The sequence below is a fragment of the Drosophila santomea genome, unplaced genomic scaffold (assembly GCF_016746245.2).
Source record: "Drosophila santomea strain STO CAGO 1482 unplaced genomic scaffold, Prin_Dsan_1.1 Segkk46_quiver_pilon_scaf, whole genome shotgun sequence".
Lineage (NCBI taxonomy): Eukaryota > Metazoa > Arthropoda > Insecta > Diptera > Drosophilidae > Drosophila > Drosophila santomea.
This window is the reverse complement of record NW_025318978.1, coordinates 1-72,089: the sequence shown is the minus strand read 5'-3', so window position 1 is coordinate 72,089 and position 72,089 is coordinate 1. Positions and strand designations below refer to the sequence as shown.

Sequence of the window (72,089 nt, the reverse complement as noted above, 5' to 3'; positions counted from 1 at the left end):
TATGCGTAGAAGTGTTTGGCGTAAGCCTGCATGGAGCTGCCATTGGTACAGATCTTGGTGGTAGTAGCAAATAATCGAATGAGACCTTGGAGGACTGAAGTGGAGAAGGGTTTCGTGTGAACAGTGGTTGATCACGAGTTAGTCGGTCCTAAGTTCAAGGCGAAAGCCGAAAATTTTCAAGTAAAACAAAAATGCCAAACTACATAAAAAAGCGAATAATTATAATACACTTGAATAATTTTGAACGAAAGGGAATACGGTTCCAATTCCGTAACCTGTTGAGTATCCGTTTGTTATTAAATATGGGCCTCGTGCTCATCCTGGCAACAGGAACGACCATAAAGAAGCCGTCGAGAGATATCGGAAGAGTTTTCTTTTCTGTTTTATAGCCGTACTACCATGGAAGTCTTTCGCAGAGAGATATGGTAGATGGGCTAGAAGAGCATGACATATACTGTTGTGTCGATATTTTCTCCTCGGACCTTGAAAATTTATGGTGGGGACACGCAAACTTCTCAACAGGCCGTACCAATATCCGCAGCTGGTCTCCAAGGTGAAGAGTCTCTAGTCGATAGAATAATGTAGGTAAGGGAAGTCGGCAAATTAGATCCGTAACTTCGGGATAAGGATTGGCTCTGAAGATTGAGATAGTCGGGCTTGATTGGGAAACAATAACATGGTTTATGTGCTCGTTCTGGGTAAATAGAGTTTCTAGCATTTATGTTAGTTTCTTGTTCCCCGGATAGTTTAGTTACGTAGCCAATTGTGGAACTTTCTTGCTAAAATTTTTAAGAATACTATTTGGGTTAAACCAATTAGTTCTTATTAATTATAACGATTATCAATTAACAATCAATTCAGAACTGGCACGGACTTGGGGAATCCGACTGTCTAATTAAAACAAAGCATTGTGATGGCCCTAGCGGGTGTTGACACAATGTGATTTCTGCCCAGTGCTCTGAATGTCAAAGTGAAGAAATTCAAGTAAGCGCGGGTCAACGGCGGGAGTAACTATGACTCTCTTAAGGTAGCCAAATGCCTCGTCATCTAATTAGTGACGCGCATGAATGGATTAACGAGATTCCTACTGTCCCTATCTACTATCTAGCGAAACCACAGCCAAGGGAACGGGCTTGGAATAATTAGCGGGGAAAGAAGACCCTTTTGAGCTTGACTCTAATCTGGCAGTGTAAGGAGACATAAGAGGTGTAGAATAAGTGGGAGATATTAGACCTCGGTTTGGTATCGTCAATGAAATACCACTACTCTTATTGTTTCCTTACTTACTTGATTAAATGGAACGTGTATCATTTCCTAGCCATTATACGGATATATTTATTATATCTTATGGTATTGGGTTTTGATGCAAGCTTCTTGATCAAAGTATCACGAGTTTGTTATATAATCGCAAACAAATTCTTTAATAAAACGATGCATTTATGTATTTTTGATTTGAAAATTTGGTATAACTCCAATTACTCAGGTATGATCCAATTCAAGGACATTGCCAGGTAGGGAGTTTGACTGGGGCGGTACATCTCTCAAATAATAACGGAGGTGTCCCAAGGCCAGCTCAGTGCGGACAGAAACCACACATAGAGCAAAAGGGCAAATGCTGACTTGATCTCGGTGTTCAGTACACACAGGGACAGCAAAAGCTCGGCCTATCGATCCTTTTGGTTTAAAGAGTTTTTAACAAGAGGTGTCAGAAAAGTTACCATAGGGATAACTGGCTTGTGGCGGCCAAGCGTTCATAGCGACGTCGCTTTTTGATCCTTCGATGTCGGCTCTTCCTATCATTGTGAAGCAAAATTCACCAAGCGTTGGATTGTTCACCCATGCAAGGGAACGTGAGCTGGGTTTAGACCGTCGTGAGACAGGTTAGTTTTACCCTACTAATGACAAAACGTTGTTGCGACAGCATTCCTGCGTAGTACGAGAGGAACCGCAGGTACGGACCAATGGCACAATACTTGTTCGAGCGAACAGTGGTATGACGCTACGTCCGTTGGATTATGCCTGAACGCCTCTAAGGTCGTATCCGTGCTGGACTGCAATGATAAATAAGGGGCAATTTGCATTGTATGGCTTCTAAACCATTTAAAGTTTATAATTTACTTTATAAACGACAATGGATGTGATGCCAATGTAATTTGTAACATAGTAAATTGGGAGGATCTTCGATCACCTGATGCCGCGCTAGTTACATATAAAAGCATTATTTAATACAATGACAAAGCCTAGAATCAATTGTAAACGACTTTTGTAACAGGCAAGGTGTTGTAAGTGGTTGAGCAGCTGCCATACTGCGATCCACTGAAGCTTATCCTTTGCTTGATGATTCGAAATAAATAAGACCATTGAGTACTCGTGTGTACTTGTTGTGGGTTTTTCAAGGGTTAGCGCGCAAGCGCAGTGCCCTCGAGAGCCGGCCACCCCGACTGGACGCGACTGACCGACCGACTGGACGCGATATATGATATTATATATCATATGATAGAAATAAAGACTACAAAATTCTATCTGGTTGCCAAATAGCTTGTCATCGATTTAGTGACGCTAATGAAATTGTCCCCATCTATCTACTATCTACTAATGATAGAAATAAAGACTTTACAAAACTCTATCAGGTTGCCAAATGGCTCGTCATCAATTTAGTGACGCATATGAAATTTTCCCCATCTACAAATGATAGAAATAAAGACTTTACAAAATTCTATCAGGTTGCCAAATGGCTCGTCATCGATTTAGTGACGCATATGAAATTGTCCCCATCTACTAATGATAGAAATAAAGACTACAAAATTCTATCAGGTTGCCAAATGGCTCGTCATCGATTTAGTGACGCATATGAAATTGTCCCCATCTACTAATGATAGAAATAAAGACTACGAAATTCTATCAGGTTGCCAAATAGCTTGTCATCAATTTAGTGACGCTAATGAAAGTGGTGTCCTTCTCTTATAATAGAAATTATAACTTTATTATGACTAAAGAAAAAATATATGAAATATTCGTATATTCTTATAGTATTTGAAAGAAACCCCAATACTATAGGTATATTAAATATAAAACATTCATATGAAAATAAAAAATATTTATCATATGAATACAGACAATATATAAGTATATTAAATTAAATAATATACATATTAAAAAAAATATATATATTATATGAATACAGGAAAAAATATATAAGTATATTAATTTAAATAATATACATATTAAAAAAATATATATATTATATGAATACAGGAAAAAATATATAAGTATATATAAATATTTATCATATTATAATAAAGGAAAAATTAATAAAATAAATATAATTTTATATATATAAAGGAAAAAATGATGGAATATTTCTATTTTCTATTAGTATGATATAAAAAAAACCCATACATATGAAAGGTTATAGTACTACTATACTATACTATACTACTATAGGTAGGCAGTGGTTGCCGACCATAGGGTAGGCAGTGGTTGCCTCTCGTATTGTTCGAAACTTATGTATTTATATGATTTCGACAATAATATAAGGAAATTAAATATTAATCATATGGAAATGAATATTTATCGTATGTATACATGATAAAATGATAAAATATTCCTATATTCTCTTAGAATTATACGAATAGCCAATATACGTGAAAGGTTATAGTAGTGTAAGCAAGGCTGGTACCGACAGAGGGTTCAAAAACTACTATAGGTAGGCAGTGGTTGCCGACCTCTCGTATTGTTCGAAACTTATGTATTTATATGATTTCGACAATATTATATGGAAATTAAATATTAATCATATGGAAATGAATATTTATCGTATGTATAAATGAAAAAATGATAAAATATTCCTATATTCTCTTAGAATTATAGGAATAGCCCATATACGTGAAAGGTTATAGTAGTGTAAGCAAGGCTGGTACCGACAGAGGGTTCAAAAACTACTATAGGTAGGCAGTGGTTGCCGACCTCTCGTATTGTTCGAAACTTATGTATTTATATGATTTCGACAATATTATATGGAAATTAAATATTAATCATATGGAAATGAATATTTATCGTATGTATAAATGAAAAAATGATAAAATATTCCTATATTCTCTTAGAATTATAGGAATAGCCCATATACGTGAAAGGTTATAGTAGTGTAAGCAAGGCTGGTACCGACAGAGGGTTCAAAAACTACTATAGGTAGGCAGTGGTTGCCGACCTCTCGTATTGTTCGAAACTTATGTATTTATATGATTTCGACAATATTATATGGAAATTAAATATTAATCATATGGAAATGAATATTTATCGTATGTATAAATGAAAAAATGATAAAATATTCCTATATTCTCTTAGAATTATAGGAATAGCCCATATACGTGAAAGGTTATAGTAGTGTAAGCAAGGCTGGTACCGACAGAGGGTTCAAAAACTACTATAGGTAGGCAGTGGTTGCCGACCTCTCGTATTGTTCGAAACTTATGTATTTATATGATTTCGACAATATTATATGGAAATTAAATATTAATCATATGGAAATGAATATTTATCGTATGTATAAATGAAAAAATGATAAATATTCCTATATTCTCTTAGAATTATAGGAATAGCCCATATACGTGAAAGGTTATAGTAGTGTAAGCAAGGCTGGTACCGACAGAGGGTTCAAAAACTACTATAGGTAGGCAGTGGTTGCCGACCTCTCGTATTGTTCGAAACTTATGTATTTATATGATTTCGACAATATTATATGGAAATTAAATATTAATCATATGGAAATGAATATTTATCGTATGTATAAATGAAAAAATGATAAAATATTCCTATATTCTCTTAGAATTATAGGAATAGCCCATATACGTGAAAGGTTATAGTAGTGTAAGCAAGGCTGGTACCGACAGAGGGTTCAAAAACTACTATAGGTAGGCAGTGGTTGCCGACCTCTCGTATTGTTCGAAACTTATGTATTTATATGATTTCGACAATATTATATGGAAATTAAATATTAATCATATGGAAATGAATATTTATCGTATGTATAAATGAAAAAATGATAAAATATTCCTATATTCTCTTAGAATTATAGGAATAGCCCATATACGTGAAAGGTTATAGTAGTGTAAGCAAGGCTGGTACCGACAGAGGGTTCAAAAACTACTATAGGTAGGCAGTGGTTGCCGACCTCTCGTATTGTTCGAAACTTATGTATTTATATGATTTCGACAATATTATATGGAAATTAAATATTAATCATATGGAAATGAATATTTATCGTATGTATAAATGAAAAAATGATAAAATATTCCTATATTCTCTTAGAATTATAGGAATAGCCCATATACGTGAAAGGTTATAGTAGTGTAAGCAAGGCTGGTACCGACAGAGGGTTCAAAAACTACTATAGGTAGGCAGTGGTTGCCGACCTCTCGTATTGTTCGAAACTTATGTATTTATATGATTTCGACAATATTATATGGAAATTAAATATTAATCATATGGAAATGAATATTTATCGTATGTATAAATGAAAAAATGATAAAATATTCCTATATTCTCTTAGAATTATAGGAATAGCCCATATACGTGAAAGGTTATAGTAGTGTAAGCAAGGCTGGTACCGACAGAGGGTTCAAAAACTACTATAGGTAGGCAGTGGTTGCCGACCTCTCGTATTGTTCGAAACTTATGTATTTATATGATTTCGACAATATTATATGGAAATTAAATATTAATCATATGGAAATGAATATTATCGTATGTATAAATGAAAAAATGATAAAATATTCCTATATTCTTAGAATATAGAATAGCCATATACGTGAAAGTATATAGTGTAAGCAAGCTGTACGACAGAGGTTCAAAAACTACTATAGGTAGGCAGTGGTTGCCGACCTCTCGTATTGTTCGAAACTTATGTATTTATATGATTTCGACAATATTATATGGAAATTAAATATTAATCATATGGAAATGAATATTTATCGTATGTATAAATGAAAAAATGATAAAATATTCCTATATTCTCTTAGAATTATAGGAATAGCCCATATACGTGAAAGGTTATAGTAGTGTAAGCAAGGCTGGTACCGACAGAGGGTTCAAAAACTACTATAGGTAGGCAGTGGTTGCCGACCTCTCGTATTGTTCGAAACTTATGTATTTATATGATTTCGACAATATTATATGGAAATTAAATATTAATCATATGGAAATGAATATTTATCGTATGTATAAATGAAAAAATGATAAAATATTCCTATATTCTCTTAGAATTATAGGAATAGCCCATATACGTGAAAGGTTATAGTAGTGTAAGCAAGGCTGGTACCGACAGAGGGTTCAAAAACTACTATAGGTAGGCAGTGGTTGCCGACCTCTCGTATTGTTCGAAACTTATGTATTTATATGATTTCGACAATATTATATGGAAATTAAATATTAATCATATGGAAATGAATATTTATCGTATGTATAAATGAAAAAATGATAAAATATTCCTATATTCTCTTAGAATTATAGGAATAGCCCATATACGTGAAAGTTATAGTAGTGTAAGCAAGGCTGGTACCGACAGAGGTTCAAAAACTACTATAGGTAGCAGTGGTTGCCGACCTCTCGTATTGTTCGAAACTTATGTATTTATATGATTTCGACAATATTATATGGAAATTAAATATTAATCATATGGAAATGAATATTTATCGTATGAATAATGGAAAAATATATTTAATTATATATGAATAAAGGAAATATTAATATAATATTACTGTATTCTCTTGATATATAAGAGAATATCCTATATGTTGGATGCCAAACAGAATTGAAAATACCCGTTTTGAGGACAGCGGGTTCAAAAACTACTATAGGTAGGCAGTGGTTGCTGACCTCCCGCTTTATATATTATATTGGTTACTTACAAATAAAGTATATTATTTTCCGTAAAAATTTGTTTCTCAGGTTCTTATGAACATTTGGGAACTTGGCTACGCGGTTAATAAAAATATACGCCCTTAGATGATATCGTTGAAACAACAGTCAAGTATTCTATTATAAATAGAATAACAAATCGTTTCCATATAACATCGTTAATTTTTAATGACAGCGGGTTTCAAAACTACTATTTAGGTAGGAAGGCACTGGTTGCCGACCTATCTCATTATATTGGTTACTTACAAATATAGTATATTATTTTCCGTACAAATTTGTTTCTCAGGTTCTTATGAACATTTGGGACTTGGCTCCGCGGTTAATAAGAATATACGCCCTTAGATAATATCGTTGAAACAAAAGTCAAGTTTCTATTATACATAGAATAACAAATCGTTTCCATATATTATCGTTAATTTTTTGACGGCAGGCATTATTATTTATTAATAATAATGAAGATAATAAACTAATAATTTATTACCACGCCATAAAAGGAAATATTATATCGTTACCCCGGTATAATAAATATATTGATATTATTACATTATGGAAAAATTACCAAATTTTATATATGAATATCATATGCGCTCGGTTTTATGTTATATATTACCAGAGAGTTATATGGAAAAAGATAAATTTTAAATTTATCATCAAAATGCAAATGATTTAACTCAATATTTATATTGGTTAAACAAAAATTATACATGTGTGGATACAATAATTATGTATGTTGGAAACAAAATAATATTTTAGAATGAAATATGTATAATATAAATATACAATATTATGGAAATATATATATATAATGGTATAAAACATGAATGGAATTTACGAATACGAATGCTATATAAAAATGGCCGTAATCGATTTAAAATAGATTTAATAAAAAACGGAAATTTATATAAAATGGAAATCTATAATATTTATATTACTTATTTCAATTCAAAAAATATGAATGAAATATGAAGAAAGAAACATTATTCTGGTTGATCCTGCCAGTAGTTATATGCTTGTCTCAAAGATTAAGCCATGCATGTCTAAGTACACACGAATTAAAAGTGAAACCGCAAAAGGCTCATTATATCAGTTATGGTTCCTTAGATCGTTAACAGTTACTTGGATAACTGTGGTAATTCTAGAGCTAATACATGCAATTAAAACATGAACCTTATGGGACATGTGCTTTTATTAGGCTAAAACCAAGCGATCGCAAGATCGTTTTATTGGTTGAACTCTAGATAACATGCAGATCGTATGGTCTTGTACCGACGACAGATCTTTCAAATGTCTGCCCTATCAACTTTTGATGGTAGTATCTAGGACTACCATGGTTGCAACGGGTAACGGGGAATCAGGGTTCGATTCCGGAGAGGGAGCCTGAGAAACGGCTACCACATCTAAGGAAGGCAGCAGGCGCGTAAATTACCCACTCCCAGCTCGGGGAGGTAGTGACGAAAAATAACAATACAGGACTCATATCCGAGGCCCTGTAATTGGAATGAGTACACTTTAAATCCTTTAACAAGGACCAATTGGAGGGCAAGTCTGGTGCCAGCAGCCGCGGTAATTCCAGCTCCAATAGCGTATATTAAAGTTGTTGCGGTTAAAACGTTCGTAGTTGAACTTGTGCTTCATACGGGTAGTACAACTTACAATTGTGGTTAGTACTATACCTTTATGTATGTAAGCGTATTACCGGTGGAGTTCTTATATGTGATTAAATACTTGTATTTTTTCATATGTTCCTCCTATTTAAAAACCTGCATTAGTGCTCTTAAACGAGTGTTATTGTGGGCCGGTACTATTACTTTGAACAAATTAGAGTGCTTAAAGCAGGCTTCAAATGCCTGAATATTCTGTGCATGGGATAATGAAATAAGACCTCTGTTCTGCTTTCATTGGTTTTCAGATCAAGAGGTAATGATTAATAGAAGCAGTTTGGGGGCATTAGTATTACGACGCGAGAGGTGAAATTCTTGGACCGTCGTAAGACTAACTTAAGCGAAAGCATTTGCCAAAGATGTTTTCATTAATCAAGAACGAAAGTTAGAGGTTCGAAGGCGATCAGATACCGCCCTAGTTCTAACCATAAACGATGCCAGCTAGCAATTGGGTGTAGCTACTTTTATGGCTCTCTCAGTCGCTTCCCGGGAAACCAAAGCTTTTGGGCTCCGGGGGAAGTATGGTTGCAAAGCTGAAACTTAAAGGAATTGACGGAAGGGCACCACCAGGAGTGGAGCCTGCGGCTTAATTTGACTCAACACGGGAAAACTTACCAGGTCCGAACATAAGTGTGTAAGACAGATTGATAGCTCTTTCTCGAATCTATGGGTGGTGGTGCATGGCCGTTCTTAGTTCGTGGAGTGATTTGTCTGGTTAATTCCGATAACGAACGAGACTCAAATATATTAAATAGATATCTTCAGGATTATGGTGCTGAAGCTTATATAGCCTTCATTCATGGTGGCAGTAAAATGTTTATTGTGTTTGAATGTGTTTATGTAAGTGGAGCCGTACCTGTTGGTTTGTCCCATTATAAGGACACTAGCTTCTTAAATGGACAAATTGCGTCTAGCAATAATGAGATTGAGCAATAACAGGTCTGTGATGCCCTTAGATGTCCTGGGCTGCACGCGCGCTACAATGAAAGTATCAACGTGTATTTCCTAGACCGAGAGGTCCGGGTAAACCGCTGAACCACTTTCATGCTTGGGATTGTGAACTGAAACTGTTCACATGAACTTGGAATTCCCAGTAAGTGTGAGTCATTAACTCGCATTGATTACGTCCCTGCCCTTTGTACACACCGCCCGTCGCTACTACCGATTGAATTATTTAGTGAGGTCTCCGGACGTGATCACTGTGACGCCTTGCGTGTTACGGTTGTTTCGCAAAAGTTGACCGAACTTGATTATTTAGAGGAAGTAAAAGTCGTAACAAGGTTTCCGTAGGTGAACCTGCGGAAGGATCATTATTGTATAATATCCTTACCGTTAATAAACACATTTGTTATAATACAAATAAATTGAATTTACCAAAATACCAAATTACAAAAGCATATGATATATGAATGATGAGATTACTTTAGAAATGCACATGATTTATGATTATTTGCAAATGCGTTTATATATGAATATTATCTAACACAATAATATTCAATTGATTGATTTCTCAATGGAATCAAACAAAATATTGATATATTTATATAATAAATAAATGTGGCTGGCAACCACAAAGGTAATGTGATTGGGGACCACATTACCACATATGTATGTTAAAAGTGACTGGTGACCACATTTTAACATTTCTATTAAAACTTAATGTTGTGTGATGGGTATCGTTGGCTCACAACATTAAATTAAATAAACGGCATTCAAATAAAAATAAACAATGTATTTCCTAATAATTCGAACATTCGAAATCAAATAAAAATGGTAACAAAAAATTTGTGTGTATATGGACCATAATATACACGCGTTGCGAATATGTATTGTTCATCTAAGTTATGAGCATACGTTGGCTAATGCAACAACCTAAAATATACAATGTTGTACCTGGCATCCATCAGGTTAATGTTTTATATAAATTGCAGTATGTATCGCCCATATTGGTTAAATACAAATAAAATATAATTACATGATACATAATGCTTATATGAAACTAAGACATTTCGCAGCATTTATTTTAGGTATAAAAATACATTTATTGAAGGAATTGATATATGCCAGTAAAATGGTGTATTTTTAATTTCTTTCAATAAAAAAACTATTGACAATATATAGAAATAAATTATAAAACTCTAAGCGGTGGATCACTCGGCTCATGGGTCGATGAAGAACGCAGCAAACTGTGCGTCATCGTGTGAACTGCAGGACACATGAACATCGACATTTTGAACGCATATCGCAGTCCATGCTGTTATGTACTTTAATTAATTTTATAGTGCTGCTTGGACTACATATGGTTGAGGGTTGTAAGACTATGCTAATTAAGTTGTTTATAAATTTTTATAAGCATATGGTATATTATTGGATAAAATAATAATTTTATTCATAATATTAAAAACTATATATGAAAAACATTATCCTCACATTTGGATGTGAAAAACGAAGAGAAATATTTTCTTTTTCAATCAAATAATACTGAGAAATGTCTAGCATAAAAAATTGAATTATTTTTCATCTAGGATTGTCTCTTATTAATGATTCGAAAATAGAAAAAAACTTGGTTATATTATTATTCTTCGTTGGTTCGTTAATGGATAATACTATGCTACAAGAAATAATGGATATATTACAACGAATTTATTAAAATGTTTTATCATTATATATTAAGAATTAATGGCAATAAAAAGTTATATACAACCTCAACTCATATGGGACTACCCCCTGAATTTAAGCATATTAATTAGGGGAGGAAAAGAAACTAACAAGGATTTTCTTAGTAGCGGCGAGCGAAAAGAAAACAGTTCAGCACTAAGTCACTTTGTCTATATGGCAAATGTGAGATGCAGTGTATGGAGCGTCAATATTCTAGTATGAGAAATTAACGATTTAAGTCCTTCTTAAATGAGGCCATTTACCCATAGAGGGTGCCAGGCCCGTATAACGTTAATGATTACTAGATGATGTTTCCAAAGAGTCGTGTTGCTTGATAGTGCAGCACTAAGTGGGTGGTAAACTCCATCTAAAACTAAATATAACCATGAGACCGATAGTAAACAAGTACCGTGAGGGAAAGTTGAAAAGAACTCTGAATAGAGAGTTAAACAGTACGTGAAACTGCTTAGAGGTTAAGCCCGATGAACCTGAATATCCGTTATGGAAAATTCATCATTAAAATTGTAATATTTAAATAATATTATAAGGATAGTGTGCATTTTTTCCATATAAGGACATTGTAATCTATTAGCATATCCCAAATTTATCATAAAATATAACTTATAGTTTATTCAAATTAAAGTGCTTGCATTTTAAAACAGAATAAATGTTATTAATTTGATAAAGTGCTGATAGATTTATATGATTACAGTGCGTTAATTTTTCGGAATTATATAATGGCATAATTATCATTGATTTTTATGTTTATTATATGCACTTGTATGATTAACAATGCGAAAGATTCAGGATACCTTCGGGACCCGTCTTGAAACACGGACCAAGGAGTCTAACATATGTGCAAGTTATTGGGATATAAACCTAATAGCGTAATTAACTTGACCACTAATGGGATTAGTTTTTTAACTATTTATAGCTAATTAACACAATCCCGGGGCGTTCTATATAGTTATGTATAATGTATATTTATATTATTTATGCCTCTAACTGGAACGTACCTTGAGCATATATGCTGTGACCCGAAAGATGGTGAACTATACTTGATCAGGTTGAAGTCAGGGGAAACCCTGATGGAAGACCGAAACAGTTCTGACGTGCAAATCGATTGTCAGAATTGAGTATAGGGGCGAAAGACCAATCGAACCATCTAGTAGCTGGTTCCTTCCGAAGTTTCCCTCAGGATAGCTGGTGCATTTTAATATTATATAAAATAATCTTATCTGGTAAAGCGAATGATTAGAGGCCTTAGGGTCGAAACGATCTTAACCTATTCTCAAACTTTAAATGGGTAAGAACCTTAACTTTCTTGATATGAAGTTCAAGGTTATGATATAATGTGCCCAGTGGGCCACTTTTGGTAAGCAGAACTGGCGCTGTGGGATGAACCAAACGTAATGTTACGGTGCCCAAATTAACAACTCATGCAGATACCATGAAAGGCGTTGGTTGCTTAAAACAGCAGGACGGTGATCATGGAAGTCGAAATCCGCTAAGGAGTGTGTAACAACTCACCTGCCGAAGCAACTAGCCCTTAAAATGGATGGCGCTTAAGTTGTATACCTATACATTACCGCTAAAGTAGATGATTTATATTACTTGTGATATAAATTTTGAAACTTTAGTGAGTAGGAAGGTACAATGGTATGCGTAGAAGTGTTTGGCGTAAGCCTGCATGGAGCTGCCATTGGTACAGATCTTGGTGGTAGTAGCAAATAATCGAATGAGACCTTGGAGGACTGAAGTGGAGAAGGGTTTCGTGTGAACAGTGGTTGATCACGAGTTAGTCGGTCCTAAGTTCAAGGCGAAAGCCGAAAATTTTCAAGTAAAACAAAAATGCCAAACTACATAAAAAAGCGAATAATTATAATACACTTGAATAATTTTGAACGAAAGGGAATACGGTTCCAATTCCGTAACCTGTTGAGTATCCGTTTGTTATTAAATATGGGCCTCGTGCTCATCCTGGCAACAGGAACGACCATAAAGAAGCCGTCGAGAGATATCGGAAGAGTTTTCTTTTCTGTTTTATAGCCGTACTACCATGGAAGTCTTTCGCAGAGAGATATGGTAGATGGGCTAGAAGAGCATGACATATACTGTTGTGTCGATATTTTCTCCTCGGACCTTGAAAATTTATGGTGGGGACACGCAAACTTCTCAACAGGCCGTACCAATATCCGCAGCTGGTCTCCAAGGTGAAGAGTCTCTAGTCGATAGAATAATGTAGGTAAGGGAAGTCGGCAAATTAGATCCGTAACTTCGGGATAAGGATTGGCTCTGAAGATTGAGATAGTCGGGCTTGATTGGGAAACAATAACATGGTTTATGTGCTCGTTCTGGGTAAATAGAGTTTCTAGCATTTATGTTAGTTTCTTGTTCCCCGGATAGTTTAGTTACGTAGCCAATTGTGGAACTTTCTTGCTAAAATTTTTAAGAATACTATTTGGGTTAAACCAATTAGTTCTTATTAATTATAACGATTATCAATTAACAATCAATTCAGAACTGGCACGGACTTGGGGAATCCGACTGTCTAATTAAAACAAAGCATTGTGATGGCCCTAGCGGGTGTTGACACAATGTGATTTCTGCCCAGTGCTCTGAATGTCAAAGTGAAGAAATTCAAGTAAGCGCGGGTCAACGGCGGGAGTAACTATGACTCTCTTAAGGTAGCCAAATGCCTCGTCATCTAATTAGTGACGCGCATGAATGGATTAACGAGATTCCTACTGTCCCTATCTACTATCTAGCGAAACCACAGCCAAGGGAACGGGCTTGGAATAATTAGCGGGGAAAGAAGACCCTTTTGAGCTTGACTCTAATCTGGCAGTGTAAGGAGACATAAGAGGTGTAGAATAAGTGGGAGATATTAGACCTCGGTTTGGTATCGTCAATGAAATACCACTACTCTTATTGTTTCCTTACTTACTTGATTAAATGGAACGTGTATCATTTCCTAGCCATTATACGGATATATTTATTATATCTTATGGTATTGGGTTTTGATGCAAGCTTCTTGATCAAAGTATCACGAGTTTGTTATATAATCGCAAACAAATTCTTTAATAAAACGATGCATTTATGTATTTTTGATTTGAAAATTTGGTATAACTCCAATTACTCAGGTATGATCCAATTCAAGGACATTGCCAGGTAGGGAGTTTGACTGGGGCGGTACATCTCTCAAATAATAACGGAGGTGTCCCAAGGCCAGCTCAGTGCGGACAGAAACCACACATAGAGCAAAAGGGCAAATGCTGACTTGATCTCGGTGTTCAGTACACACAGGGACAGCAAAAGCTCGGCCTATCGATCCTTTTGGTTTAAAGAGTTTTTAACAAGAGGTGTCAGAAAAGTTACCATAGGGATAACTGGCTTGTGGCGGCCAAGCGTTCATAGCGACGTCGCTTTTTGATCCTTCGATGTCGGCTCTTCCTATCATTGTGAAGCAAAATTCACCAAGCGTTGGATTGTTCACCCATGCAAGGGAACGTGAGCTGGGTTTAGACCGTCGTGAGACAGGTTAGTTTTACCCTACTAATGACAAAACGTTGTTGCGACAGCATTCCTGCGTAGTACGAGAGGAACCGCAGGTACGGACCAATGGCACAATACTTGTTCGAGCGAACAGTGGTATGACGCTACGTCCGTTGGATTATGCCTGAACGCCTCTAAGGTCGTATCCGTGCTGGACTGCAATGATAAATAAGGGGCAATTTGCATTGTATGGCTTCTAAACCATTTAAAGTTTATAATTTACTTTATAAACGACAATGGATGTGATGCCAATGTAATTTGTAACATAGTAAATTGGGAGGATCTTCGATCACCTGATGCCGCGCTAGTTACATATAAAAGCATTATTTAATACAATGACAAAGCCTAGAATCAATTGTAAACGACTTTTGTAACAGGCAAGGTGTTGTAAGTGGTTGAGCAGCTGCCATACTGCGATCCACTGAAGCTTATCCTTTGCTTGATGATTCGAAATAAATAAGACCATTGAGTACTCGTGTGTACTTGTTGTGGGTTTTTCAAGGGTTAGCGCGCAAGCGCAGTGCCCTCGAGAGCCGGCCACCCCGACTGGACGCGACTGACCGACCGACTGGACGCGATATATGATATTATATATCATATGATAGAAATAAAGACTACAAAATTCTATCTGGTTGCCAAATAGCTTGTCATCGATTTAGTGACGCTAATGAAATTGTCCCCATCTATCTACTATCTACTAATGATAGAAATAAAGACTTTACAAAACTCTATCAGGTTGCCAAATGGCTCGTCATCAATTTAGTGACGCATATGAAATTTTCCCCATCTACAAATGATAGAAATAAAGACTTTACAAAATTCTATCAGGTTGCCAAATGGCTCGTCATCGATTTAGTGACGCATATGAAATTGTCCCCATCTACTAATGATAGAAATAAAGACTACAAAATTCTATCAGGTTGCCAAATGGCTCGTCATCGATTTAGTGACGCATATGAAATTGTCCCCATCTACTAATGATAGAAATAAAGACTACGAAATTCTATCAGGTTGCCAAATAGCTTGTCATCAATTTAGTGACGCTAATGAAAGTGGTGTCCTTCTCTTATAATAGAAATTATAACTTTATTATGACTAAAGAAAAAATATATGAAATATTCGTATATTCTTATAGTATTTGAAAGAAACCCCAATACTATAGGTATATTAAATATAAAACATTCATATGAAAATAAAAAATATTTATCATATGAATACAGACAATATATAAGTATATTAAATTAAATAATATACATATTAAAAAAATATATATATTATATGAATACAGGAAAAAATATATAAGTATATTAATTTAAATAATATACATATTAAAAAAATATATATATTATATGAATACAGGAAAAAATATATAAGTATATATAAATATTTATCATATTATAATAAAGGAAAAATTAATAAAATAAATATAATTTTATATATATAAAGGAAAAAATGATGGAATATTTCTATTTTCTATTAGTATGATATAAAAAAAACCCATACATATGAAAGGTTATAGTACTACTATACTATACTATACTACTATAGGTAGGCAGTGGTTGCCGACCATAGGGTAGGCAGTGGTTGCCTCTCGTATTGTTCGAAACTTATGTATTTATATGATTTCGACAATAATATAAGGAAATTAAATATTAATCATATGGAAATGAATATTTATCGTATGTATACATGATAAAATGATAAAATATTCCTATATTCTCTTAGAATTATACGAATAGCCAATATACGTGAAAGGTTATAGTAGTGTAAGCAAGGCTGGTACCGACAGAGGGTTCAAAAACTACTATAGGTAGGCAGTGGTTGCCGACCTCTCGTATTGTTCGAAACTTATGTATTTATATGATTTCGACAATATTATATGGAAATTAAATATTAATCATATGGAAATGAATATTTATCGTATGTATAAATGAAAAAATGATAAAATATTCCTATATTCTCTTAGAATTATAGGAATAGCCCATATACGTGAAAGGTTATAGTAGTGTAAGCAAGGCTGGTACCGACAGAGGGTTCAAAAACTACTATAGGTAGGCAGTGGTTGCCGACCTCTCGTATTGTTCGAAACTTATGTATTTATATGATTTCGACAATATTATATGGAAATTAAATATTAATCATATGGAAATGAATATTTATCGTATGTATAAATGAAAAAATGATAAAATATTCCTATATTCTCTTAGAATTATAGGAATAGCCCATATACGTGAAAGGTTATAGTAGTGTAAGCAAGGCTGGTACCGACAGAGGGTTCAAAAACTACTATAGGTAGGCAGTGGTTGCCGACCTCTCGTATTGTTCGAAACTTATGTATTTATATGATTTCGACAATATTATATGGAAATTAATATTAATCATATGGAAATGAATATTTATCGTATGTATAAATGAAAAAATGATAAAATATTCCTATATTCTCTTAGAATTATAGGAATAGCCCATATACGTGAAAGGTTATAGTAGTGTAAGCAAGGCTGGTACCGACAGAGGGTTCAAAAACTACTATAGGTAGGCAGTGGTTGCCGACCTCTCGTATTGTTCGAAACTTATGTATTTATATGATTTCGACAATATTATATGGAAATTAAATATTAATCATATGGAAATGAATATTTATCGTATGTATAAATGAAAAAATGATAAAATATTCCTATATTCTCTTAGAATTATAGGAATAGCCCATATACGTGAAAGGTTATAGTAGTGTAAGCAAGGCTGGTACCGACAGAGGGTTCAAAAACTACTATAGGTAGGCAGTGGTTGCCGACCTCTCGTATTGTTCGAAACTTATGTATTTATATGATTTCGACAATATTATATGGAAATTAAATATTAATCATATGGAAATGAATATTTATCGTATGAATAATGGAAAAATATATTTAATTATATATGAATAAAGGAAATATTAATATAATATTACTGTATTCTCTTGATATATAAGAGAATATCCTATATGTTGGATGCCAAACAGAATTGAAAATACCCGTTTTGAGGACAGCGGGTTCAAAAACTACTATAGGTAGGCAGTGGTTGCTGACCTCCCGCTTTATATATTATATTGGTTACTTACAAATAAAGTATATTATTTTCCGTAAAAATTTGTTTCTCAGGTTCTTATGAACATTTGGGAACTTGGCTACGCGGTTAATAAAAATATACGCCCTTAGATGATATCGTTGAAACAACAGTCAAGTATTCTATTATAAATAGAATAACAAATCGTTTCCATATAACATCGTTAATTTTTAATGACAGCGGGTTTCAAAACTACTATTTAGGTAGGAAGGCACTGGTTGCCGACCTATCTCATTATATTGGTTACTTACAAATATAGTATATTATTTTCCGTACAAATTTGTTTCTCAGGTTCTTATGAACATTTGGGACTTGGCTCCGCGGTTAATAAGAATATACGCCCTTAGATAATATCGTTGAAACAAAAGTCAAGTTTCTATTATACATAGAATAACAAATCGTTTCCATATATTATCGTTAATTTTTGACGGCAGGCATTATTATTTATTAATAATAATGAAGATAATAAACTAATAATTTATTACCACGCCATAAAAGGAAATATTATATCGTTACCCCGGTATAATAAATATATTGATATTATTACATTATGGAAAAATTACCAAATTTTATATATGAATATCATATGCGCTCGGTTTTATGTTATATATTACCAGAGAGTTATATGGAAAAAGATAAATTTTAAATTTATCATCAAAATGCAAATGATTTAACTCAATATTTATATTGGTTAAACAAAAATTATACATGTGTGGATACAATAATTATGTATGTTGGAAACAAAATAATATTTTAGAATGAAATATGTATAATATAAATATACAATATTATGGAAATATATATATATAATGGTATAAAACATGAATGGAATTTACGAATACGAATGCTATATAAAAATGGCCGTAATCGATTTAAAATAGATTTAATAAAAAACGGAAATTTATATAAAATGGAAATCTATAATATTTATATTACTTATTTCAATTCAAAAAATATGAATGAAATATGAAGAAAGAAACATTATTCTGGTTGATCCTGCCAGTAGTTATATGCTTGTCTCAAAGATTAAGCCATGCATGTCTAAGTACACACGAATTAAAAGTGAAACCGCAAAAGGCTCATTATATCAGTTATGGTTCCTTAGATCGTTAACAGTTACTTGGATAACTGTGGTAATTCTAGAGCTAATACATGCAATTAAAACATGAACCTTATGGGACATGTGCTTTTATTAGGCTAAAACCAAGCGATCGCAAGATCGTTTTATTGGTTGAACTCTAGATAACATGCAGATCGTATGGTCTTGTACCGACGACAGATCTTTCAAATGTCTGCCCTATCAACTTTTGATGGTAGTATCTAGGACTACCATGGTTGCAACGGGTAACGGGGAATCAGGGTTCGATTCCGGAGAGGGAGCCTGAGAAACGGCTACCACATCTAAGGAAGGCAGCAGGCGCGTAAATTACCCACTCCCAGCTCGGGGAGGTAGTGACGAAAAATAACAATACAGGACTCATATCCGAGGCCCTGTAATTGGAATGAGTACACTTTAAATCCTTTAACAAGGACCAATTGGAGGGCAAGTCTGGTGCCAGCAGCCGCGGTAATTCCAGCTCCAATAGCGTATATTAAAGTTGTTGCGGTTAAAACGTTCGTAGTTGAACTTGTGCTTCATACGGGTAGTACAACTTACAATTGTGGTTAGTACTATACCTTTATGTATGTAAGCGTATTACCGGTGGAGTTCTTATATGTGATTAAATACTTGTATTTTTTCATATGTTCCTCCTATTTAAAAACCTGCATTAGTGCTCTTAAACGAGTGTTATTGTGGGCCGGTACTATTACTTTGAACAAATTAGAGTGCTTAAAGCAGGCTTCAAATGCCTGAATATTCTGTGCATGGGATAATGAAATAAGACCTCTGTTCTGCTTTCATTGGTTTTCAGATCAAGAGGTAATGATTAATAGAAGCAGTTTGGGGGCATTAGTATTACGACGCGAGAGGTGAAATTCTTGGACCGTCGTAAGACTAACTTAAGCGAAAGCATTTGCCAAAGATGTTTTCATTAATCAAGAACGAAAGTTAGAGGTTCGAAGGCGATCAGATACCGCCCTAGTTCTAACCATAAACGATGCCAGCTAGCAATTGGGTGTAGCTACTTTTATGGCTCTCTCAGTCGCTTCCCGGGAAACCAAAGCTTTTGGGCTCCGGGGGAAGTATGGTTGCAAAGCTGAAACTTAAAGGAATTGACGGAAGGGCACCACCAGGAGTGGAGCCTGCGGCTTAATTTGACTCAACACGGGAAAACTTACCAGGTCCGAACATAAGTGTGTAAGACAGATTGATAGCTCTTTCTCGAATCTATGGGTGGTGGTGCATGGCCGTTCTTAGTTCGTGGAGTGATTTGTCTGGTTAATTCCGATAACGAACGAGACTCAAATATATTAAATAGATATCTTCAGGATTATGGTGCTGAAGCTTATATAGCCTTCATTCATGGTGGCAGTAAAATGTTTATTGTGTTTGAATGTGTTTATGTAAGTGGAGCCGTACCTGTTGGTTTGTCCCATTATAAGGACACTAGCTTCTTAAATGGACAAATTGCGTCTAGCAATAATGAGATTGAGCAATAACAGGTCTGTGATGCCCTTAGATGTCCTGGGCTGCACGCGCGCTACAATGAAAGTATCAACGTGTATTTCCTAGACCGAGAGGTCCGGGTAAACCGCTGAACCACTTTCATGCTTGGGATTGTGAACTGAAACTGTTCACATGAACTTGGAATTCCCAGTAAGTGTGAGTCATTAACTCGCATTGATTACGTCCCTGCCCTTTGTACACACCGCCCGTCGCTACTACCGATTGAATTATTTAGTGAGGTCTCCGGACGTGATCACTGTGACGCCTTGCGTGTTACGGTTGTTTCGCAAAAGTTGACCGAACTTGATTATTTAGAGGAAGTAAAAGTCGTAACAAGGTTTCCGTAGGTGAACCTGCGGAAGGATCATTATTGTATAATATCCTTACCGTTAATAAACACATTTGTTATAATACAAATAAATTGAATTTACCAAAATACCAAATTACAAAAGCATATGATATATGAATGATGAGATTACTTTAGAAATGCACATGATTTATGATTATTTGCAAATGCGTTTATATATGAATATTATCTAACACAATAATATTCAATTGATTGATTTCTCAATGGAATCAAACAAAATATTGATATATTTATATAATAAATAAATGTGGCTGGCAACCACAAAGGTAATGTGATTGGGGACCACATTACCACATATGTATGTTAAAAGTGACTGGTGACCACATTTTAACATTTCTATTAAAACTTAATGTTGTGTGATGGGTATCGTTGGCTCACAACATTAAATTAAATAAACGGCATTCAAATAAAAATAAACAATGTATTTCCTAATAATTCGAACATTCGAAATCAAATAAAAATGGTAACAAAAAATTTGTGTGTATATGGACCATAATATACACGCGTTGCGAATATGTATTGTTCATCTAAGTTATGAGCATACGTTGGCTAATGCAACAACCTAAAATATACAATGTTGTACCTGGCATCCATCAGGTTAATGTTTTATATAAATTGCAGTATGTATCGCCCATATTGGTTAAATACAAATAAAATATAATTACATGATACATAATGCTTATATGAAACTAAGACATTTCGCAGCATTTATTTTAGGTATAAAAATACATTTATTGAAGGAATTGATATATGCCAGTAAAATGGTGTATTTTTAATTTCTTTCAATAAAAAAACTATTGACAATATATAGAAATAAATTATAAAACTCTAAGCGGTGGATCACTCGGCTCATGGGTCGATGAAGAACGCAGCAAACTGTGCGTCATCGTGTGAACTGCAGGACACATGAACATCGACATTTTGAACGCATATCGCAGTCCATGCTGTTATGTACTTTAATTAATTTTATAGTGCTGCTTGGACTACATATGGTTGAGGGTTGTAAGACTATGCTAATTAAGTTGTTTATAAATTTTTATAAGCATATGGTATATTATTGGATAAAATAATAATTTTATTCATAATATTAAAAACTATATATGAAAAACATTATCCTCACATTTGGATGTGAAAAACGAAGAGAAATATTTTCTTTTTCAATCAAATAATACTGAGAAATGTCTAGCATAAAAAATTGAATTATTTTTCATCTAGGATTGTCTCTTATTAATGATTCGAAAATAGAAAAAAACTTGGTTATATTATTATTCTTCGTTGGTTCGTTAATGGATAATACTATGCTACAAGAAATAATGGATATATTACAACGAATTTATTAAAATGTTTTATCATTATATATTAAGAATTAATGGCAATAAAAAGTTATATACAACCTCAACTCATATGGGACTACCCCCTGAATTTAAGCATATTAATTAGGGGAGGAAAAGAAACTAACAAGGATTTTCTTAGTAGCGGCGAGCGAAAAGAAAACAGTTCAGCACTAAGTCACTTTGTCTATATGGCAAATGTGAGATGCAGTGTATGGAGCGTCAATATTCTAGTATGAGAAATTAACGATTTAAGTCCTTCTTAAATGAGGCCATTTACCCATAGAGGGTGCCAGGCCCGTATAACGTTAATGATTACTAGATGATGTTTCCAAAGAGTCGTGTTGCTTGATAGTGCAGCACTAAGTGGGTGGTAAACTCCATCTAAAACTAAATATAACCATGAGACCGATAGTAAACAAGTACCGTGAGGGAAAGTTGAAAAGAACTCTGAATAGAGAGTTAAACAGTACGTGAAACTGCTTAGAGGTTAAGCCCGATGAACCTGAATATCCGTTATGGAAAATTCATCATTAAAATTGTAATATTTAAATAATATTATAAGGATAGTGTGCATTTTTTCCATATAAGGACATTGTAATCTATTAGCATATCCCAAATTTATCATAAAATATAACTTATAGTTTATTCAAATTAAAGTGCTTGCATTTTAAAACAGAATAAATGTTATTAATTTGATAAAGTGCTGATAGATTTATATGATTACAGTGCGTTAATTTTTCGGAATTATATAATGGCATAATTATCATTGATTTTTATGTTTATTATATGCACTTGTATGATTAACAATGCGAAAGATTCAGGATACCTTCGGGACCCGTCTTGAAACACGGACCAAGGAGTCTAACATATGTGCAAGTTATTGGGATATAAACCTAATAGCGTAATTAACTTGACCACTAATGGGATTAGTTTTTAACTATTTATAGCTAATTAACACAATCCCGGGGCGTTCTATATAGTTATGTATAATGTATATTTATATTATTTATGCCTCTAACTGGAACGTACCTTGAGCATATATGCTGTGACCCGAAAGATGGTGAACTATACTTGATCAGGTTGAAGTCAGGGGAAACCCTGATGGAAGACCGAAACAGTTCTGACGTGCAAATCGATTGTCAGAATTGAGTATAGGGGCGAAAGACCAATCGAACCATCTAGTAGCTGGTTCCTTCCGAAGTTTCCCTCAGGATAGCTGGTGCATTTTAATATTATATAAAATAATCTTATCTGGTAAAGCGAATGATTAGAGGCCTTAGGGTCGAAACGATCTTAACCTATTCTCAAACTTTAAATGGGTAAGAACCTTAACTTTCTTGATATGAAGTTCAAGGTTATGATATAATGTGCCCAGTGGGCCACTTTTGGTAAGCAGAACTGGCGCTGTGGGATGAACCAAACGTAATGTTACGGTGCCCAAATTAACAACTCATGCAGATACCATGAAAGGCGTTGGTTGCTTAAAACAGCAGGACGGTGATCATGGAAGTCGAAATCCGCTAAGGAGTGTGTAACAACTCACCTGCCGAAGCAACTAGCCCTTAAAATGGATGGCGCTTAAGTTGTATACCTATACATTACCGCTAAAGTAGATGATTTATATTACTTGTGATATAAATTTTGAAACTTTAGTGAGTAGGAAGGTACAATGGTATGCGTAGAAGTGTTTGGCGTAAGCCTGCATGGAGCTGCCATTGGTACAGATCTTGGTGGTAGTAGCAAATAATCGAATGAGACCTTGGAGGACTGAAGTGGAGAAGGGTTTCGTGTGAACAGTGGTTGATCACGAGTTAGTCGGTCCTAAGTTCAAGGCGAAAGCCGAAAATTTTCAAGTAAAACAAAAATGCCAAACTACATAAAAAAGCGAATAATTATAATACACTTGAATAATTTTGAACGAAAGGGAATACGGTTCCAATTCCGTAACCTGTTGAGTATCCGTTTGTTATTAAATATGGGCCTCGTGCTCATCCTGGCAACAGGAACGACCATAAAGAAGCCGTCGAGAGATATCGGAAGAGTTTTCTTTCTGTTTTATAGCCGTACTACCATGGAAGTCTTTCGCAGAGAGATATGGTAGATGGGCTAGAAGAGCATGACATATACTGTTGTGTCGATATTTTCTCCTCGGACCTTGAAAATTTATGGTGGGACACGCAAACTTCTCAACAGGCCGTACCAATATCCGCAGCTGGTCTCCAAGGTGAAGAGTCTCTAGTCGATAGAATAATGTAGGTAAGGGAAGTCGGCAAATTAGATCCGTAACTTCGGGATAAGGATTGGCTCTGAAGATTGAGATAGTCGGGCTTGATTGGGAAACAATAACATGGTTTATGTGCTCGTTCTGGGTAAATAGAGTTTCTAGCATTTATGTTAGTTTCTTGTTCCCCGGATAGTTTAGTTACGTAGCCAATTGTGGAACTTTCTTGCTAAAATTTTTAAGAATACTATTTGGGTTAAACCAATTAGTTCTTATTAATTATAACGATTATCAATTAACAATCAATTCAGAACTGGCACGGACTTGGGGAATCCGACTGTCTAATTAAAACAAAGCATTGTGATGGCCCTAGCGGGTGTTGACACAATGTGATTTCTGCCCAGTGCTCTGAATGTCAAAGTGAAGAAATTCAAGTAAGCGCGGGTCAACGGCGGGAGTAACTATGACTCTCTTAAGGTAGCCAAATGCCTCGTCATCTAATTAGTGACGCGCATGAATGGATTAACGAGATTCCTACTGTCCCTATCTACTATCTAGCGAAACCACAGCCAAGGGAACGGGCTTGGAATAATTAGCGGGGAAAGAAGACCCTTTTGAGCTTGACTCTAATCTGGCAGTGTAAGGAGACATAAGAGGTGTAGAATAAGTGGGAGATATTAGACCTCGGTTTGGTATCGTCAATGAAATACCACTACTCTTATTGTTTCCTTACTTACTTGATTAAATGGAACGTGTATCATTTCCTAGCCATTATACGGATATATTTATTATATCTTATGGTATTGGGTTTTGATGCAAGCTTCTTGATCAAAGTATCACGAGTTTGTTATATAATCGCAAACAAATTCTTTAATAAAACGATGCATTTATGTATTTTTGATTTGAAAATTTGGTATAACTCCAATTACTCAGGTATGATCCAATTCAAGGACATTGCCAGGTAGGGAGTTTGACTGGGGCGGTACATCTCTCAAATAATAACGGAGGTGTCCCAAGGCCAGCTCAGTGCGGACAGAAACCACACATAGAGCAAAAGGGCAAATGCTGACTTGATCTCGGTGTTCAGTACACACAGGGACAGCAAAAGCTCGGCCTATCGATCCTTTTGGTTTAAAGAGTTTTTAACAAGAGGTGTCAGAAAAGTTACCATAGGGATAACTGGCTTGTGGCGGCCAAGCGTTCATAGCGACGTCGCTTTTTGATCCTTCGATGTCGGCTCTTCCTATCATTGTGAAGCAAAATTCACCAAGCGTTGGATTGTTCACCCATGCAAGGGAACGTGAGCTGGGTTTAGACCGTCGTGAGACAGGTTAGTTTTACCCTACTAATGACAAAACGTTGTTGCGACAGCATTCCTGCGTAGTACGAGAGGAACCGCAGGTACGGACCAATGGCACAATACTTGTTCGAGCGAACAGTGGTATGACGCTACGTCCGTTGGATTATGCCTGAACGCCTCTAAGGTCGTATCCGTGCTGGACTGCAATGATAAATAAGGGGCAATTTGCATTGTATGGCTTCTAAACCATTTAAAGTTTATAATTTACTTTATAAACGACAATGGATGTGATGCCAATGTAATTTGTAACATAGTAAATTGGGAGGATCTTCGATCACCTGATGCCGCGCTAGTTACATATAAAAGCATTATTTAATACAATGACAAAGCCTAGAATCAATTGTAAACGACTTTTGTAACAGGCAAGGTGTTGTAAGTGGTTGAGCAGCTGCCATACTGCGATCCACTGAAGCTTATCCTTTGCTTGATGATTCGAAATAAATAAGACCATTGAGTACTCGTGTGTACTTGTTGTGGGTTTTTCAAGGGTTAGCGCGCAAGCGCAGTGCCCTCGAGAGCCGGCCACCCCGACTGGACGCGACTGACCGACCGACTGGACGCGATATATGATATTATATATCATATGATAGAAATAAAGACTACAAAATTCTATCTGGTTGCCAAATAGCTTGTCATCGATTTAGTGACGCTAATGAAATTGTCCCCATCTATCTACTATCTACTAATGATAGAAATAAAGACTTTACAAAACTCTATCAGGTTGCCAAATGGCTCGTCATCAATTTAGTGACGCATATGAAATTTTCCCCATCTACAAATGATAGAAATAAAGACTTTACAAAATTCTATCAGGTTGCCAAATGGCTCGTCATCGATTTAGTGACGCATATGAAATTGTCCCCATCTACTAATGATAGAAATAAAGACTACAAAATTCTATCAGGTTGCCAAATGGCTCGTCATCGATTTAGTGACGCATATGAAATTGTCCCCATCTACTAATGATAGAAATAAAGACTACGAAATTCTATCAGGTTGCCAAATAGCTTGTCATCAATTTAGTGACGCTAATGAAAGTGGTGTCCTTCTCTTATAATAGAAATTATAACTTTATTATGACTAAAGAAAAAATATATGAAATATTCGTATATTCTTATAGTATTTGAAAGAAACCCCAATACTATAGGTATATTAAATATAAAACATTCATATGAAAATAAAAAATATTTATCATATGAATACAGACAATATATAAGTATATTAAATTAAATAATATACATATTAAAAAAATATATATATTATATGAATACAGGAAAAATATATAAGTATATTAATTTAAATAATATACATATTAAAAAAAATATATATATTATATGAATACAGGAAAAAATATATAAGTATATATAAATATTTATCATATTATAATAAAGGAAAAATTAATAAAATAAATATAATTTATATATATAAAGGAAAAAATGATGGAATATTTCTATTTTCTATTAGTATGATATAAAAAAAACCCATACATATGAAAGGTTATAGTACTACTATACTATACTATACTACTATAGGTAGGCAGTGGTTGCCGACCATAGGGTAGGCAGTGGTTGCCTCTCGTATTGTTCGAAACTTATGTATTTATATGATTTCGACAATAATATAAGGAAATTAAATATTAATCATATGGAAATGAATATTTATCGTATGTATACATGATAAAATGATAAAATATTCCTATATTCTCTTAGAATTATACGAATAGCCATATACGTGAAAGGTTATAGTAGTGTAAGCAAGGCTGGTACCGACAGAGGGTTCAAAAACTACTATAGGTAGGCAGTGGTTGCCGACCTCTCGTATTGTTCGAAACTTATGTATTTATATGATTTCGACAATATTATATGGAAATTAAATATTAATCATATGGAAATGAATATTTATCGTATGTATAAATGAAAAAATGATAAAATATTCCTATATTCTCTTAGAATTATAGGAATAGCCCATATACGTGAAAGGTTATAGTAGTGTAAGCAAGGCTGGTACCGACAGAGGGTTCAAAAACTACTATAGGTAGGCAGTGGTTGCCGACCTCTCGTATTGTTCGAAACTTATGTATTTATATGATTTCGACAATATTATATGGAAATTAAATATTAATCATATGGAAATGAATATTTATCGTATGTATAAATGAAAAAATGATAAAATATTCCTATATTCTCTTAGAATTATAGGAATAGCCCATATACGTGAAAGGTTATAGTAGTGTAAGCAAGGCTGGTACCGACAGAGGGTTCAAAAACTACTATAGGTAGGCAGTGGTTGCCGACCTCTCGTATTGTTCGAAACTTATGTATTTATATGATTTCGACAATATTATATGGAAATTAAATATTAATCATATGGAAATGAATATTTATCGTATGTATAAATGAAAAAATGATAAAATATTCCTATATTCTCTTAGAATTATAGGAATAGCCCATATACGTGAAAGGTTATAGTAGTGTAAGCAAGGCTGGTACCGACAGAGGGTTCAAAAACTACTATAGGTAGGCAGTGGTTGCCGACCTCTCGTATTGTTCGAAACTTATGTATTTATATGATTTCGACAATATTATATGGAAATTAAATATTAATCATATGGAAATGAATATTTATCGTATGTATAAATGAAAAAATGATAAAATATTCCTATATTCTCTTAGAATTATAGGAATAGCCCATATACGTGAAAGGTTATAGTAGTGTAAGCAAGGCTGGTACCGACAGAGGGTTCAAAAACTACTATAGGTAGGCAGTGGTTGCCGACCTCTCGTATTGTTCGAAACTTATGTATTTATATGATTTCGACAATATTATATGGAAATTAAATATTAATCATATGGAAATGAATATTTATCGTATGTATAAATGAAAAAATGATAAAATATTCCTATATTCTCTTAGAATTATAGGAATAGCCCATATACGTGAAAGGTTATAGTAGTGTAAGCAAGGCTGGTACCGACAGAGGGTTCAAAAACTACTATAGGTAGGCAGTGGTTGCCGACCTCTCGTATTGTTCGAAACTTATGTATTTATATGATTTCGACAATATTATATGGAAATTAAATATTAATCATATGGAAATGAATATTTATCGTATGTATAAATGAAAAAATGATAAAATATTCCTATATTCTCTTAGAATTATAGGAATAGCCCATATACGTGAAAGGTTATAGTAGTGTAAGCAAGGCTGGTACCGACAGAGGGTTCAAAAACTACTATAGGTAGGCAGTGGTTGCCGACCTCTCGTATTGTTCGAAACTTATGTATTTATATGATTTCGACAATATTATATGGAAATTAAATATTAATCATATGGAAATGAATATTTATCGTATGTATAAATGAAAAAATGATAAAATATTCCTATATTCTCTTAGAATTATAGGAATAGCCCATATACGTGAAAGGTTATAGTAGTGTAAGCAAGGCTGGTACCGACAGAGGGTTCAAAAACTACTATAGGTAGGCAGTGGTTGCCGACCTCTCGTATTGTTCGAAACTTATGTATTTATATGATTTCGACAATATTATATGGAAATTAAATATTAATCATATGGAAATGAATATTTATCGTATGTATAAATGAAAAAATGATAAAATATTCCTATATTCTCTTAGAATTATAGGAATAGCCCATATACGTGAAAGGTTATAGTAGTGTAAGCAAGGCTGGTACCGACAGAGGGTTCAAAAACTACTATAGGTAGGCAGTGGTTGCCGACCTCTCGTATTGTTCGAAACTTATGTATTTATATGATTTCGACAATATTATATGGAAATTAAATATTAATCATATGGAAATGAATATTTATCGTATGTATAAATGAAAAAATGATAAAATATTCCTATATTCTCTTAGAATTATAGGAATAGCCCATATACGTGAAAGGTTATAGTAGTGTAAGCAAGGCTGGTACCGACAGAGGGTTCAAAAACTACTATAGGTAGGCAGTGGTTGCCGACCTCTCGTATTGTTCGAAACTTATGTATTTATATGATTTCGACAATATTATATGGAAATTAAATATTAATCATATGGAAATGAATATTTATCGTATGTATAAATGAAAAAATGATAAAATATTCCTATATTCTCTTAGAATTATAGGAATAGCCCATATACGTGAAAGGTTATAGTAGTGTAAGCAAGGCTGGTACCGACAGAGGGTTCAAAAACTACTATAGGTAGGCAGTGGTTGCCGACCTCTCGTATTGTTCGAAACTTATGTATTTATATGATTTCGACAATATTATATGGAAATTAAATATTAATCATATGGAAATGAATATTTATCGTATGTATAAATGAAAAAATGATAAAATATTCCTATATTCTCTTAGAATTATAGGAATAGCCCATATACGTGAAAGGTTATAGTAGTGTAAGCAAGGCTGGTACCGACAGAGGGTTCAAAAACTACTATAGGTAGGCAGTGGTTGCCGACCTCTCGTATTGTTCGAAACTTATGTATTTATATGATTTCGACAATATTATATGGAAATTAAATATTAATCATATGGAAATGAATATTTATCGTATGTATAAATGAAAAAATGATAAAATATTCCTATATTCTCTTAGAATTATAGGAATAGCCCATATACGTGAAAGGTTATAGTAGTGTAAGCAAGGCTGGTACCGACAGAGGGTTCAAAAACTACTATAGGTAGGCAGTGGTTGCCGACCTCTCGTATTGTTCGAAACTTATGTATTTATATGATTTCGACAATATTATATGGAAATTAAATATTAATCATATGGAAATGAATATTTATCGTATGAATAATGGAAAAATATATTTAATTATATATGAATAAAGGAAATATTAATATAATATTACTGTATTCTCTTGATATATAAGAGAATATCCTATATGTTGGATGCCAAACAGAATTGAAAATACCCGTTTTGAGGACAGCGGGTTCAAAAACTACTATAGGTAGGCAGTGGTTGCTGACCTCCCGCTTTATATATTATATTGGTTACTTACAAATAAAGTATATTATTTTCCGTAAAAATTTGTTTCTCAGGTTCTTATGAACATTTGGGAACTTGGCTACGCGGTTAATAAAAATATACGCCCTTAGATGATATCGTTGAAACAACAGTCAAGTATTCTATTATAAATAGAATAACAAATCGTTTCCATATAACATCGTTAATTTTTAATGACAGCGGGTTTCAAAACTACTATTTAGGTAGGAAGGCACTGGTTGCCGACCTATCTCATTATATTGGTTACTTACAAATATAGTATATTATTTTCCGTACAAATTTGTTTCTCAGGTTCTTATGAACATTTGGGACTTGGCTCCGCGGTTAATAAGAATATACGCCCTTAGATAATATCGTTGAAACAAAAGTCAAGTTTCTATTATACATAGAATAACAAATCGTTTCCATATATTATCGTTAATTTTTTGACGGCAGGCATTATTATTTATTAATAATAATGAAGATAATAAACTAATAATTTATTACCACGCCATAAAAGGAAATATTATATCGTTACCCCGGTATAATAAATATATTGATATTATTACATTATGGAAAAATTACCAAATTTTATATATGAATATCATATGCGCTCGGTTTTATGTTATATATTACCAGAGAGTTATATGGAAAAAGATAAATTTTAAATTTATCATCAAAATGCAAATGATTTAACTCAATATTTATATTGGTTAAACAAAAATTATACATGTGTGGATACAATAATTATGTATGTTGGAAACAAAATAATATTTTAGAATGAAATATGTATAATATAAATATACAATATTATGGAAATATATATATATAATGGTATAAAACATGAATGGAATTTACGAATACGAATGCTATATAAAAATGGCCGTAATCGATTTAAAATAGATTTAATAAAAAACGGAAATTTATATAAAATGGAAATCTATAATATTTATATTACTTATTTCAATTCAAAAAATATGAATGAAATATGAAGAAAGAAACATTATTCTGGTTGATCCTGCCAGTAGTTATATGCTTGTCTCAAAGATTAAGCCATGCATGTCTAAGTACACACGAATTAAAAGTGAAACCGCAAAAGGCTCATTATATCAGTTATGGTTCCTTAGATCGTTAACAGTTACTTGGATAACTGTGGTAATTCTAGAGCTAATACATGCAATTAAAACATGAACCTTATGGGACATGTGCTTTTATTAGGCTAAAACCAAGCGATCGCAAGATCGTTTTATTGGTTGAACTCTAGATAACATGCAGATCGTATGGTCTTGTACCGACGACAGATCTTTCAAATGTCTGCCCTATCAACTTTTGATGGTAGTATCTAGGACTACCATGGTTGCAACGGGTAACGGGGAATCAGGGTTCGATTCCGGAGAGGGAGCCTGAGAAACGGCTACCACATCTAAGGAAGGCAGCAGGCGCGTAAATTACCCACTCCCAGCTCGGGGAGGTAGTGACGAAAAATAACAATACAGGACTCATATCCGAGGCCCTGTAATTGGAATGAGTACACTTTAAATCCTTTAACAAGGACCAATTGGAGGGCAAGTCTGGTGCCAGCAGCCGCGGTAATTCCAGCTCCAATAGCGTATATTAAAGTTGTTGCGGTTAAAACGTTCGTAGTTGAACTTGTGCTTCATACGGGTAGTACAACTTACAATTGTGGTTAGTACTATACCTTTATGTATGTAAGCGTATTACCGGTGGAGTTCTTATATGTGATTAAATACTTGTATTTTTTCATATGTTCCTCCTATTTAAAAACCTGCATTAGTGCTCTTAAACGAGTGTTATTGTGGGCCGGTACTATTACTTTGAACAAATTAGAGTGCTTAAAGCAGGCTTCAAATGCCTGAATATTCTGTGCATGGGATAATGAAATAAGACCTCTGTTCTGCTTTCATTGGTTTTCAGATCAAGAGGTAATGATTAATAGAAGCAGTTTGGGGGCATTAGTATTACGACGCGAGAGGTGAAATTCTTGGACCGTCGTAAGACTAACTTAAGCGAAAGCATTTGCCAAAGATGTTTTCATTAATCAAGAACGAAAGTTAGAGGTTCGAAGGCGATCAGATACCGCCCTAGTTCTAACCATAAACGATGCCAGCTAGCAATTGGGTGTAGCTACTTTTATGGCTCTCTCAGTCGCTTCCCGGGAAACCAAAGCTTTTGGGCTCCGGGGGAAGTATGGTTGCAAAGCTGAAACTTAAAGGAATTGACGGAAGGGCACCACCAGGAGTGGAGCCTGCGGCTTAATTTGACTCAACACGGGAAAACTTACCAGGTCCGAACATAAGTGTGTAAGACAGATTGATAGCTCTTTCTCGAATCTATGGGTGGTGGTGCATGGCCGTTCTTAGTTCGTGGAGTGATTTGTCTGGTTAATTCCGATAACGAACGAGACTCAAATATATTAAATAGATATCTTCAGGATTATGGTGCTGAAGCTTATATAGCCTTCATTCATGGTGGCAGTAAAATGTTTATTGTGTTTGAATGTGTTTATGTAAGTGGAGCCGTACCTGTTGGTTTGTCCCATTATAAGGACACTAGCTTCTTAAATGGACAAATTGCGTCTAGCAATAATGAGATTGAGCAATAACAGGTCTGTGATGCCCTTAGATGTCCTGGGCTGCACGCGCGCTACAATGAAAGTATCAACGTGTATTTCCTAGACCGAGAGGTCCGGGTAAACCGCTGAACCACTTTCATGCTTGGGATTGTGAACTGAAACTGTTCACATGAACTTGGAATTCCCAGTAAGTGTGAGTCATTAACTCGCATTGATTACGTCCCTGCCCTTTGTACACACCGCCCGTCGCTACTACCGATTGAATTATTTAGTGAGGTCTCCGGACGTGATCACTGTGACGCCTTGCGTGTTACGGTTGTTTCGCAAAAGTTGACCGAACTTGATTATTTAGAGGAAGTAAAAGTCGTAACAAGGTTTCCGTAGGTGAACCTGCGGAAGGATCATTATTGTATAATATCCTTACCGTTAATAAACACATTTGTTATAATACAAATAAATTGAATTTACCAAAATACCAAATTACAAAAGCATATGATATATGAATGATGAGATTACTTTAGAAATGCACATGATTTATGATTATTTGCAAATGCGTTTATATATGAATATTATCTAACACAATAATATTCAATTGATTGATTTCTCAATGGAATCAAACAAAATATTGATATATTTATATAATAAATAAATGTGGCTGGCAACCACAAAGGTAATGTGATTGGGGACCACATTACCACATATGTATGTTAAAAGTGACTGGTGACCACATTTTAACATTTCTATTAAAACTTAATGTTGTGTGATGGGTATCGTTGGCTCACAACATTAAATTAAATAAACGGCATTCAAATAAAAATAAACAATGTATTTCCTAATAATTCGAACATTCGAAATCAAATAAAAATGGTAACAAAAAATTTGTGTGTATATGGACCATAATATACACGCGTTGCGAATATGTATTGTTCATCTAAGTTATGAGCATACGTTGGCTAATGCAACAACCTAAAATATACAATGTTGTACCTGGCATCCATCAGGTTAATGTTTTATATAAATTGCAGTATGTATCGCCCATATTGGTTAAATACAAATAAAATATAATTACATGATACATAATGCTTATATGAAACTAAGACATTTCGCAGCATTTATTTTAGGTATAAAAATACATTTATTGAAGGAATTGATATATGCCAGTAAAATGGTGTATTTTTAATTTCTTTCAATAAAAAAACTATTGACAATATATAGAAATAAATTATAAAACTCTAAGCGGTGGATCACTCGGCTCATGGGTCGATGAAGAACGCAGCAAACTGTGCGTCATCGTGTGAACTGCAGGACACATGAACATCGACATTTTGAACGCATATCGCAGTCCATGCTGTTATGTACTTTAATTAATTTTATAGTGCTGCTTGGACTACATATGGTTGAGGGTTGTAAGACTATGCTAATTAAGTTGTTTATAAATTTTTATAAGCATATGGTATATTATTGGATAAAATAATAATTTTATTCATAATATTAAAAACTATATATGAAAAACATTATCCTCACATTTGGATGTGAAAAACGAAGAGAAATATTTTCTTTTTCAATCAAATAATACTGAGAAATGTCTAGCATAAAAAATTGAATTATTTTTCATCTAGGATTGTCTCTTATTAATGATTCGAAAATAGAAAAAAACTTGGTTATATTATTATTCTTCGTTGGTTCGTTAATGGATAATACTATGCTACAAGAAATAATGGATATATTACAACGAATTTATTAAAATGTTTTATCATTATATATTAAGAATTAATGGCAATAAAAAGTTATATACAACCTCAACTCATATGGGACTACCCCCTGAATTTAAGCATATTAATTAGGGGAGGAAAAGAAACTAACAAGGATTTTCTTAGTAGCGGCGAGCGAAAAGAAAACAGTTCAGCACTAAGTCACTTTGTCTATATGGCAAATGTGAGATGCAGTGTATGGAGCGTCAATATTCTAGTATGAGAAATTAACGATTTAAGTCCTTCTTAAATGAGGCCATTTACCCATAGAGGGTGCCAGGCCCGTATAACGTTAATGATTACTAGATGATGTTTCCAAAGAGTCGTGTTGCTTGATAGTGCAGCACTAAGTGGGTGGTAAACTCCATCTAAAACTAAATATAACCATGAGACCGATAGTAAACAAGTACCGTGAGGGAAAGTTGAAAAGAACTCTGAATAGAGAGTTAAACAGTACGTGAAACTGCTTAGAGGTTAAGCCCGATGAACCTGAATATCCGTTATGGAAAATTCATCATTAAAATTGTAATATTTAAATAATATTATAAGGATAGTGTGCATTTTTTCCATATAAGGACATTGTAATCTATTAGCATATCCCAAATTTATCATAAAATATAACTTATAGTTTATTCAAATTAAAGTGCTTGCATTTTAAAACAGAATAAATGTTATTAATTTGATAAAGTGCTGATAGATTTATATGATTACAGTGCGTTAATTTTTCGGAATTATATAATGGCATAATTATCATTGATTTTTATGTTTATTATATGCACTTGTATGATTAACAATGCGAAAGATTCAGGATACCTTCGGGACCCGTCTTGAAACACGGACCAAGGAGTCTAACATATGTGCAAGTTATTGGGATATAAACCTAATAGCGTAATTAACTTGACCACTAATGGGATTAGTTTTTTAACTATTTATAGCTAATTAACACAATCCCGGGGCGTTCTATATAGTTATGTATAATGTATATTTATATTATTTATGCCTCTAACTGGAACGTACCTTGAGCATATATGCTGTGACCCGAAAGATGGTGAACTATACTTGATCAGGTTGAAGTCAGGGGAAACCCTGATGGAAGACCGAAACAGTTCTGACGTGCAAATCGATTGTCAGAATTGAGTATAGGGGCGAAAGACCAATCGAACCATCTAGTAGCTGGTTCCTTCCGAAGTTTCCCTCAGGATAGCTGGTGCATTTTAATATTATATAAAATAATCTTATCTGGTAAAGCGAATGATTAGAGGCCTTAGGGTCGAAACGATCTTAACCTATTCTCAAACTTTAAATGGGTAAGAACCTTAACTTTCTTGATATGAAGTTCAAGGTTATGATATAATGTGCCCAGTGGGCCACTTTTGGTAAGCAGAACTGGCGCTGTGGGATGAACCAAACGTAATGTTACGGTGCCCAAATTAACAACTCATGCAGATACCATGAAAGGCGTTGGTTGCTTAAAACAGCAGGACGGTGATCATGGAAGTCGAAATCCGCTAAGGAGTGTGTAACAACTCACCTGCCGAAGCAACTAGCCCTTAAAATGGATGGCGCTTAAGTTGTATACCTATACATTACCGCTAAAGTAGATGATTTATATTACTTGTGATATAAATTTTGAAACTTTAGTGAGTAGGAAGGTACAATGGTATGCGTAGAAGTGTTTGGCGTAAGCCTGCATGGAGCTGCCATTGGTACAGATCTTGGTGGTAGTAGCAAATAATCGAATGAGACCTTGGAGGACTGAAGTGGAGAAGGGTTTCGTGTGAACAGTGGTTGATCACGAGTTAGTCGGTCCTAAGTTCAAGGCGAAAGCCGAAAATTTTCAAGTAAAACAAAAATGCCAAACTACATAAAAAAGCGAATAATTATAATACACTTGAATAATTTTGAACGAAAGGGAATACGGTTCCAATTCCGTAACCTGTTGAGTATCCGTTTGTTATTAAATATGGGCCTCGTGCTCATCCTGGCAACAGGAACGACCATAAAGAAGCCGTCGAGAGATATCGGAAGAGTTTTCTTTTCTGTTTTATAGCCGTACTACCATGGAAGTCTTTCGCAGAGAGATATGGTAGATGGGCTAGAAGAGCATGACATATACTGTTGTGTCGATATTTTCTCCTCGGACCTTGAAAATTTATGGTGGGGACACGCAAACTTCTCAACAGGCCGTACCAATATCCGCAGCTGGTCTCCAAGGTGAAGAGTCTCTAGTCGATAGAATAATGTAGGTAAGGGAAGTCGGCAAATTAGATCCGTAACTTCGGGATAAGGATTGGCTCTGAAGATTGAGATAGTCGGGCTTGATTGGGAAACAATAACATGGTTTATGTGCTCGTTCTGGGTAAATAGAGTTTCTAGCATTTATGTTAGTTTCTTGTTCCCCGGATAGTTTAGTTACGTAGCCAATTGTGGAACTTTCTTGCTAAAATTTTTAAGAATACTATTTGGGTTAAACCAATTAGTTCTTATTAATTATAACGATTATCAATTAACAATCAATTCAGAACTGGCACGGACTTGGGGAATCCGACTGTCTAATTAAAACAAAGCATTGTGATGGCCCTAGCGGGTGTTGACACAATGTGATTTCTGCCCAGTGCTCTGAATGTCAAAGTGAAGAAATTCAAGTAAGCGCGGGTCAACGGCGGGAGTAACTATGACTCTCTTAAGGTAGCCAAATGCCTCGTCATCTAATTAGTGACGCGCATGAATGGATTAACGAGATTCCTACTGTCCCTATCTACTATCTAGCGAAACCACAGCCAAGGGAACGGGCTTGGAATAATTAGCGGGGAAAGAAGACCCTTTTGAGCTTGACTCTAATCTGGCAGTGTAAGGAGACATAAGAGGTGTAGAATAAGTGGGAGATATTAGACCTCGGTTTGGTATCGTCAATGAAATACCACTACTCTTATTGTTTCCTTACTTACTTGATTAAATGGAACGTGTATCATTTCCTAGCCATTATACGGATATATTTATTATATCTTATGGTATTGGGTTTTGATGCAAGCTTCTTGATCAAAGTATCACGAGTTTGTTATATAATCGCAAACAAATTCTTTAATAAAACGATGCATTTATGTATTTTTGATTTGAAAATTTGGTATAACTCCAATTACTCAGGTATGATCCAATTCAAGGACATTGCCAGGTAGGGAGTTTGACTGGGGCGGTACATCTCTCAAATAATAACGGAGGTGTCCCAAGGCCAGCTCAGTGCGGACAGAAACCACACATAGAGCAAAAGGGCAAATGCTGACTTGATCTCGGTGTTCAGTACACACAGGGACAGCAAAAGCTCGGCCTATCGATCCTTTTGGTTTAAAGAGTTTTTAACAAGAGGTGTCAGAAAAGTTACCATAGGGATAACTGGCTTGTGGCGGCCAAGCGTTCATAGCGACGTCGCTTTTTGATCCTTCGATGTCGGCTCTTCCTATCATTGTGAAGCAAAATTCACCAAGCGTTGGATTGTTCACCCATGCAAGGGAACGTGAGCTGGGTTTAGACCGTCGTGAGACAGGTTAGTTTTACCCTACTAATGACAAAACGTTGTTGCGACAGCATTCCTGCGTAGTACGAGAGGAACCGCAGGTACGGACCAATGGCACAATACTTGTTCGAGCGAACAGTGGTATGACGCTACGTCCGTTGGATTATGCCTGAACGCCTCTAAGGTCGTATCCGTGCTGGACTGCAATGATAAATAAGGGGCAATTTGCATTGTATGGCTTCTAAACCATTTAAAGTTTATAATTTACTTTATAAACGACAATGGATGTGATGCCAATGTAATTTGTAACATAGTAAATTGGGAGGATCTTCGATCACCTGATGCCGCGCTAGTTACATATAAAAGCATTATTTAATACAATGACAAAGCCTAGAATCAATTGTAAACGACTTTTGTAACAGGCAAGGTGTTGTAAGTGGTTGAGCAGCTGCCATACTGCGATCCACTGAAGCTTATCCTTTGCTTGATGATTCGAAATAAATAAGACCATTGAGTACTCGTGTGTACTTGTTGTGGGTTTTTCAAGGGTTAGCGCGCAAGCGCAGTGCCCTCGAGAGCCGGCCACCCCGACTGGACGCGACTGACCGACCGACTGGACGCGATATATGATATTATATATCATATGATAGAAATAAAGACTACAAAATTCTATCTGGTTGCCAAATAGCTTGTCATCGATTTAGTGACGCTAATGAAATTGTCCCCATCTATCTACTATCTACTAATGATAGAAATAAAGACTTTACAAAACTCTATCAGGTTGCCAAATGGCTCGTCATCAATTTAGTGACGCATATGAAATTTTCCCCATCTACAAATGATAGAAATAAAGACTTTACAAAATTCTATCAGGTTGCCAAATGGCTCGTCATCGATTTAGTGACGCATATGAAATTGTCCCCATCTACTAATGATAGAAATAAAGACTACAAAATTCTATCAGGTTGCCAAATGGCTCGTCATCGATTTAGTGACGCATATGAAATTGTCCCCATCTACTAATGATAGAAATAAAGACTACGAAATTCTATCAGGTTGCCAAATAGCTTGTCATCAATTTAGTGACGCTAATGAAAGTGGTGTCCTTCTCTTATAATAGAAATTATAACTTTATTATGACTAAAGAAAAAATATATGAAATATTCGTATATTCTTATAGTATTTGAAAGAAACCCCAATACTATAGGTATATTAAATATAAAACATTCATATGAAAATAAAAAATATTTATCATATGAATACAGACAATATATAAGTATATTAAATTAAATAATATACATATTAAAAAAATATATATATTATATGAATACAGGAAAAAATATATAAGTATATTAATTTAAATAATATACATATTAAAAAAAATATATATATTATATGAATACAGGAAAAAATATATAAGTATATATAAATATTTATCATATTATAATAAAGGAAAAATTAATAAAATAAATATAATTTTATATATATAAAGGAAAAAATGATGGAATATTTCTATTTTCTATTAGTATGATATAAAAAAAACCCATACATATGAAAGGTTATAGTACTACTATACTATACTATACTACTATAGGTAGGCAGTGGTTGCCGACCATAGGGTAGGCAGTGGTTGCCTCTCGTATTGTTCGAAACTTATGTATTTATATGATTTCGACAATAATATAAGGAAATTAAATATTAATCATATGGAAATGAATATTTATCGTATGTATACATGATAAAATGATAAAATATTCCTATATTCTCTTAGAATTATACGAATAGCCAATATACGTGAAAGGTTATAGTAGTGTAAGCAAGCTGGTACGACAGAGGTTCAAAAACTATATAATTTATTCGTATTGTTATTATTATATATTTCGACAATATATAAAAAAAATATAAAATAATATTATGTATTATAATGAAAATGATAAATATTCTATATTCTTAGAATTATAGGAATAGCCATATACGTGAAAGGTTATAGTAGTGTAAGCAAGGCTGGTACCGACAGAGGGTTCAAAAACTACTATAGGTAGGCAGTGGTTGCCGACCTCTCGTATTGTTCGAAACTTATGTATTTATATGATTTCGACAATATTATATGGAAATTAAATATTAATCATATGGAAATGAATATTTATCGTATGTATAAATGAAAAAATGATAAAATATTCCTATATTCTTAGAATTATAGAATAGCCATATACGTGAAAGTTATAGTAGTGTAAGCAAGCTGTACGACAGAGGTTCAAAAACTATAGGTAGCAGTGGTGCGACTCTGTATGTTCGAAACTTATATTTATATGATTTCGACAATATATGGAAATTAAATAATATATGAAATGAATATTATGTATAAATGAAAAAATGATAAAATATTCCTATATTCTCTTAGAATTATAGGAATAGCCCATATACGTGAAAGGTTATAGTAGTGTAAGCAAGGCTGGTACCGACAGAGGGTTCAAAAACTACTATAGGTAGGCAGTGGTTGCCGACCTCTCGTATTGTTCGAAACTTATGTATTTATATGATTTCGACAATATTATATGGAAATTAAATATTAATCATATGGAAATGAATATTTATCGTATGTATAAATGAAAAAATGATAAAATATTCCTATATTCTCTTAGAATTATAGGAATAGCCCATATACGTGAAAGGTTATAGTAGTGTAAGCAAGGCTGGTACCGACAGAGGGTTCAAAAACTACTATAGGTAGGCAGTGGTTGCCGACCTCTCGTATTGTTCGAAACTTATGTATTTATATGATTTCGACAATATTATATGGAAATTAAATATTAATCATATGGAAATGAATATTTATCGTATGTATAAATGAAAAAATGATAAAATATTCCTATATTCTCTTAGAATTATAGGAATAGCCCATATACGTGAAAGGTTATAGTAGTGTAAGCAAGGCTGTACGACAGAGGTTCAAAACTACTATAGTAGCAGTGGTTGCCGACTCTCGTATTGTTCGAACTTATGTATTTATATGATTTCGACAATATTATATGAAATTAAATAAATAATGAAATGAATATTATCGTATGTATAAATGAAAAATGATAAAATATCTATATTCTTAGAATTATAGAATAGCCATATACGTGAAAGTTATAGTAGTGTAAGCAAGGCTGGTACCGACAGAGGGTTCAAAAACTACTATAGGTAGGCAGTGGTTGCCGACCTCTCGTATTGTTCGAAACTTATGTATTTATATGATTTCGACAATATTATATGGAAATTAAATATTAATCATATGGAAATGAATATTTATCGTATGTATAAATGAAAAAATGATAAAATATTCCTATATTCTCTTAGAATTATAGGAATAGCCCATATACGTGAAAGGTTATAGTAGTGTAAGCAAGGCTGGTACCGACAGAGGGTTCAAAAACTACTATAGGTAGGCAGTGGTTGCCGACCTCTCGTATTGTTCGAAACTTATGTATTTATATGATTTCGACAATATTATATGGAAATTAAATATTAATCATATGGAAATGAATATTTATCGTATGTATAAATGAAAAAATGATAAAATATTCCTATATTCTCTTAGAATTATAGGAATAGCCCATATACGTGAAAGGTTATAGTAGTGTAAGCAAGGCTGGTACCGACAGAGGGTTCAAAAACTACTATAGGTAGGCAGTGGTTGCCGACCTCTCGTATTGTTCGAAACTTATGTATTTATATGATTTCGACAATATTATATGGAAATTAAATATTAATCATATGGAAATGAATATTTATCGTATGTATAAATGAAAAAATGATAAAATATTCCTATATTCTCTTAGAATTATAGGAATAGCCCATATACGTGAAAGGTTATAGTAGTGTAAGCAAGGCTGGTACCGACAGAGGGTTCAAAAACTACTATAGGTAGGCAGTGGTTGCCGACCTCTCGTATTGTTCGAAACTTATGTATTTATATGATTTCGACAATATTATATGGAAATTAAATATTAATCATATGGAAATGAATATTTATCGTATGTATAAATGAAAAAATGATAAAATATTCTATATTCTCTTAGAATTATAGAATAGCCATATACGTGAAAGTTATAGTAGTGTAAGCAAGGCTGTACCGACAGAGGTTCAAAAACTACTATAGGTAGGCAGTGGTTGCCGACCTCTCGTATTGTTCGAACTTATGTATTTATATGATTTCGACAATATTATATGGAAATTAAATATTAATCATATGGAAATGAATATTTATCGTATGAATAATGGAAAAATATATTTAATTATATATGAATAAAGGAAATATTAATATAATATTACTGTATTCTCTTGATATATAAGAGAATATCCTATATGTTGGATGCCAAACAGAATTGAAAATACCCGTTTTGAGGACAGCGGGTTCAAAAACTACTATAGGTAGGCAGTGGTTGCTGACCTCCCGCTTTATATATTATATTGGTTACTTACAAATAAAGTATATTATTTTCCGTAAAAATTTGTTTCTCAGGTTCTTATGAACATTTGGGAACTTGGCTACGCGGTTAATAAAAATATACGCCCTTAGATGATATCGTTGAAACAACAGTCAAGTATTCTATTATAAATAGAATAACAAATCGTTTCCATATAACATCGTTAATTTTTAATGACAGCGGGTTTCAAAACTACTATTTAGGTAGGAAGGCACTGGTTGCCGACCTATCTCATTATATTGGTTACTTACAAATATAGTATATTATTTTCCGTACAAATTTGTTTCTCAGGTTCTTATGAACATTTGGGACTTGGCTCCGCGGTTAATAAGAATATACGCCCTTAGATAATATCGTTGAAACAAAAGTCAAGTTTCTATTATACATAGAATAACAAATCGTTTCCATATATTATCGTTAATTTTTTGACGGCAGGCATTATTATTTATTAATAATAATGAAGATAATAAACTAATAATTTATTACCACGCCATAAAAGGAAATATTATATCGTTACCCCGGTATAATAAATATATTGATATTATTACATTATGGAAAAATTACCAAATTTTATATATGAATATCATATGCGCTCGGTTTTATGTTATATATTACCAGAGAGTTATATGGAAAAAGATAAATTTTAAATTTATCATCAAAATGCAAATGATTTAACTCAATATTTATATTGGTTAAACAAAAATTATACATGTGTGGATACAATAATTATGTATGTTGGAAACAAAATAATATTTTAGAATGAAATATGTATAATATAAATATACAATATTATGGAAATATATATATATAATGGTATAAAACATGAATGGAATTTACGAATACGAATGCTATATAAAAATGGCCGTAATCGATTTAAAATAGATTTAATAAAAAACGGAAATTTATATAAAATGGAAATCTATAATATTTATATTACTTATTTCAATTCAAAAAATATGAATGAAATATGAAGAAAGAAACATTATTCTGGTTGATCCTGCCAGTAGTTATATGCTTGTCTCAAAGATTAAGCCATGCATGTCTAAGTACACACGAATTAAAAGTGAAACCGCAAAAGGCTCATTATATCAGTTATGGTTCCTTAGATCGTTAACAGTTACTTGGATAACTGTGGTAATTCTAGAGCTAATACATGCAATTAAAACATGAACCTTATGGGACATGTGCTTTTATTAGGCTAAAACCAAGCGATCGCAAGATCGTTTTATTGGTTGAACTCTAGATAACATGCAGATCGTATGGTCTTGTACCGACGACAGATCTTTCAAATGTCTGCCCTATCAACTTTTGATGGTAGTATCTAGGACTACCATGGTTGCAACGGGTAACGGGGAATCAGGGTTCGATTCCGGAGAGGGAGCCTGAGAAACGGCTACCACATCTAAGGAAGGCAGCAGGCGCGTAAATTACCCACTCCCAGCTCGGGGAGGTAGTGACGAAAAATAACAATACAGGACTCATATCCGAGGCCCTGTAATTGGAATGAGTACACTTTAAATCCTTTAACAAGGACCAATTGGAGGGCAAGTCTGGTGCCAGCAGCCGCGGTAATTCCAGCTCCAATAGCGTATATTAAAGTTGTTGCGGTTAAAACGTTCGTAGTTGAACTTGTGCTTCATACGGGTAGTACAACTTACAATTGTGGTTAGTACTATACCTTTATGTATGTAAGCGTATTACCGGTGGAGTTCTTATATGTGATTAAATACTTGTATTTTTTCATATGTTCCTCCTATTTAAAAACCTGCATTAGTGCTCTTAAACGAGTGTTATTGTGGGCCGGTACTATTACTTTGAACAAATTAGAGTGCTTAAAGCAGGCTTCAAATGCCTGAATATTCTGTGCATGGGATAATGAAATAAGACCTCTGTTCTGCTTTCATTGGTTTTCAGATCAAGAGGTAATGATTAATAGAAGCAGTTTGGGGGCATTAGTATTACGACGCGAGAGGTGAAATTCTTGGACCGTCGTAAGACTAACTTAAGCGAAAGCATTTGCCAAAGATGTTTTCATTAATCAAGAACGAAAGTTAGAGGTTCGAAGGCGATCAGATACCGCCCTAGTTCTAACCATAAACGATGCCAGCTAGCAATTGGGTGTAGCTACTTTTATGGCTCTCTCAGTCGCTTCCCGGGAAACCAAAGCTTTTGGGCTCCGGGGGAAGTATGGTTGCAAAGCTGAAACTTAAAGGAATTGACGGAAGGGCACCACCAGGAGTGGAGCCTGCGGCTTAATTTGACTCAACACGGGAAAACTTACCAGGTCCGAACATAAGTGTGTAAGACAGATTGATAGCTCTTTCTCGAATCTATGGGTGGTGGTGCATGGCCGTTCTTAGTTCGTGGAGTGATTTGTCTGGTTAATTCCGATAACGAACGAGACTCAAATATATTAAATAGATATCTTCAGGATTATGGTGCTGAAGCTTATATAGCCTTCATTCATGGTGGCAGTAAAATGTTTATTGTGTTTGAATGTGTTTATGTAAGTGGAGCCGTACCTGTTGGTTTGTCCCATTATAAGGACACTAGCTTCTTAAATGGACAAATTGCGTCTAGCAATAATGAGATTGAGCAATAACAGGTCTGTGATGCCCTTAGATGTCCTGGGCTGCACGCGCGCTACAATGAAAGTATCAACGTGTATTTCCTAGACCGAGAGGTCCGGGTAAACCGCTGAACCACTTTCATGCTTGGGATTGTGAACTGAAACTGTTCACATGAACTTGGAATTCCCAGTAAGTGTGAGTCATTAACTCGCATTGATTACGTCCCTGCCCTTTGTACACACCGCCCGTCGCTACTACCGATTGAATTATTTAGTGAGGTCTCCGGACGTGATCACTGTGACGCCTTGCGTGTTACGGTTGTTTCGCAAAAGTTGACCGAACTTGATTATTTAGAGGAAGTAAAAGTCGTAACAAGGTTTCCGTAGGTGAACCTGCGGAAGGATCATTATTGTATAATATCCTTACCGTTAATAAACACATTTGTTATAATACAAATAAATTGAATTTACCAAAATACCAAATTACAAAAGCATATGATATATGAATGATGAGATTACTTTAGAAATGCACATGATTTATGATTATTTGCAAATGCGTTTATATATGAATATTATCTAACACAATAATATTCAATTGATTGATTTCTCAATGGAATCAAACAAAATATTGATATATTTATATAATAAATAAATGTGGCTGGCAACCACAAAGGTAATGTGATTGGGGACCACATTACCACATATGTATGTTAAAAGTGACTGGTGACCACATTTTAACATTTCTATTAAAACTTAATGTTGTGTGATGGGTATCGTTGGCTCACAACATTAAATTAAATAAACGGCATTCAAATAAAAATAAACAATGTATTTCCTAATAATTCGAACATTCGAAATCAAATAAAAATGGTAACAAAAAATTTGTGTGTATATGGACCATAATATACACGCGTTGCGAATATGTATTGTTCATCTAAGTTATGAGCATACGTTGGCTAATGCAACAACCTAAAATATACAATGTTGTACCTGGCATCCATCAGGTTAATGTTTTATATAAATTGCAGTATGTATCGCCCATATTGGTTAAATACAAATAAAATATAATTACATGATACATAATGCTTATATGAAACTAAGACATTTCGCAGCATTTATTTTAGGTATAAAAATACATTTATTGAAGGAATTGATATATGCCAGTAAAATGGTGTATTTTTAATTTCTTTCAATAAAAAAACTATTGACAATATATAGAAATAAATTATAAAACTCTAAGCGGTGGATCACTCGGCTCATGGGTCGATGAAGAACGCAGCAAACTGTGCGTCATCGTGTGAACTGCAGGACACATGAACATCGACATTTTGAACGCATATCGCAGTCCATGCTGTTATGTACTTTAATTAATTTTATAGTGCTGCTTGGACTACATATGGTTGAGGGTTGTAAGACTATGCTAATTAAGTTGTTTATAAATTTTTATAAGCATATGGTATATTATTGGATAAAATAATAATTTTATTCATAATATTAAAAACTATATATGAAAAACATTATCCTCACATTTGGATGTGAAAAACGAAGAGAAATATTTTCTTTTTCAATCAAATAATACTGAGAAATGTCTAGCATAAAAAATTGAATTATTTTTCATCTAGGATTGTCTCTTATTAATGATTCGAAAATAGAAAAAAACTTGGTTATATTATTATTCTTCGTTGGTTCGTTAATGGATAATACTATGCTACAAGAAATAATGGATATATTACAACGAATTTATTAAAATGTTTTATCATTATATATTAAGAATTAATGGCAATAAAAAGTTATATACAACCTCAACTCATATGGGACTACCCCCTGAATTTAAGCATATTAATTAGGGGAGGAAAAGAAACTAACAAGGATTTTCTTAGTAGCGGCGAGCGAAAAGAAAACAGTTCAGCACTAAGTCACTTTGTCTATATGGCAAATGTGAGATGCAGTGTATGGAGCGTCAATATTCTAGTATGAGAAATTAACGATTTAAGTCCTTCTTAAATGAGGCCATTTACCCATAGAGGGTGCCAGGCCCGTATAACGTTAATGATTACTAGATGATGTTTCCAAAGAGTCGTGTTGCTTGATAGTGCAGCACTAAGTGGGTGGTAAACTCCATCTAAAACTAAATATAACCATGAGACCGATAGTAAACAAGTACCGTGAGGGAAAGTTGAAAAGAACTCTGAATAGAGAGTTAAACAGTACGTGAAACTGCTTAGAGGTTAAGCCCGATGAACCTGAATATCCGTTATGGAAAATTCATCATTAAAATTGTAATATTTAAATAATATTATAAGGATAGTGTGCATTTTTTCCATATAAGGACATTGTAATCTATTAGCATATCCCAAATTTATCATAAAATATAACTTATAGTTTATTCAAATTAAAGTGCTTGCATTTTAAAACAGAATAAATGTTATTAATTTGATAAAGTGCTGATAGATTTATATGATTACAGTGCGTTAATTTTTCGGAATTATATAATGGCATAATTATCATTGATTTTTATGTTTATTATATGCACTTGTATGATTAACAATGCGAAAGATTCAGGATACCTTCGGGACCCGTCTTGAAACACGGACCAAGGAGTCTAACATATGTGCAAGTTATTGGGATATAAACCTAATAGCGTAATTAACTTGACCACTAATGGGATTAGTTTTTTAACTATTTATAGCTAATTAACACAATCCCGGGGCGTTCTATATAGTTATGTATAATGTATATTTATATTATTTATGCCTCTAACTGGAACGTACCTTGAGCATATATGCTGTGACCCGAAAGATGGTGAACTATACTTGATCAGGTTGAAGTCAGGGGAAACCCTGATGGAAGACCGAAACAGTTCTGACGTGCAAATCGATTGTCAGAATTGAGTATAGGGGCGAAAGACCAATCGAACCATCTAGTAGCTGGTTCCTTCCGAAGTTTCCCTCAGGATAGCTGGTGCATTTTAATATTATATAAAATAATCTTATCTGGTAAAGCGAATGATTAGAGGCCTTAGGGTCGAAACGATCTTAACCTATTCTCAAACTTTAAATGGGTAAGAACCTTAACTTTCTTGATATGAAGTTCAAGGTTATGATATAATGTGCCCAGTGGGCCACTTTTGGTAAGCAGAACTGGCGCTGTGGGATGAACCAAACGTAATGTTACGGTGCCCAAATTAACAACTCATGCAGATACCATGAAAGGCGTTGGTTGCTTAAAACAGCAGGACGGTGATCATGGAAGTCGAAATCCGCTAAGGAGTGTGTAACAACTCACCTGCCGAAGCAACTAGCCCTTAAAATGGATGGCGCTTAAGTTGTATACCTATACATTACCGCTAAAGTAGATGATTTATATTACTTGTGATATAAATTTTGAAACTTTAGTGAGTAGGAAGGTACAATGGTATGCGTAGAAGTGTTTGGCGTAAGCCTGCATGGAGCTGCCATTGGTACAGATCTTGGTGGTAGTAGCAAATAATCGAATGAGACCTTGGAGGACTGAAGTGGAGAAGGGTTTCGTGTGAACAGTGGTTGATCACGAGTTAGTCGGTCCTAAGTTCAAGGCGAAAGCCGAAAATTTTCAAGTAAAACAAAAATGCCAAACTACATAAAAAAGCGAATAATTATAATACACTTGAATAATTTTGAACGAAAGGGAATACGGTTCCAATTCCGTAACCTGTTGAGTATCCGTTTGTTATTAAATATGGGCCTCGTGCTCATCCTGGCAACAGGAACGACCATAAAGAAGCCGTCGAGAGATATCGGAAGAGTTTTCTTTTCTGTTTTATAGCCGTACTACCATGGAAGTCTTTCGCAGAGAGATATGGTAGATGGGCTAGAAGAGCATGACATATACTGTTGTGTCGATATTTTCTCCTCGGACCTTGAAAATTTATGGTGGGGACACGCAAACTTCTCAACAGGCCGTACCAATATCCGCAGCTGGTCTCCAAGGTGAAGAGTCTCTAGTCGATAGAATAATGTAGGTAAGGGAAGTCGGCAAATTAGATCCGTAACTTCGGGATAAGGATTGGCTCTGAAGATTGAGATAGTCGGGCTTGATTGGGAAACAATAACATGGTTTATGTGCTCGTTCTGGGTAAATAGAGTTTCTAGCATTTATGTTAGTTTCTTGTTCCCCGGATAGTTTAGTTACGTAGCCAATTGTGGAACTTTCTTGCTAAAATTTTTAAGAATACTATTTGGGTTAAACCAATTAGTTCTTATTAATTATAACGATTATCAATTAACAATCAATTCAGAACTGGCACGGACTTGGGGAATCCGACTGTCTAATTAAAACAAAGCATTGTGATGGCCCTAGCGGGTGTTGACACAATGTGATTTCTGCCCAGTGCTCTGAATGTCAAAGTGAAGAAATTCAAGTAAGCGCGGGTCAACGGCGGGAGTAACTATGACTCTCTTAAGGTAGCCAAATGCCTCGTCATCTAATTAGTGACGCGCATGAATGGATTAACGAGATTCCTACTGTCCCTATCTACTATCTAGCGAAACCACAGCCAAGGGAACGGGCTTGGAATAATTAGCGGGGAAAGAAGACCCTTTTGAGCTTGACTCTAATCTGGCAGTGTAAGGAGACATAAGAGGTGTAGAATAAGTGGGAGATATTAGACCTCGGTTTGGTATCGTCAATGAAATACCACTACTCTTATTGTTTCCTTACTTACTTGATTAAATGGAACGTGTATCATTTCCTAGCCATTATACGGATATATTTATTATATCTTATGGTATTGGGTTTTGATGCAAGCTTCTTGATCAAAGTATCACGAGTTTGTTATATAATCGCAAACAAATTCTTTAATAAAACGATGCATTTATGTATTTTTGATTTGAAAATTTGGTATAACTCCAATTACTCAGGTATGATCCAATTCAAGGACATTGCCAGGTAGGGAGTTTGACTGGGGCGGTACATCTCTCAAATAATAACGGAGGTGTCCCAAGGCCAGCTCAGTGCGGACAGAAACCACACATAGAGCAAAAGGGCAAATGCTGACTTGATCTCGGTGTTCAGTACACACAGGGACAGCAAAAGCTCGGCCTATCGATCCTTTTGGTTTAAAGAGTTTTTAACAAGAGGTGTCAGAAAAGTTACCATAGGGATAACTGGCTTGTGGCGGCCAAGCGTTCATAGCGACGTCGCTTTTTGATCCTTCGATGTCGGCTCTTCCTATCATTGTGAAGCAAAATTCACCAAGCGTTGGATTGTTCACCCATGCAAGGGAACGTGAGCTGGGTTTAGACCGTCGTGAGACAGGTTAGTTTTACCCTACTAATGACAAAACGTTGTTGCGACAGCATTCCTGCGTAGTACGAGAGGAACCGCAGGTACGGACCAATGGCACAATACTTGTTCGAGCGAACAGTGGTATGACGCTACGTCCGTTGGATTATGCCTGAACGCCTCTAAGGTCGTATCCGTGCTGGACTGCAATGATAAATAAGGGGCAATTTGCATTGTATGGCTTCTAAACCATTTAAAGTTTATAATTTACTTTATAAACGACAATGGATGTGATGCCAATGTAATTTGTAACATAGTAAATTGGGAGGATCTTCGATCACCTGATGCCGCGCTAGTTACATATAAAAGCATTATTTAATACAATGACAAAGCCTAGAATCAATTGTAAACGACTTTTGTAACAGGCAAGGTGTTGTAAGTGGTTGAGCAGCTGCCATACTGCGATCCACTGAAGCTTATCCTTTGCTTGATGATTCGAAATAAATAAGACCATTGAGTACTCGTGTGTACTTGTTGTGGGTTTTTCAAGGGTTAGCGCGCAAGCGCAGTGCCCTCGAGAGCCGGCCACCCCGACTGGACGCGACTGACCGACCGACTGGACGCGATATATGATATTATATATCATATGATAGAAATAAAGACTACAAAATTCTATCTGGTTGCCAAATAGCTTGTCATCGATTTAGTGACGCTAATGAAATTGTCCCCATCTATCTACTATCTACTAATGATAGAAATAAAGACTTTACAAAACTCTATCAGGTTGCCAAATGGCTCGTCATCAATTTAGTGACGCATATGAAATTTTCCCCATCTACAAATGATAGAAATAAAGACTTTACAAAATTCTATCAGGTTGCCAAATGGCTCGTCATCGATTTAGTGACGCATATGAAATTGTCCCCATCTACTAATGATAGAAATAAAGACTACAAAATTCTATCAGGTTGCCAAATGGCTCGTCATCGATTTAGTGACGCATATGAAATTGTCCCCATCTACTAATGATAGAAATAAAGACTACGAAATTCTATCAGGTTGCCAAATAGCTTGTCATCAATTTAGTGACGCTAATGAAAGTGGTGTCCTTCTCTTATAATAGAAATTATAACTTTATTATGACTAAAGAAAAAATATATGAAATATTCGTATATTCTTATAGTATTTGAAAGAAACCCCAATACTATAGGTATATTAAATATAAAACATTCATATGAAAATAAAAAATATTTATCATATGAATACAGACAATATATAAGTATATTAAATTAAATAATATACATATTAAAAAAAATATATATATTATATGAATACAGGAAAAAATATATAAGTATATTAATTTAAATAATATACATATTAAAAAAAATATATATATTATATGAATACAGGAAAAAATATATAAGTATATATAAATATTTATCATATTATAATAAAGGAAAAATTAATAAAATAAATATAATTTTATATATATAAAGGAAAAAATGATGGAATATTTCTATTTTCTATTAGTATGATATAAAAAAAACCCATACATATGAAAGGTTATAGTACTACTATACTATACTATACTACTATAGGTAGGCAGTGGTTGCCGACCATAGGGTAGGCAGTGGTTGCCTCTCGTATTGTTCGAAACTTATGTATTTATATGATTTCGACAATAATATAAGGAAATTAAATATTAATCATATGGAAATGAATATTTATCGTATGTATACATGATAAAATGATAAAATATTCCTATATTCTCTTAGAATTATACGAATAGCCAATATACGTGAAAGGTTATAGTGTAAGCAAGGCTGGTACCGACAGAGGGTTCAAAACTACTATAGGTAGGCAGTGGTTGCCGACCTCTCGTATTGTTCGAAACTTATGTATTTATATGATTTCGACAATATTATATGGAAATTAAATATTAATCATATGGAAATGAATATTTATCGTATGTATAAATGAAAAAATGATAAAATATTCCTATATTCTCTTAGAATTATAGGAATAGCCCATATACGTGAAAGGTTATAGTAGTGTAAGCAAGGCTGGTACCGACAGAGGGTTCAAAAACTACTATAGGTAGGCAGTGGTTGCCGACCTCTCGTATTGTTCGAAACTTATGTATTTATATGATTTCGACAATATTATATGGAAATTAAATATTAATCATATGGAAATGAATATTTATCGTATGTATAAATGAAAAAATGATAAAATATTCCTATATTCTCTTAGAATTATAGGAATAGCCCATATACGTGAAAGGTTATAGTAGTGTAAGCAAGGCTGGTACCGACAGAGGGTTCAAAAACTACTATAGGTAGGCAGTGGTTGCCGACCTCTCGTATTGTTCGAAACTTATGTATTTATATGATTTCGACAATATTATATGGAAATTAAATATTAATCATATGGAAATGAATATTTATCGTATGTATAAATGAAAAAATGATAAAATATTCCTATATTCTCTTAGAATTATAGAATAGCCCATATACGTGAAAGGTTATAGTAGTGTAAGCAAGGCTGGTACCGACAGAGGGTTCAAAAACTACTATAGGTAGGCAGTGGTTGCCGACCTCGTATTGTTCGAAACTTATGTATTTATATGATTTCGACAATATTATATGGAAATAAATATTATCATATGGAAATGAATATTTATGTATGTAAATGAATGATAAATTCTATATTCTTAGATTATAGGAATAGCCATATACTGAAAGGTTATAGTGTAGCAAGCTGTACGACAGAGGTTCAAAATACTATAGGTAGCATGTTGCGACTTGTATTGTTCGAACTTATGTATTTATATTTCGACAATATTATATGGAAATTAAATATTAATCATATGGAAATGAATATTTATCGTATGTATAAATGAAAAATGATAAAATATTCCTATATTCTCTTAGAATTATAGGAATAGCCCATATACGTGAAAGGTTATAGTAGTGTAAGCAAGGCTGGTACCGACAGAGGGTTCAAAAACTACTATAGGTAGGCAGTGGTTGCCGACCTCTCGTATTGTTCGAAACTTATGTATTTATATGATTTCGACAATATTATATGGAAATTAAATATTAATCATATGGAAATGAATATTTATCGTATGTATAAATGAAAAAATGATAAAATATTCCTATATTCTCTTAGAATTATAGGAATAGCCCATATACGTGAAAGGTTATAGTAGTGTAAGCAAGGCTGGTACCGACAGAGGGTTCAAAAACTATTATAGGTAGGCCGTAGTTGCCGACCTTTCATATTGTTCGAAACTTATGTATTTATATGATTTCGACAATATTATATGGAAATTAAATATTAATCATATGGAAATGAATATTTATCGTATGTATAAATGAAAAAATGATAAAATATTCCTATATTCTCTTAGAATTATAGGAATAGCCCATATACGTGAAAGGTTATAGTAGTGTAAGCAAGGCTGGTACCGACAGAGGGTTCAAAAACTACTATAGGTAGGCAGTGGTTGCCGACCTCTCGTATTGTTCGAAACTTATGTATTTATATGATTTCGACAATATTATATGGAAATTAAATATTAATCATATGGAAATGAATATTTATCGTATGTATAAATGAAAAATGATAAAATATTCCTATATTCTCTTAGAATTATAGGAATAGCCCATATACGTGAAAGGTTATAGTAGTGTAAGCAAGGCTGGTACCGACAGAGGGTTCAAAAACTACTATAGGTAGGCAGTGGTTGCCGACCTCTCGTATTGTTCGAAACTTATGTATTTATATGATTTCGACAATATTATATGGAAATTAAATATTAATCATATGGAAATGAATATTTATCGTATGTATAAATGAAAAAATGATAAAATATTCCTATATTCTCTTAGAATTATAGGAATAGCCCATATACGTGAAAGGTTATAGTAGTGTAAGCAAGGCTGGTACCGACAGAGGGTTCAAAAACTACTATAGGTAGGCAGTGGTTGCCGACCTCTCGTATTGTTCGAAACTTATGTATTTATATGATTTCGACAATATTATATGGAAATTAAATATTAATCATATGGAAATGAATATTTATCGTATGTATAAATGAAAAAATGATAAAATATTCCTATATTCTCTTAGAATTATAGGAATAGCCCATATACGTGAAAGGTTATAGTAGTGTAAGCAAGGCTGGTACCGACAGAGGGTTCAAAAACTACTATAGGTAGGCAGTGGTTGCCGACCTCTCGTATTGTTCGAAACTTATGTATTTATATGATTTCGACAATATTATATGGAAATTAAATATTAATCATATGGAAATGAATATTTATCGTATGTATAAATGAAAAAATGATAAAATATTCCTATATTCTCTTAGAATTATAGGAATAGCCCATATACGTGAAAGGTTATAGTAGTGTAAGCAAGGCTGGTACCGACAGAGGGTTCAAAAACTACTATAGGTAGGCAGTGGTTGCCGACCTCTCGTATTGTTCGAAACTTATGTATTTATATGATTTCGACAATATTATATGGAAATTAAATATTAATCATATGGAAATGAATATTTATCGTATGTATAAATGAAAAAATGATAAAATATTCCTATATTCTCTTAGAATTATAGGAATAGCCCATATACGTGAAAGGTTATAGTAGTGTAAGCAAGGCTGGTACCGACAGAGGGTTCAAAAACTACTATAGGTAGGCAGTGGTTGCCGACCTCTCGTATTGTTCGAAACTTATGTATTTATATGATTTCGACAATATTATATGGAAATTAAATATTAATCATATGGAAATGAATATTTATCGTATGAATAATGGAAAAATATATTTAATTATATATGAATAAAGGAAATATTAATATAATATTACTGTATTCTCTTGATATATAAGAGAATATCCTATATGTTGGATGCCAAACAGAATTGAAAATACCCGTTTTGAGGACAGCGGGTTCAAAAACTACTATAGGTAGGCAGTGGTTGCTGACCTCCCGCTTTATATATTATATTGGTTACTTACAAATAAAGTATATTATTTTCCGTAAAAATTTGTTTCTCAGGTTCTTATGAACATTTGGGAACTTGGCTACGCGGTTAATAAAAATATACGCCCTTAGATGATATCGTTGAAACAACAGTCAAGTATTCTATTATAAATAGAATAACAAATCGTTTCCATATAACATCGTTAATTTTTAATGACAGCGGGTTTCAAAACTACTATTTAGGTAGGAAGGCACTGGTTGCCGACCTATCTCATTATATTGGTTACTTACAAATATAGTATATTATTTTCCGTACAAATTTGTTTCTCAGGTTCTTATGAACATTTGGGACTTGGCTCCGCGGTTAATAAGAATATACGCCCTTAGATAATATCGTTGAAACAAAAGTCAAGTTTCTATTATACATAGAATAACAAATCGTTTCCATATATTATCGTTAATTTTTTGACGGCAGGCATTATTATTTATTAATAATAATGAAGATAATAAACTAATAATTTATTACCACGCCATAAAAGGAAATATTATATCGTTACCCCGGTATAATAAATATATTGATATTATTACATTATGGAAAAATTACCAAATTTTATATATGAATATCATATGCGCTCGGTTTTATGTTATATATTACCAGAGAGTTATATGGAAAAAGATAAATTTTAAATTTATCATCAAAATGCAAATGATTTAACTCAATATTTATATTGGTTAAACAAAAATTATACATGTGTGGATACAATAATTATGTATGTTGGAAACAAAATAATATTTTAGAATGAAATATGTATAATATAAATATACAATATTATGGAAATATATATATATAATGGTATAAAACATGAATGGAATTTACGAATACGAATGCTATATAAAAATGGCCGTAATCGATTTAAAATAGATTTAATAAAAAACGGAAATTTATATAAAATGGAAATCTATAATATTTATATTACTTATTTCAATTCAAAAAATATGAATGAAATATGAAGAAAGAAACATTATTCTGGTTGATCCTGCCAGTAGTTATATGCTTGTCTCAAAGATTAAGCCATGCATGTCTAAGTACACACGAATTAAAAGTGAAACCGCAAAAGGCTCATTATATCAGTTATGGTTCCTTAGATCGTTAACAGTTACTTGGATAACTGTGGTAATTCTAGAGCTAATACATGCAATTAAAACATGAACCTTATGGGACATGTGCTTTTATTAGGCTAAAACCAAGCGATCGCAAGATCGTTTTATTGGTTGAACTCTAGATAACATGCAGATCGTATGGTCTTGTACCGACGACAGATCTTTCAAATGTCTGCCCTATCAACTTTTGATGGTAGTATCTAGGACTACCATGGTTGCAACGGGTAACGGGGAATCAGGGTTCGATTCCGGAGAGGGAGCCTGAGAAACGGCTACCACATCTAAGGAAGGCAGCAGGCGCGTAAATTACCCACTCCCAGCTCGGGGAGGTAGTGACGAAAAATAACAATACAGGACTCATATCCGAGGCCCTGTAATTGGAATGAGTACACTTTAAATCCTTTAACAAGGACCAATTGGAGGGCAAGTCTGGTGCCAGCAGCCGCGGTAATTCCAGCTCCAATAGCGTATATTAAAGTTGTTGCGGTTAAAACGTTCGTAGTTGAACTTGTGCTTCATACGGGTAGTACAACTTACAATTGTGGTTAGTACTATACCTTTATGTATGTAAGCGTATTACCGGTGGAGTTCTTATATGTGATTAAATACTTGTATTTTTTCATATGTTCCTCCTATTTAAAAACCTGCATTAGTGCTCTTAAACGAGTGTTATTGTGGGCCGGTACTATTACTTTGAACAAATTAGAGTGCTTAAAGCAGGCTTCAAATGCCTGAATATTCTGTGCATGGGATAATGAAATAAGACCTCTGTTCTGCTTTCATTGGTTTTCAGATCAAGAGGTAATGATTAATAGAAGCAGTTTGGGGGCATTAGTATTACGACGCGAGAGGTGAAATTCTTGGACCGTCGTAAGACTAACTTAAGCGAAAGCATTTGCCAAAGATGTTTTCATTAATCAAGAACGAAAGTTAGAGGTTCGAAGGCGATCAGATACCGCCCTAGTTCTAACCATAAACGATGCCAGCTAGCAATTGGGTGTAGCTACTTTTATGGCTCTCTCAGTCGCTTCCCGGGAAACCAAAGCTTTTGGGCTCCGGGGGAAGTATGGTTGCAAAGCTGAAACTTAAAGGAATTGACGGAAGGGCACCACCAGGAGTGGAGCCTGCGGCTTAATTTGACTCAACACGGGAAAACTTACCAGGTCCGAACATAAGTGTGTAAGACAGATTGATAGCTCTTTCTCGAATCTATGGGTGGTGGTGCATGGCCGTTCTTAGTTCGTGGAGTGATTTGTCTGGTTAATTCCGATAACGAACGAGACTCAAATATATTAAATAGATATCTTCAGGATTATGGTGCTGAAGCTTATATAGCCTTCATTCATGGTGGCAGTAAAATGTTTATTGTGTTTGAATGTGTTTATGTAAGTGGAGCCGTACCTGTTGGTTTGTCCCATTATAAGGACACTAGCTTCTTAAATGGACAAATTGCGTCTAGCAATAATGAGATTGAGCAATAACAGGTCTGTGATGCCCTTAGATGTCCTGGGCTGCACGCGCGCTACAATGAAAGTATCAACGTGTATTTCCTAGACCGAGAGGTCCGGGTAAACCGCTGAACCACTTTCATGCTTGGGATTGTGAACTGAAACTGTTCACATGAACTTGGAATTCCCAGTAAGTGTGAGTCATTAACTCGCATTGATTACGTCCCTGCCCTTTGTACACACCGCCCGTCGCTACTACCGATTGAATTATTTAGTGAGGTCTCCGGACGTGATCACTGTGACGCCTTGCGTGTTACGGTTGTTTCGCAAAAGTTGACCGAACTTGATTATTTAGAGGAAGTAAAAGTCGTAACAAGGTTTCCGTAGGTGAACCTGCGGAAGGATCATTATTGTATAATATCCTTACCGTTAATAAACACATTTGTTATAATACAAATAAATTGAATTTACCAAAATACCAAATTACAAAAGCATATGATATATGAATGATGAGATTACTTTAGAAATGCACATGATTTATGATTATTTGCAAATGCGTTTATATATGAATATTATCTAACACAATAATATTCAATTGATTGATTTCTCAATGGAATCAAACAAAATATTGATATATTTATATAATAAATAAATGTGGCTGGCAACCACAAAGGTAATGTGATTGGGGACCACATTACCACATATGTATGTTAAAAGTGACTGGTGACCACATTTTAACATTTCTATTAAAACTTAATGTTGTGTGATGGGTATCGTTGGCTCACAACATTAAATTAAATAAACGGCATTCAAATAAAAATAAACAATGTATTTCCTAATAATTCGAACATTCGAAATCAAATAAAAATGGTAACAAAAAATTTGTGTGTATATGGACCATAATATACACGCGTTGCGAATATGTATTGTTCATCTAAGTTATGAGCATACGTTGGCTAATGCAACAACCTAAAATATACAATGTTGTACCTGGCATCCATCAGGTTAATGTTTTATATAAATTGCAGTATGTATCGCCCATATTGGTTAAATACAAATAAAATATAATTACATGATACATAATGCTTATATGAAACTAAGACATTTCGCAGCATTTATTTTAGGTATAAAAATACATTTATTGAAGGAATTGATATATGCCAGTAAAATGGTGTATTTTTAATTTCTTTCAATAAAAAAACTATTGACAATATATAGAAATAAATTATAAAACTCTAAGCGGTGGATCACTCGGCTCATGGGTCGATGAAGAACGCAGCAAACTGTGCGTCATCGTGTGAACTGCAGGACACATGAACATCGACATTTTGAACGCATATCGCAGTCCATGCTGTTATGTACTTTAATTAATTTTATAGTGCTGCTTGGACTACATATGGTTGAGGGTTGTAAGACTATGCTAATTAAGTTGTTTATAAATTTTTATAAGCATATGGTATATTATTGGATAAAATAATAATTTTATTCATAATATTAAAAACTATATATGAAAAACATTATCCTCACATTTGGATGTGAAAAACGAAGAGAAATATTTTCTTTTTCAATCAAATAATACTGAGAAATGTCTAGCATAAAAAATTGAATTATTTTTCATCTAGGATTGTCTCTTATTAATGATTCGAAAATAGAAAAAAACTTGGTTATATTATTATTCTTCGTTGGTTCGTTAATGGATAATACTATGCTACAAGAAATAATGGATATATTACAACGAATTTATTAAAATGTTTTATCATTATATATTAAGAATTAATGGCAATAAAAAGTTATATACAACCTCAACTCATATGGGACTACCCCCTGAATTTAAGCATATTAATTAGGGGAGGAAAAGAAACTAACAAGGATTTTCTTAGTAGCGGCGAGCGAAAAGAAAACAGTTCAGCACTAAGTCACTTTGTCTATATGGCAAATGTGAGATGCAGTGTATGGAGCGTCAATATTCTAGTATGAGAAATTAACGATTTAAGTCCTTCTTAAATGAGGCCATTTACCCATAGAGGGTGCCAGGCCCGTATAACGTTAATGATTACTAGATGATGTTTCCAAAGAGTCGTGTTGCTTGATAGTGCAGCACTAAGTGGGTGGTAAACTCCATCTAAAACTAAATATAACCATGAGACCGATAGTAAACAAGTACCGTGAGGGAAAGTTGAAAAGAACTCTGAATAGAGAGTTAAACAGTACGTGAAACTGCTTAGAGGTTAAGCCCGATGAACCTGAATATCCGTTATGGAAAATTCATCATTAAAATTGTAATATTTAAATAATATTATAAGGATAGTGTGCATTTTTTCCATATAAGGACATTGTAATCTATTAGCATATCCCAAATTTATCATAAAATATAACTTATAGTTTATTCAAATTAAAGTGCTTGCATTTTAAAACAGAATAAATGTTATTAATTTGATAAAGTGCTGATAGATTTATATGATTACAGTGCGTTAATTTTTCGGAATTATATAATGGCATAATTATCATTGATTTTTATGTTTATTATATGCACTTGTATGATTAACAATGCGAAAGATTCAGGATACCTTCGGGACCCGTCTTGAAACACGGACCAAGGAGTCTAACATATGTGCAAGTTATTGGGATATAAACCTAATAGCGTAATTAACTTGACCACTAATGGGATTAGTTTTTTAACTATTTATAGCTAATTAACACAATCCCGGGGCGTTCTATATAGTTATGTATAATGTATATTTATATTATTTATGCCTCTAACTGGAACGTACCTTGAGCATATATGCTGTGACCCGAAAGATGGTGAACTATACTTGATCAGGTTGAAGTCAGGGGAAACCCTGATGGAAGACCGAAACAGTTCTGACGTGCAAATCGATTGTCAGAATTGAGTATAGGGGCGAAAGACCAATCGAACCATCTAGTAGCTGGTTCCTTCCGAAGTTTCCCTCAGGATAGCTGGTGCATTTTAATATTATATAAAATAATCTTATCTGGTAAAGCGAATGATTAGAGGCCTTAGGGTCGAAACGATCTTAACCTATTCTCAAACTTTAAATGGGTAAGAACCTTAACTTTCTTGATATGAAGTTCAAGGTTATGATATAATGTGCCCAGTGGGCCACTTTTGGTAAGCAGAACTGGCGCTGTGGGATGAACCAAACGTAATGTTACGGTGCCCAAATTAACAACTCATGCAGATACCATGAAAGGCGTTGGTTGCTTAAAACAGCAGGACGGTGATCATGGAAGTCGAAATCCGCTAAGGAGTGTGTAACAACTCACCTGCCGAAGCAACTAGCCCTTAAAATGGATGGCGCTTAAGTTGTATACCTATACATTACCGCTAAAGTAGATGATTTATATTACTTGTGATATAAATTTTGAAACTTTAGTGAGTAGGAAGGTACAATGGTATGCGTAGAAGTGTTTGGCGTAAGCCTGCATGGAGCTGCCATTGGTACAGATCTTGGTGGTAGTAGCAAATAATCGAATGAGACCTTGGAGGACTGAAGTGGAGAAGGGTTTCGTGTGAACAGTGGTTGATCACGAGTTAGTCGGTCCTAAGTTCAAGGCGAAAGCCGAAAATTTTCAAGTAAAACAAAAATGCCAAACTACATAAAAAAGCGAATAATTATAATACACTTGAATAATTTTGAACGAAAGGGAATACGGTTCCAATTCCGTAACCTGTTGAGTATCCGTTTGTTATTAAATATGGGCCTCGTGCTCATCCTGGCAACAGGAACGACCATAAAGAAGCCGTCGAGAGATATCGGAAGAGTTTTCTTTTCTGTTTTATAGCCGTACTACCATGGAAGTCTTTCGCAGAGAGATATGGTAGATGGGCTAGAAGAGCATGACATATACTGTTGTGTCGATATTTTCTCCTCGGACCTTGAAAATTTATGGTGGGGACACGCAAACTTCTCAACAGGCCGTACCAATATCCGCAGCTGGTCTCCAAGGTGAAGAGTCTCTAGTCGATAGAATAATGTAGGTAAGGGAAGTCGGCAAATTAGATCCGTAACTTCGGGATAAGGATTGGCTCTGAAGATTGAGATAGTCGGGCTTGATTGGGAAACAATAACATGGTTTATGTGCTCGTTCTGGGTAAATAGAGTTTCTAGCATTTATGTTAGTTTCTTGTTCCCCGGATAGTTTAGTTACGTAGCCAATTGTGGAACTTTCTTGCTAAAATTTTTAAGAATACTATTTGGGTTAAACCAATTAGTTCTTATTAATTATAACGATTATCAATTAACAATCAATTCAGAACTGGCACGGACTTGGGGAATCCGACTGTCTAATTAAAACAAAGCATTGTGATGGCCCTAGCGGGTGTTGACACAATGTGATTTCTGCCCAGTGCTCTGAATGTCAAAGTGAAGAAATTCAAGTAAGCGCGGGTCAACGGCGGGAGTAACTATGACTCTCTTAAGGTAGCCAAATGCCTCGTCATCTAATTAGTGACGCGCATGAATGGATTAACGAGATTCCTACTGTCCCTATCTACTCGCCCGGCTTGGACGGCATCAATGGCGCTATCTGCAAGGCAGTCTGGCGCGCCATACCTCAGCACCTGGCATCGTTGTATTCCCGATGCATCCAATCGGGATACTTTCCCAACGAGTGGAAGTGTCCACGAGTAGTGGCGCTGCTCAAGGGGCCCGAGAAGGACAAGTGTGAGCCCTCCTCATACAGGGGAATATGCTTGCTGCCAGTTTTTGGTAAGGTGCTCGAGGCAATCATGGTGAATCGAGCGAGAGAAGTTCTTCCGGAAGGCTGCAGATGGCAATTCGGATTTCGCCAAGGACGATGTGTGGAGGATGCTTGGAGGCACGTGAAGAGCAGTGTTGACGCCAGCCCGGCGCAATATGTGCTCGGCACATTCGTGGACTTCAAAGGAGCATTTGACAACGTCGAATGGAGTGCTGCACTGCGCCGACTAGCCGACTTGGGATGCCAGGAAATGAGCTTGTGGCAGAGTTTTTTCTCCGGCCGAAGAGCAGTGATCCGAAGCAGTTCCGGTGCTGTGGATGTGCCGGTAACTAGAGGTTGCCCGCAGGGGTCAATTAGCGGCCCGTTTATTTGGGACACGCTAATGGATGTACTGCTTCAGCGCCTCGAGCCGTATTGCCTGCTGAGTGCATACGCGGATGATCTGCTTCTTCTCGTCGAGGGAAACTCCCGAGTCGTGTTAGAGGAAAAAGGAGCGCAACTTATGTCCATCGTAGAAACGTGGGGAGCGGAAGTTGGCGTTGCCGTCTCGACCAACAAGACGGTAATAATGCTGCTCAAAGGTACTTTGAGACGTGCGCCCACGGTAAGGTTTGCTGGAGCGAACTTGCCGTATGTGCGTACCTGTCGGTATCTTGGCATCACGGTCAGTGAGGGAATGAAATTCCTCACGCACATAGCTTCGCTGCGTCAGCGGATGACCGGAGTCGTTGGAGCATTGGCGCGTGTGCTTCGAGCCGACTGGGGCTTCAGTCCTCGAGCCAGGCGGACCATATATGACGGACTCATGGCACCCTGTGTGCTGTTTGGTGCCCCGGTATGGTATGACACCGCCGGGCAAGTAGCTGCCAAGAGGCGACTAGCCTCCTGCCAGAGGCTGATCCTGCTTGGATGCCTTTCGGCTTGCCGAACAGTGTCCACCGTGGCACTGCAGGTTCTTGGTGGAGCCCCCCCGCTTGACTTGGCTGCTAAGCAATTAGCGGTCAATTACAAGCTAAAACGTGGATACCCGCTGGAGGAGAACGACTGGCTCTACGGCGAGGACATCGCTTGTCTAAGCTGGGAGCAGAGAAAGACTCGCTCGGAGGAGTGCATGCTGCGGAGTTGGCAGAACAGATGGGACGACGACAGCGAACCAGGACGGGTGACGCATAGGTTCATCCCAGATGTCACTCTCGTTTATCGGGATCCAAATTTTGGTTTCTCGATGAAGGCGTCTTTCCTGCTTACTGGGCACGGGTCGTTTAATGCATTTTTGCACGGGAGAGCCCTCAGCGATACCACAGCTTGCGCATGTGGCGATCCATATGAGGACTGGATGCACGTATTGTGCGCTTGCCCCCTGTATGCAGATTTGCGAGACCTCGATGGACTTGGAGTGCAGCGCGTTGGCGAAAACTGGATGTTCGAAGGAATCCTGGAGGATCGAGAGAGGACCCAACGGCTGCAGCGTTCGCTGAGGAAGCGTTCCGCAGGAGGAGGGGCCTTTAGCCCAACACCTTTCGCCGTGTGGTTAGCGGGCGAGAATACTACCACAGTCCGCTGTTGCTTGTCGTAGGAGGCGACTAATACGGCTATAGGTCGCTCCGCCCGTGCTTGTCGGAGCCAAAGGAGTGAGGCCGACCGAGCCTCTAATTTCGGTACCACGGGTTGAGTAGCTCTCCAAGGTTGCTCATTGAGGTAGGCCCCCTAGTGGGAGTATCGTGGTGGCTGTGGTTGGTACCCATATCGCGGGTAGAGCCTTCGTGCTCGACGTTTGAGTTACGGCGATGGTTTACGCAAAACTCGGGTGCTGTGACCCTTAGATCAGTAGAGATTTTAGGTAGATCTCGCTCCTCAGCAAGGGGGAGTGCTTGCTCGGCAAGCAAGCACTCGAATCTGCGACCGGGGTGGTCGCTATGTACATAGCTATAGCTTCCAGACCGGGACGTTTGTCTGGCGTATCCAGACTAATGCATCTTTGGATGTCGTGGTTGTAATCCCTTCAATGTGGAACACGCCACGTAAAACAAGTTCGGAGGGATCCGAAATCACACACTGTCCCTATCTACTATCTAGCGAAACCACAGCCAAGGGAACGGGCTTGGAATAATTAGCGGGGAAAGAAGACCCTTTTGAGCTTGACTCTAATCTGGCAGTGTAAGGAGACATAAGAGGTGTAGAATAAGTGGGAGATATTAGACCTCGGTTTGGTATCGTCAATGAAATACCACTACTCTTATTGTTTCCTTACTTACTTGATTAAATGGAACGTGTATCATTTCCTAGCCATTATACGGATATATTTATTATATCTTATGGTATTGGGTTTTGATGCAAGCTTCTTGATCAAAGTATCACGAGTTTGTTATATAATCGCAAACAAATTCTTTAATAAAACGATGCATTTATGTATTTTTGATTTGAAAATTTGGTATAACTCCAATTACTCAGGTATGATCCAATTCAAGGACATTGCCAGGTAGGGAGTTTGACTGGGGCGGTACATCTCTCAAATAATAACGGAGGTGTCCCAAGGCCAGCTCAGTGCGGACAGAAACCACACATAGAGCAAAAGGGCAAATGCTGACTTGATCTCGGTGTTCAGTACACACAGGGACAGCAAAAGCTCGGCCTATCGATCCTTTTGGTTTAAAGAGTTTTTAACAAGAGGTGTCAGAAAAGTTACCATAGGGATAACTGGCTTGTGGCGGCCAAGCGTTCATAGCGACGTCGCTTTTTGATCCTTCGATGTCGGCTCTTCCTATCATTGTGAAGCAAAATTCACCAAGCGTTGGATTGTTCACCCATGCAAGGGAACGTGAGCTGGGTTTAGACCGTCGTGAGACAGGTTAGTTTTACCCTACTAATGACAAAACGTTGTTGCGACAGCATTCCTGCGTAGTACGAGAGGAACCGCAGGTACGGACCAATGGCACAATACTTGTTCGAGCGAACAGTGGTATGACGCTACGTCCGTTGGATTATGCCTGAACGCCTCTAAGGTCGTATCCGTGCTGGACTGCAATGATAAATAAGGGGCAATTTGCATTGTATGGCTTCTAAACCATTTAAAGTTTATAATTTACTTTATAAACGACAATGGATGTGATGCCAATGTAATTTGTAACATAGTAAATTGGGAGGATCTTCGATCACCTGATGCCGCGCTAGTTACATATAAAAGCATTATTTAATACAATGACAAAGCCTAGAATCAATTGTAAACGACTTTTGTAACAGGCAAGGTGTTGTAAGTGGTTGAGCAGCTGCCATACTGCGATCCACTGAAGCTTATCCTTTGCTTGATGATTCGAAATAAATAAGACCATTGAGTACTCGTGTGTACTTGTTGTGGGTTTTTGAAGGGTTAGCGCGCAAGCGCAGTGCCCTCGAGAGCCGGCCACCCCGACTGGACGCGACTGACCGACCGACTGGACGCGATATATGATATTATATATCATATGATAGAAATAAAGACTACAAAATTCTATCTGGTTGCCAAATAGCTTGTCATCGATTTAGTGACGCTAATGAAATTGTCCCCATCTATCTACTATCTACTAATGATAGAAATAAAGACTTTACAAAACTCTATCAGGTTGCCAAATGGCTCGTCATCAATTTAGTGACGCATATGAAATTTTCCCCATCTACAAATGATAGAAATAAAGACTTTACAAAATTCTATCAGGTTGCCAAATGGCTCGTCATCGATTTAGTGACGCATATGAAATTGTCCCCATCTACTAATGATAGAAATAAAGACTACAAAATTCTATCAGGTTGCCAAATGGCTCGTCATCGATTTAGTGACGCATATGAAATTGTCCCCATCTACTAATGATAGAAATAAAGACTACGAAATTCTATCAGGTTGCCAAATAGCTTGTCATCAATTTAGTGACGCTAATGAAAGTGGTGTCCTTCTCTTATAATAGAAATTATAACTTTATTATGACTAAAGAAAAATATATGAAATATTCGTATATTCTTATAGTATTTGAAAGAAACCCCAATACTATAGGTATATTAAATATAAAACATTCATATGAAAATAAAAAATATTTATCATATGAATACAGACAATATATAAGTATATTAAATTAAATAATATACATATTAAAAAAAATATATATATTATATGAATACAGGAAAAAATATATAAGTATATTAATTTAAATAATATACATATTAAAAAAATATATATATTATATGAATACAGGAAAAAATATATAAGTATATATAAATATTTATCATATTATAATAAAGGAAAAATTAATAAAATAAATATAATTTTATATATATAAAGGAAAAAATGATGGAATATTTCTATTTTCTATTAGTATGATATAAAAAAAACCCATACATATGAAAGGTTATAGTACTACTATACTATACTATACTACTATAGGTAGGCAGTGGTTGCCGACCATAGGGTAGGCAGTGGTTGCCTCTCGTATTGTTCGAAACTTATGTATTTATATGATTTCGACAATAATATAAGGAAATTAAATATTAATCATATGGAAATGAATATTTATCGTATGTATACATGATAAAATGATAAAATATTCCTATATTCTCTTAGAATTATACGAATAGCCAATATACGTGAAAGGTTATAGTAGTGTAAGCAAGGCTGGTACCGACAGAGGGTTCAAAAACTACTATAGGTAGGCAGTGGTTGCCGACCTCTCGTATTGTTCGAAACTTATGTATTTATATGATTTCGACAATATTATATGGAAATTAAATATTAATCATATGGAAATGAATATTTATCGTATGTATAAATGAAAAAATGATAAAATATTCCTATATTCTCTTAGAATTATAGGAATAGCCCATATACGTGAAAGGTTATAGTAGTGTAAGCAAGGCTGGTACCGACAGAGGGTTCAAAAACTACTATAGGTAGGCAGTGGTTGCCGACCTCTCGTATTGTTCGAAACTTATGTATTTATATGATTTCGACAATATTATATGGAAATTAAATATTAATCATATGGAAATGAATATTTATCGTATGAATAATGGAAAAATATATTTAATTATATATGAATAAAGGAAATATTAATATAATATTACTGTATTCTCTTGATATATAAGAGAATATCCTATATGTTGGATGCCAAACAGAATTGAAAATACCCGTTTTGAGGACAGCGGGTTCAAAAACTACTATAGGTAGGCAGTGGTTGCTGACCTCCCGCTTTATATATTATATTGGTTACTTACAAATAAAGTATATTATTTTCCGTAAAAATTTGTTTCTCAGGTTCTTATGAACATTTGGGAACTTGGCTACGCGGTTAATAAAATATACGCCCTTAGATGATATCGTTGAAACAACAGTCAAGTATTCTATTATAAATAGAATAACAAATCGTTTCCATATAACATCGTTAATTTTTAATGACAGCGGGTTTCAAAACTACTATTTAGGTAGGAAGGCACTGGTTGCCGACCTATCTCATTATATTGGTTACTTACAAATATAGTATATTATTTCCGTACAAATTTGTTTCTCAGGTTCTTATGAACATTTGGGACTTGGCTCCGCGGTTAATAAGAATATACGCCCTTAGATAATATCGTTGAAACAAAAGTCAAGTTTCTATTATACATAGAATAACAAATCGTTTCCATATATTATCGTTAATTTTTTGACGGCAGGCATTATTATTTATTAATAATAATGAAGATAATAAACTAATAATTTATTACCACGCCATAAAAGGAAATATTATATCGTTACCCCGGTATAATAAATATATTGATATTATTACATTATGGAAAAATTACCAAATTTTATATATGAATATCATATGCGCTCGGTTTTATGTTATATATTACCAGAGAGTTATATGGAAAAGATAAATTTTAAATTTATCATCAAAATGCAAATGATTTAACTCAATATTTATATTGGTTAAACAAAATTATACATGTGTGGATACAATAATTATGTATGTTGGAAACAAAATAATATTTAGAATGAAATATGTATAATATAAATATACAATATTATGGAAATATATATATATAATGGTATAAAACATGAATGGAATTTACGAATACGAATGCTATATAAAAATGGCCGTAATCGATTTAAAATAGATTTAATAAAAAACGGAAATTTATATAAAATGGAAATCTATAATATTTATATTACTTATTTCAATTCAAAAAATATGAATGAAATATGAAGAAAGAAACATTATTCTGGTTGATCCTGCCAGTAGTTATATGCTTGTCTCAAAGATTAAGCCATGCATGTCTAAGTACACACGAATTAAAAGTGAAACCGCAAAAGGCTCATTATATCAGTTATGGTTCCTTAGATCGTTAACAGTTACTTGGATAACTGTGGTAATTCTAGAGCTAATACATGCAATTAAAACATGAACCTTATGGGACATGTGCTTTATTAGGCTAAAACCAAGCGATCGCAAGATCGTTTTATTGGTTGAACTCTAGATAACATGCAGATCGTATGGTCTTGTACCGACGACAGATCTTTCAAATGTCTGCCCTATCAACTTTTGATGGTAGTATCTGGACTACCATGGTTGCAACGGGTAACGGGGAATCAGGGTTCGATTCCGGAGAGGGAGCCTGAGAAACGGCTACCACATCTAAGGAAGGCAGCAGGCGCGTAAATTACCCACTCCCAGCTCGGGGAGGTAGTGACGAAAAATAACAATACAGGACTCATATCCGAGGCCCTGTAATTGGAATGAGTACACTTTAAATCCTTTAACAAGGACCAATTGGAGGGCAAGTCTGGTGCCAGCAGCCGCGGTAATTCCAGCTCCAATAGCGTATATTAAAGTTGTTGCGGTTAAAACGTTCGTAGTTGAACTTGTGCTTCATACGGGTAGTACAACTTACAATTGTGGTTAGTACTATACCTTTATGTATGTAAGCGTATTACCGGTGGAGTTCTTATATGTGATTAAATACTTGTATTTTTTCATATGTTCCTCCTATTTAAAAACCTGCATTAGTGCTCTTAAACGAGTGTTATTGTGGGCCGGTACTATTACTTTGAACAAATTAGAGTGCTTAAAGCAGGCTTCAAATGCCTGAATATTCTGTGCATGGGATAATGAAATAAGACCTCTGTTCTGCTTTCATTGGTTTCAGATCAAGAGGTAATGATTAATAGAAGCAGTTTGGGGGCATTAGTATTACGACGCGAGAGGTGAAATTCTTGGACCGTCGTAAGACTAACTTAAGCGAAAGCATTGCCAAAGATGTTTCATTAATCAAGAACGAAAGTTAGAGGTTCGAAGGCGATCAGATACCGCCCTAGTTCTAACCATAAACGATGCCAGCTAGCAATTGGGTGTAGCTACTTTTATGGCTCTCTCAGTCGCTTCCCGGGAAACCAAAGCTTTTGGGCTCCGGGGAAGTATGGTTGCAAAGCTGAAACTTAAGGAATTGACGGAAGGGCACCACCAGGAGTGGAGCCTGCGGCTTAATTTGACTCAACACGGGAAAACTTACCAGGTCCGAACATAAGTGTGTAAGACAGATTGATAGCTCTTTCTCGAATCTATGGGTGGTGGTGCATGCCGTTCTTAGTTCGTGGAGTGATTTGTCTGGTTAATTCCGATAACGAACGAGACTCAAATATATTAAATAGATATCTTCAGGATTATGGTGCTGAAGCTTATATAGCCTTCATTCATGGTGCAGTAAAATGTTTATTGTGTTGAATGTGTTTATGTAAGTGGAGCCGTACCTGTTGGTTTGTCCCATTATAAGGACACTAGCTTCTTAAATGGACAAATTGCGTCTAGCAATAATGAGATTGAGCAATAACAGGTCTGTGATGCCCTTAGATGTCCTGGGCTGCACGCGCGCTACAATGAAAGTATCAACGTGTATTTCCTAGACCGAGAGGTCCGGGTAAACCGCTGAACCACTTTCATGCTTGGGATTGTGAACTGAAACTGTTCACATGAACTTGGAATTCCCAGTAAGTGTGAGTCATTAACTCGCATTGATTACGTCCCTGCCCTTTGTACACACCGCCCGTCGCTACTACCGATTGAATTATTTAGTGAGGTCTCCGGACGTGATCACTGTGACGCCTGCGTGTTACGGTTGTTTCGCAAAAGTTGACCGAACTTGATTATTAGAGGAAGTAAAAGTCGTAACAAGGTTTCCGTAGGTGAACCTGCGGAAGGATCATTATTGTATAATATCCTTACCGTTAATAACACATTTGTTATAATACAAATAAATTGAATTTACCAAAATACCAAATTACAAAAGCATATGATATATGAATGATGAGATTACTTAGAAATGCACATGATTTATGATTATTTGCAAATGCGTTTATATATGAATATTATCTAACACAATAATATTCAATTGATTGATTTCTCAATGGAATCAAACAAAATATTGATATATTTATATAATAAATAAATGTGGCTGGCAACCACAAAGTAATGTATTGGGGACCACATTACCACATATGTATGTTAAAATGACTGGTGACCACATTTTAACATTCTATTAAAACTTAATGTTGTGTGATGGTATCGTGGCTCACAACATTAATTAAATAAACGGCATTCAAATAAAAATAAACAATGTATTTCCAATAATTCGAACTTCGAAATCAATAAAAAAATGGTAACAAAAAATTTGTGTGTATATGGACCATAATATACACGCGTTGCGAATATGTATTGTTCATCTAAGTTATGAGCATACGTTGGCTAATGCAACACACCTAAAAATACAATGTTGTACCTGGCATCCATCAGGTTAATGTTTTATATAAATTGCAGTATGTATCGCCCATATTGGT

General features: G+C 34.9%; 16 non-coding genes and 1 pseudogene across 16 annotated transcripts in view; all 17 read left to right on the top strand.

Annotated features, from left to right (window-relative positions):
• LOC120457570 overlaps nucleotides 1-2,346 on the top strand; it is a 3,964-nt gene extending 1,618 nt beyond the window's left edge. The window contains exon 1 of the ribosomal RNA XR_005617021.1: nucleotides 1-2,346. This exon is cut by the window's left edge and continues 1,618 nt beyond it. This is a non-coding gene — a ribosomal RNA (large subunit ribosomal RNA).
• A 5,548-nt stretch (nucleotides 2,347-7,894) lies between these two features.
• LOC120457562 lies at nucleotides 7,895-9,889 on the top strand. The gene has a single exon (XR_005617013.1). It is a non-coding gene; the product is annotated as a small subunit ribosomal RNA (ribosomal RNA).
• Nucleotides 9,890-10,710: 821 nt separating this feature from the next.
• On the top strand, nucleotides 10,711-10,889 carry LOC120457578. Its single transcript, XR_005617026.1, has one exon. It is a non-coding gene; the product is annotated as a 5.8S ribosomal RNA (ribosomal RNA).
• Nucleotides 10,890-11,276: 387 nt separating this feature from the next.
• Nucleotides 11,277-15,240, top strand: LOC120457569. Its single transcript, XR_005617020.1, has one exon. It is a non-coding gene; the product is annotated as a large subunit ribosomal RNA (ribosomal RNA).
• A 3,634-nt stretch (nucleotides 15,241-18,874) lies between these two features.
• On the top strand, nucleotides 18,875-20,869 carry LOC120457561. The gene has a single exon (XR_005617012.1). It is a non-coding gene; the product is annotated as a small subunit ribosomal RNA (ribosomal RNA).
• Nucleotides 20,870-21,690: 821 nt separating this feature from the next.
• LOC120457576 lies at nucleotides 21,691-21,869 on the top strand. Its single transcript, XR_005617025.1, has one exon. It is a non-coding gene; the product is annotated as a 5.8S ribosomal RNA (ribosomal RNA).
• A 387-nt stretch (nucleotides 21,870-22,256) lies between these two features.
• On the top strand, nucleotides 22,257-26,217 carry LOC120457572. The gene has a single exon (XR_005617023.1). It is a non-coding gene; the product is annotated as a large subunit ribosomal RNA (ribosomal RNA).
• Nucleotides 26,218-31,779: 5,562 nt separating this feature from the next.
• LOC120457560 lies at nucleotides 31,780-33,774 on the top strand. Its single transcript, XR_005617011.1, has one exon. It is a non-coding gene; the product is annotated as a small subunit ribosomal RNA (ribosomal RNA).
• Nucleotides 33,775-34,595: 821 nt separating this feature from the next.
• On the top strand, nucleotides 34,596-34,774 carry LOC120457575. The gene has a single exon (XR_005617024.1). It is a non-coding gene; the product is annotated as a 5.8S ribosomal RNA (ribosomal RNA).
• Nucleotides 34,775-35,161: 387 nt separating this feature from the next.
• On the top strand, nucleotides 35,162-39,125 carry LOC120457568. The gene has a single exon (XR_005617019.1). It is a non-coding gene; the product is annotated as a large subunit ribosomal RNA (ribosomal RNA).
• A 4,960-nt stretch (nucleotides 39,126-44,085) lies between these two features.
• On the top strand, nucleotides 44,086-46,080 carry LOC120457559. The gene has a single exon (XR_005617010.1). It is a non-coding gene; the product is annotated as a small subunit ribosomal RNA (ribosomal RNA).
• An 821-nt stretch (nucleotides 46,081-46,901) lies between these two features.
• Nucleotides 46,902-47,080, top strand: LOC120457565. The gene has a single exon (XR_005617016.1). It is a non-coding gene; the product is annotated as a 5.8S ribosomal RNA (ribosomal RNA).
• Nucleotides 47,081-47,467: 387 nt separating this feature from the next.
• LOC120457567 lies at nucleotides 47,468-51,431 on the top strand. The gene has a single exon (XR_005617018.1). It is a non-coding gene; the product is annotated as a large subunit ribosomal RNA (ribosomal RNA).
• A 5,518-nt stretch (nucleotides 51,432-56,949) lies between these two features.
• Nucleotides 56,950-58,944, top strand: LOC120457558. Its single transcript, XR_005617009.1, has one exon. It is a non-coding gene; the product is annotated as a small subunit ribosomal RNA (ribosomal RNA).
• An 821-nt stretch (nucleotides 58,945-59,765) lies between these two features.
• Nucleotides 59,766-59,944, top strand: LOC120457554. The gene has a single exon (XR_005617005.1). It is a non-coding gene; the product is annotated as a 5.8S ribosomal RNA (ribosomal RNA).
• A 387-nt stretch (nucleotides 59,945-60,331) lies between these two features.
• Nucleotides 60,332-66,570, top strand: LOC120457573 (annotated as a pseudogene).
• Nucleotides 66,571-69,478: 2,908 nt separating this feature from the next.
• LOC120457566 lies at nucleotides 69,479-71,461 on the top strand. Its single transcript, XR_005617017.2, has one exon. It is a non-coding gene; the product is annotated as a small subunit ribosomal RNA (ribosomal RNA).
• Nucleotides 71,462-72,089: the final 628 nt, after the last annotated feature.